Raw genomic sequence first — 69,652 nt, 5'->3', positions numbered from 1 at the left:
ATACAAGTTATTATTAGCATGGAAGACAACGGTCCATCGAGGGAGAATCTTACGTGGACTGAAGTACAAATGAACTATTTAGTCCAGCTTCTTGTGGAGCAATCACGCATTCCTGGTATGAAATCTGGTGGAGACTTGAAGTCCAAAGCGTATACAGCAATAGAAAAAAGCATGATGGACAGATTCGGTCCTGAATTCAGTAAAGACAAAGTAAAAAACAAATTGAAGTACTCAAAACCCAACTTGACAGTCATGAAAGAAATTTTGAATACAAGCGGGTTTGGGTATGACCCAATTAACAAATGCATTGAAGTCGACCCCCAAGTATGGAATGACTACATTGAGGTATGTTACAGAGATATTACTTTTAGGTTATGTCTAACATGTCTTTACTACATGTTCATTTGAACACATGATATTTTTCAGAAATATCCGAACAGAAAAAAGTACAGAGGTCCCAAGTTATGGAGATACTTTGACGAGTTCGCCGAGGTCTTTGGCAATTCTCATGCCACTGGAAATGAGTCAGCCACATTAAACAACATACTACATGAGGACGTTGAATCAGTACCACATACACCTGCATCTCAATCCACTCCAATGTACATGAATCCTGAATCTTCACAATCCTTTACACAAATGCTGTATGAAGATAGTCCTCCACCACCATCGCCAGGACATCCAATTCCTACCACTGAAAATCCAATGATGGCACCTAATAGGACCACTAGTAGGTCTAAAAGGCACAGGTCAACCAATTATGAAGAATACTATAATTTGTTGAACAGTATTGCTCACAGTGTAGATACGATGACACGTACATGTAAAGGGGTACAATTTGTGACATGTTGCGAAATACTGCAAGAAATGGTTGAAACCGGACATATAGATATTGAAACACAAGTAAGGAGTATGGATATGTTAGCAGAGGGCAGCAATTACATGATATTTATCAACCTTCCACCTTCACAGCGGGTGTCATGGTTGAGGCGTAAACTTTCCAATTCGTAGGTAAGTTACTGCATGTCTTACATTCAATGGTTCATCATTCGTTTATTTCATGTTACATTAGCATCTTCTCTTGGTTAGAAGAACTTCCTCAATCGTTGATGATTGTTCATTCATTTAGAGAAGCAGGTGCAATTTTTGTTCATCTTATGCTTGAAGGTCATCCTAGAAATTGTACCGACTTACTTCGTATGGATCAACACACATATCAGATATTATGTAACACTCTAAGAAGTAGAAAATTATTGGAGGATGCTTGTGACATTAGCATAGAAGAACAAGTAGCTATTTTTTTATTGACAATTGGACACAATGAACAGAATCGTGCCACGCATAATACTTTTCAACATTTAGGACAAACAATAAGTAAGTATGTCAGCTGTGTACTACGAGCAATATGTATAATGGGTAAAGATTTTGTCCGGCGGCCCAATGATGACATGCCAACTAAAATTCGGAGATCCAAGCGATTCAATCCATATTTCTAGGTAATTTCATATTTGTAATCTAAACAAAACACGACAACATCCGACATACAACATAACTAACTTGCACATATGAATGTAGGATTGTTTAGGAGCAATTGATGGCACCCATGTACCTGCATGGGTCGCAACATCAGACCAAACAAGATTTCGCAATAGAAAAGGATTTATTTCGCAAAATGTCATGATTGTAGTTGGATTCGACAATCGATTCCACTACGTTTTGGCAAGATGAGAAGGAAGTGCGACGGACTCAAGGGTATTATACAATGCACTTGATCATCCAACCGACTCATTTGTGGTCCCAGAAGGTACGTACTTCCACCAACCAATCTATTACTTTTTACGAAAATGTGCAAATGTTTAAATAATGTGTGTTCAATTGTAGGCAAATACTATCTTGCGATGGGGGTTATCCAAACATTGTTGGTTTGCTAACACCTTATCGAGGGCATCGTTACCAGGGCGCGCACACCTCGAACTCCAAAAGAATTATTCAACCATAGGCACTCATCACTTCGAAATACAGTAGAAAGAACTTTTGGCATGTTGAAAGCTCGTTTTCCAATATTAAAAATGCAAGTGCAGTATCCATTTAAAAAACAAGTTGAAATTGTTCTTGCTACATGTGTATTGCACAACTTCATAATTGACCACAATCCAAATGCTGAACAATTTGATGTTGAGGACACACCTTCAAATGATAATTTTGTCATAAGCGAACCGAAAATTGCAAGCCAAACACACCAGCGAGGAAGCAACAATCCCATGAGAACAACTATAACAAATCAAATGTTTGCAGATTATCAATTTAATAGTAAGTTTATTTTTATCAATTGACTATTGTTGCATGTGGTTGTTTAACATTTATTTTGTTTCGAATAGGACAACGAAGATGATGTTTCACGAAGGAAGTGATGAAGATGATGAAGGTGAAGGAAGTGATGAAGATGAATGAACGGAAACACATTCCACTATGTTTGATTGCTTGTTTTGTTACTACTTGTTTTCTATGTTGGATCTGTACTCATTAAACTTATGTACTCATTAAACTTATGTACTGGATGGGACAACACGCTTTGTGTGACGGTTTTATTTTGTCGGTTTTATTTTGTTATTACTCAAGTTGGATGAATATCAATTATATTTTCTAGTTAATCATTAGTAATGGTTCTTTATCACATGAATGGATATTAGCAATTGTTATTTATCACGTGAATGGAATGTCTGTTCTTTGTGAATGAAGTCTGATTGTAGAAGTTATTTTTCATCGTTGGCTTGGATGCTTTATATTTATTTGTTGTTCAGTTGGGTTCTTCTTGAAGGGCCGCAATGTTGTCATACAACGGAGGGAGCTTTGGCTCATCTCAAGTGACATGGTGGATGGTTTGTTGTTTTCAGTCATAAGACGTAGGTGTAGACATTTTCTTCCTTTGGGTTGAGCTTAACCGAGCCACTATTTATTAAAAATATTTTTCATGAGGCGGGGACAAGATGACTTGATGTCTGAACCGGCCTCTTACGAGTTAAAGGAAGCCAATGGAAGCAACTCCCTTTTTTTTTTAACTAATGCAAGACACCCTTTACAAATATCCTTAACACGAACTCAAATGACTTTGAGTGGGTGGAGTGGGCCTCACTCGAACTCAACTCGATTATTTAAGTGGTCCATTTCTTAACTCTTAACTTAACTCATTTCTTAAATGAGTCAGCTTGAATCGAGCTTAGCCGAGCAAGATGGAGCCGAACCCAAATTGCCTTGATTCATTGAACACCCCTAAATTTCATTTTTTTTTTGGGAGTTTTGATTTAGATTTGAGTCACAAACTGAGCATCAGATCTGATCATTGAAAGGAACCTACCATATCCATCAAAGCCAGTAATCATATAAATAAATATAACGATTAAATTACCTGCTTCGAAGGTAATTCGGATATTCGTTTTACGTCCATAAGCTCCCCTGGACGAGGTGCTTCATAGCTTGCAAACTAAGCACATATATGTAATGCAGAACATTTCTGATGACGTTTCAAGAGATAGGCGCCCTTCCTTCATTAACTGCGAAAACGCGCATGGATTCGGAGAAGTAATGAGAAAATCGACCGGCTTAAAACCTTGAAATTTTACAACTCATAAATCTGATTCGCTCATTCATGTAAGATAATGTCCAAGCATAATTTCCGCACTCCATTAACGCTCTGCTCCTTCACAAATTAATTCCCTCACCAACAAATGGAAGAAAAAAGATCATTTTTCATACAAAATGCACGTTGATTTGTTTTAACGGTGGGAAACAATAAAAAGCATGCATTTCTTATGTCATCCCACCTCCTTTTTTGCCGTTACAACCAACGATCATATATTAGCTCTTTCTAAATCTTTACAACATGTTGGCGATCATCGTAGAAGCCCTCGGTTTTGCATTAGACAAGAATCGACCCTCAGACACCATTTCCAATTCTCATTTTCATGTTTTAATTGGAGATTGGCTTTATCGATTAACCATCCTTTGATGCAAGGTTCATGTCGTTTTATCAGAAAGAGAAACGTCCAAGTATTTCGAATGGGCTGTTAGAAATCGATTTTATGTTTATGCCAATTATACGGATGTTTTCGAGAAAATGACTCTGATTCAGAGTCCTGAAAAGTGAAAAACCTATTTGAGAGAAGAAGACAGTCCATTGGATAACGGTCCCAGTTCATTTGTTTCAGCGGTCCTGACAGATGATTGCATCATGTAAATGTTGAGAGTTTTTGCTCTCTCTCTCTCTTAACGCGCCCATCACGCTCCATATTCATCCGTTCATCACCACCCACAAGAAGTTATGGAAAGGAAAAAGTTTCCTGATGCCACAGATACCCGGGAGAAATCGTTCATATTCTTTCCTTTTGATGTCTATATATAGCCTCATTTATTTCCACACATTGGCAGTTCAACAAAGGCAGCAGAAGATATGGCCGAGAACAGAGAATCCTTTCTCCTCCTCTGTTCCATCCTTTTCATTATTGCTCCACTGGCTCATGGATGGGGAAAAGATGGGCATTTCATCATTTGCAGAATAGCTCAAGTATATGGGTCTACACCCTCTCTCATTTCTTCTCCCTCTTTCTGTTCTTATCTTCGTTGTGATTGTTCTGGTTTGGGTTGTTGTGGTTTGTTTAGGCGAGGCTGAGTGAGAAAACAGCTGCAGCAGTGAACGATCTGTTGCCGGACTATGCGCAGAATGACTTGGCGAGCTTGTGCTTGTGGGCCGACCATGTGAAGTTCAGGTTTCCTTGGTCGTCTCCCCTTCACTACATCGACACGCCAGACTCCCTCTGCACTTTTGCCTACAAGAGTTCGGTTCTTGCCCTCTGCTTTCTCAAGTTCAGTTCCCAATTCACTGTGGAAACGACCGATCGAGGCCGGACCATGAGAATAAGTACCTTTTGTTTTTTTTCTTTCATGTTTGGTTAGGGGACTGCAAAAATGAAGCAGGAGAAGCAGATATGTGTGTTGCTGGTGGAATAAAAAACTACACACGCCAACTCGAGGCCTACTCGGACTCGTCTCTTCGATCGCAATGTGAACAATTTTTTGTTCTCCTTAAGTAGCTCTGCTCGATAATTTTTTTTTTAATTTCAACAAATTTAACTTTGTGAACTTTGACCATATGGTTAATTAAAAAATGGACAAACTTTAAACCATGTTTCCTAATGAAAACTTACGTTTTCAAAATCCTGAAAGTTCGTTTTTTCACAGATAATTTGACTCAAGCGCTCCTCTTCCTTTCACATTTCGTAGGAGACGTGCACCAGGTTTGACACTCGAATCTGCTGTTATAGTTTGCTTGAGTTCCAGTTTTCGTTGATTTCACTTTAATCAATGTTGAGTTTCTCCGGATATGGTTTCGTGCAGCCACTGCATGTTGGTTTTACCACAGACAAGGGAGGCAACACCATCGACGTTAAGTGGTTCACAAGGAAAACCGTTCTCCATCACGTAAGAACCTCGATCTTTTTCTCACCTAAATGTTCATCACGTTCATGAACTTGAAGCTTAGATTTACAATGATTTCACGCCACTGTGATGAACGAAACTCTTGTTGGAGATATGATTATTATCTACAGGTGTGGGATGACAGCCTGATCGAGACGGCTGTAGAGAGATTCTACGGCTCAGATGTAGAAAGCCTGTTAGATGAAATTCAAAGTAATATTACGGTATAATTTCTCTGTCTAGAAGAAAATCGAAGAGTATACATGTATACCGCAATCCTCCGTCGATTCCTTGATGAATACAAAAATTGATCGTCCTCTGTGGAACAGGGGGCCTGGGCTGGCAGAATTGATGGATGGGAAAAATGCAGCCGTGGCGTCACTGCTTGTCCTGATGGGTACATATATCATCATTCCCGCATATATAATATTACCCTGTTCATGACTTCTCACTTTTAAATCTTATGAAGCTATTTTCTGCGGGGACAGCAACAGTCGCGGGTTTCTGTTCTGTGAAGTTGTGGGTTGACACTTAAACGTGACTTCTATTTTGCAGGTATGCGTCTGAAAGTATTACTGCGGCCTGTAATTTTGCTTACAAGGATGTCGACGAAGGTTCAGTCTTGGAAGGTAAAGAATCTAGTTTAATGTTTCAAGTACGTTGCAAATCTTCTATCATTTTCACTTTACAGTGGCCCATCTCGTTCTTGCAGATGACTACTTTTTGTCTCGTCTACCCACTGTCTACTTGCGTCTGGCCGAAGCTGGAGTGCGATTGGCTGCAACTCTCAATCGTGCTCTAGGATAAGCATCTGTAACAGGAGACTGCCACTACAAGATTTATGATGGCCTAGTTCGAGTTTTACATTGAAACTGCTTCTACGGAGAGAATTTGGTTCTTCTGCTGAATTCAGCAAAATATTAAATGTTTCTTTTGGTTGCACACAGTGTCAGGACAGAATGCCTTTTTAGCTGGTACTAGCAATGGAATATTACCGTATAAGTAATCTTAAATGACGAACTTCTGGTTTCTGCAATTTATTATCTTCTCTATTTTCTTTGTACTCTTGGTAGGATACGAGGTCATGACAAAAAACAAGCTGCCATTTTGTCAATCATATATTTTTATTACAATAGATGCACGAAGCAGTACACAAATTAATGAATTAATCCACAAATTCATTGGTGAGCACATGTTGTTTGGACAATGACTCATACTGGTTGCTGGCACATATTGGCTCCTCTAAGAGGACATGTGAGCACATATTTATTTATTTTTCAGAGTTCTCTTTACGGCCTCAGATGGGAGAAGATTCAGCTACATGGATTGATTCTTCAACACTGCCGTTATCCAGGTAGCTCTTCAGCTTCAACTTTGCTTCGGTCGGAATACGAGTGGGACGAAGGTTCTCGTCAAGCCATACAACTACTGATGTGCCCTCCAAGGCAAGCTGAGAGATTAACAAGTAATGCAGAATCAGGACCTTTCATTTCAGTTAAAATGCCATAACTTTTTCCTTGTGAAACATTTTGCAGTTAATAGCTGATACCTCCTTGTTTGTAAGCTTGAAAATGTAGTACTCGAAGCGCATTCTTGTGGCCGAAACTTCTGAGATTTTCATTTTCAGAACAAAGCTATCTCTCCGCTGCATGTGCAATGCAATTGTTAGACAGTATTGAAGAATCAGTTGTCTTGGAAGTATGAGAAACACTATCTTGTGTTTCCATGACTACCATTTTATGATCCATATAATGAAGCGGCAACTCACGTATTCGACCAAATAATCGAATTCATCTGTTCAATTGACTGCCTAGTAATGAAAAGGAAGCAAAACATCGCATTTATATGTCACCTTTAAAGGAGATAGATACTTCATCCATGTTTCCCTTATAGCCCCTTTGAAGCCTCTAGAAATGAAGACATCGGTATCGATCCCAAGTTTCAGAAGCAAATCAGTTATACCTGCGCCACATAATTGAATGAGTTGCATGAAACAATTTTCCAACTTCCAGAAATCGTGAAAAAAGAAATTGCGGCAGTCCTCTCTTCACACAGAATATCGACTTCAAGAAAGACAAGGCGGTTCTCCAAGCATTCATGATTCTTTCAATGAAAGTGGAAAAAGCAAGTTTTCGTCTCACCATGTTCAATGAAATGGTTATATATAGCATTGTTGACAACGCCATATTGGTCCAACTCATAATCCCGAACTTGAAGCTCAACATCATGATATCCCTGCATCCTGAAGAAGGAAGACGTCTAAATAAGCATTCTCATCCTGACTTCTTTGGACGTGATATGAAAATCCCTAACAGCGTTTATATGTGCATTGGAATTTTTCAAATATTGATAGAAGATTGAAAAAGAAGAGAGATAAGGGTGCATGCTTCTTTTAGGATTTTCCAATTTCCATCACCTTCTTTATTAGTTATTTTTCATATTCACTTTAAGCAAGAGAGTTAATTTCTTTCGTAATTGAGGGCATGTTCCGAAAGCTCATGTACCAAAATGACATGGTTGGAAATATTTTTCAGTCAGCAATCATATAGATCAGACAATTTATAATCAATTCAGAGTATCTGTATCTACTCAATCAACATACACGAACCCCGAATATATGGTTTATCTAATACATATGGGTTGAGTAAATATAAAAGTTATATAGAGTGACTGATGAGTTGTGTTTGATCATATTGATTGGTGGTGTGCCGTGCGTAAAATTGCTTTCTAAGTCATACTCTAATTATTTACATTTTGAAAAAATATTTTACACGTGGCACCTTCTTAACTACCAATTAAGTTAATTGATCGACTCATAATCAGTTCATATAATCCTTACATTTATCATTTTGGAATGTGAAGTAATGATTGCAATTTTTATTAATTCAAGGAGCAGATATATTGAAGTTTCTTTTTTTGTAAATAATACGTTTAATGGTCAAATAAGTTTTATATCACCTAACTATAGCCTGCATATGGGTAACTAACTCAATATAGGTTGCAGAACTTGCTAACTTTTAAGACGTTATCTCAAAATCATCTTGAATATGTATATATAACATCTGATTGCAATAATGCAATCTCCAGCTATGATTTTGAGGTTCTCCTGGCATGACGATACTAATACATGCAGGAACAGTACATTACACTCGGTCATCGTCATTTACAGACGTGTTTTCTAGAACATGAAGGTGTCATTTGATGTCGGCTTAGGAAGGAAGACTGGTATATAAGCTAGCCCGAGGACCATTGATTTATGAATCATTCTAAAACGCATCTTAAGCATTAATGCTGTGAATCTGACAAACACTATGTCACTCAAGAAACTATGAACCAATTATAATCCATCAGCTAAAGCAACCAGCTCTTCCAATTACAATGCCTTGAATATACCAAGTTTTTCATATATACATAATTCTAACTCTAGCCAGGCGTCTGTCTAATCCAAACCCAAAGAAGTATACAATTAGCTCCTGTTTTGTGAAAAAATAGCACGAGAAAACAAGATAATGAAATCGTAATTCCAATGAGATGGCATTACCACGAGTCGTTTTGCGCTCCATTGATCCTTTGGAGGCTGAACTGCGGACGTGTTGGAAAGTGCTTCTTTACAGAAGGCAACTTGGTCGTCAGTGGCAGACGAAGGGAGGAGGGTGAGTTAGAGCATGAGATCGTCTTTCCACTTGAACGAATGGAAGGGCAGAACAGAGCTCCAGTCTTGAACGTGGTTATGACTTCCATTTTTTTCTACAACGGTACACTTGGTTACCGGCAAGGCGTTCATGTTATATATAGGCCTTTTTTTTTCCGGTGGGCAGTACGACAACTTTGAACAGAACCCCCCTGGTTGGCGGTAACAAGCCCCTTGGATTATCTATACCACGGGGAAGCGGATTCACTAAATTGGCGCACAATAAATTCAACATTAGTAAATTTATGATTTTTGACTTTGCTTCCATTTTCCATGTCTTCGCTTGTAATGTTCGTGTTGCAGAGAAAGAATTTAAATGAAAACATTCAGAAATAAAAGAATGTCCGAAGGCAAAAGGATATTTAGAAGCAAAAAATATTAAACTTTAAGAGTTAGATTATTTACAGAATCTTCTCAATTTCAATGACGATGATTATGAACGGATTGGATTCCGGTTGGATATGTGCCCTTCGTTATATCCAAGTTACCATATGTTCGCATATATTAGGATTTCAATTAGAAAGAAGAAAAGTTTATGTACATAATTTATTTTTCATCTCACAATCCGTATCCCGTCCGAATCCGACTTTTATTTTCACATCAGGACCAAAATCCAACTTTTAACATAATCCAAACCATGTTATAATGTGTTTTTGACTTGAATCTGAATCCAACGCGTTCGTATTTGAATGGAAACGAAGGGCGTCTTAAGCCAGGGGCGGGGGGAAGCGGCGCTGGCCAGGGACTATGGCTTTTGAAAAACAAAAATTATGTCTACATTTTTGCAATTTTTCAACTTGCATACGTATATAAAAAGCTTGTAAAATATCATTCAATCTGTACAAATTTTGAAAACAGTAGACGACTTGCATAAAAAAAGATGTTTAACGCCGCCTCTAGCTCAAGCCACTTTTTCTTACTAACCAACCATAGTAGAGAGAACCCACAGGGAGTCGGAGAACGAAGCCGTGTTTGAATGGTTAGACCGAGTTTTCAAGTGCAACTTGGTTGAAACAGAGAAATCGAGCAAAGTTTTAAGCTGCTTCATGGAAGGAGAGATCCATAGAAAGCGGCAGAATGACGGCGTGTTTGAATGGTTTGACCGAGTGTCAACCCATAACTTTAGACGCTTCATTTCAAACATACGACGGCTGAAACAAACATGCCATTCAAAATTTCAAACTTTTAAGCCACTTTTTATGTTAACCAGCCATGGAAGGGAGACCCATTGAAAGCGAGAGAATAAAACCGTCTTCTAATGGTTAGACCGAGTGTCAAGGTTTTGAAAGTTTCATGAAGAACTTGGGGGTGTTTGAAAATGGAAACCCATAAATCTGGTGTGACAGGTTCTCTGACGTGATCACAAGAGGTCAGCCTCAATAGTTGATCAAACTAAGAGTTTTTGGCTCATTATTCTTAATGTCTTAGTTTCAAAATATATTCTCAATTTTCTATCTACTGTTGCTATAAGTTATTTGCAATATATGAATTATGTACGTTTGTCTCCGACGCTTTCGTTAGCTCATACCTTTTAAAAAAATATTACATAGCCAAGTGGAGATGTGTCTTGGACATTACCTGATCAAACTTTAGAACTTTCATTTATATACAAACTGCGGATTTTCGTAAATGGGTATGTGATATAAGCACGTTTCACATCAGTTCAGATTTAAGAATCTTAGCTTTCAAAGTACTCAACTTATTTATAGAACTGACTGTCGCCAATAACACCAGACGTTTTTATAGATAAGATTATTGCGATGAGTTGACTGCTATTATTCAATTTGAGAAAGAACTATTGCATCTTATCTAGCCATGTTAATTTTCTGGTTCGGACTCATGACTACGTTTATTACATGCCAAGATTGTGAAAAAAAAAAAAAGTAGACGGTATGCAAGTCCTGGTAATAGAACAATATTATCGAGCAAACTTCAGCTTTTGAGTTTGAAGGTCAAATATAAATTTTACTTTGGGGCATTGCTTTGTCAAAGAAGAAGGATGAAGACGATGAACACAAGAAATTAACGTGGTTCGGAAGAAAGATTCCTACTCCACGACTCAGTCATCAATTTCATAATGATCTGGTTTTCTTAATACAGTATTTATACATTGCTATGTCTGATTCGAATTTGAATCAGTTTCCATGGATCTACAATCTGTTTCCTTGAATTTCTCCTTTGGTTTTGAATAGGAGAAACTGACATTCTCCTGAAATCTTTCATCATTGTGAAGAGCATTTTAGTTGCTCGTCCGATTGGCTTTGCTTCCATATTTGTTGCTCTTAATTTGTTGGAATTCTGTTTTATTGCTGGAGCCTTATCAAGATGCGTTTTAGTCTCTTGATGCTCGTGGCTAATTTGATTTCCTGCCATATTAGTTACACCTGATTTCCTGCAGTTATAATCCACGCCTGACTTCCTGGAGTTATGAACCGTTGGAGACGCACCTGATTTTCCGGAGTGAGCTGGTGCGTTATCATCCCCCCGCAGCCGAAGGGAAGGTTGCATACTTAAGCCAAAATGTTGAATGAGAAAGGTGAGGCGTTGCTAAGACAAAGGTTTGGTAAAAAGATCTGCAAGCTGACCTTCGGTTGTGACGAATTGAGTATGCATATTTCCCAGTGCGACTTGTTCACGAACAAAATGATAATCGAGTTCCAAATGTTTCATACGTGAATGAAAAACTGGCTTGATAGTGGTATGTAGTGCTGAAATGTTGTCACTCAAAAGAATAGGAGCTTTGGAGAGGTAAACGCCGAGATCTTGTAAAATAAAGGTAAGCCATTTAATTTCAGCAGTAGCTTTGGCGAGGGCCTTCAGCTTCACAGGACGAGCGAGCAATAGTCGGTTGTTTCTTAGAGCTCCAGGATATACAATTTGGATTAAGAAATGTGCAGTATCCGGAAGTCGATCGGCGTGTATCTGGACAGCCCGCCCAGTCTGCATCAGAGTACGCTCGGAGAGTCAAATCTTGGGATTTATATAACTGGATACCATATTGAGACGTGCCTCGAATATATCGTATAATGCGTTTCAAGATTTGAAAATGCTTCATCGTTGGGGCATGCATGAATTGACATGCAAAATTTACTGCATATAAGAGATCTGGCCATGTAAGGGACAAGTACTAAACTTGCAAGACTTCGATATGCGGTAGCATTGGAATAAGGTGGATCAATTTCCTCAGGAGATTTGAAACTGATAGTAATAGGCGTGCTCACTGTTTTACATTGCTGCATTTCTGCTCTAGAGATAATGTCTTCAGCATATTTAGACTTATGCATAAACAAGCCGTTGGAAGTCCATTCAACTTGAAGTCCCAAGAAATAATTCAGATCACCTAGATCATTCATAGTAAATTGTTGTCTGACGGTGACGAGGAATGACATTATAAATGAATGTGAAATTTCCTGTAAGAATGATATCATCAACATACAATAGTAGAATAGTGACCATTTTTTCTTGTCTACGAACAAAGAGGGACGGGTCAATGGCACTGGCAATGAAGTCCATAGAGAATAAAAATTGAGCAAATATGTCATACCATGCTCGAGGAGCTTGTTTCAATCCATAAAGAGCTCGATTTAATCTATAGACATGATCTGGGTTGGACGGATCTTTAAATCCAGGAGGTTGTTCAATATAAATCAGCTCACGAAGATGCCCATTTAGAAATGCATTTTTGATATCTAATTGTTTTAGAGGTCAATTAAATGCGAGGGCAAGACTAAGAACGATTCTTATAGTAGCAAATTTGACCACTGGGGAGAAAGTTTTCAAGAAGTCCAAACCTTGAACCTGGTTATATCCTTGTGACGCGCTTTGAGCCTTTCAAGTTACCCATCTCCTTTGAGTTTAGTTTTGAAAACCCAGCGGCTCCCGATCACATGCATGTTTGGTGTACGAGGCACGAGATCCCAAGTATGATTTTCCTGTAAAGCAACCATTTAATCTTTTATAGCTTGATACCAGCCTGAGTGTTTAAGGGCAAGGGTGTAATGTGATGGTTCAAGTGGAATGGATGAAGTGGTAAAGACATATTTAGGATTAGGTTTTATGATGTTGGATTTGGATTGAATAGTCATAGAATGAGTTGAGGAGGAGGTAGTCGATGGGACTAATGGTGAACTGGGTGGCTCGAGTTGGAGAGGTGATGTAGGGGCTCGTATGGGTATAGGCGGCAAAGGAGAAGTCTCTTCGGTATTATGCATTTGGGCTAGACGTTGGGATTCAAGATGAGGCTCATTGGACGAATCCGAAAAGGATACAAAGTCAGCATTAGAGGTTATGGGCCTAGGAGTTGGTATGGTGTTTTTCTAGGGAAAATGGGTTTCATCAAACACAACATGACGGGAGATATATACACGTCCAGTGGGAGGATATAGGCATCTATACACTTTATGAAGGTTGTTATATCCAATAAACACACAAGGTAACGACTTTGGCTGAAACTTATGATTCATATATCCTCTAAGGTAAGGATAGCATATAAATCCAAAAGCTCGAAGACAAGAATAATTAGGTCGTTTTTGTAAAGCGACTCATACAGACTTTGCATGTGTAAAACTTGTGATGGAAGTCGGTTGATAAGCCAAACTGCAGTGGAAAAGGCCTCGACCCAATATTGAGCTGGGAGATGGCTATGAAATAACATAGTGAGACCTAATTCAGTAACCGATCTATGTTTTCTTTCCACCATACCATTTTGCTCTGGCGTCTTAGGACAAGATGTTTGATGTTTGATGCCCTTCTCCTTTAAATAATATGTAAGAACCAAACTGTTAAACTCGCCCCCTTTATCACTTTGAAAAACTCTGAGCGTTGCATCAAATTGTGTTTGAATCATTTTGTGAAATTCAAGAAATTTGGCAAAAAATTCACATTTTCATTTTAGAGGATAAATCCATGAATATTTAGACAATTGATCCACAAACAAAACATAATATCTTAGATTCTGGCATGATGCAATAGAAGCTGGTTCCCATAAGTCACAATGTATTTTAGAAAACAAAGAATCACAATCATCATCAATAGGAAGAAATGGAAGTCTACACGCCTTCCCCATCTGACAACTACTGGCACAAGTAAAAGATCTAGCCAAATTTTTTGTCATTGTAATCAACTTATTTGCAGTCATAAAATCTACACTTTATGATGTGGATGTCTAAGACGTCCATGCCATACTTCAAAGGGAGCTAATCGGAACCGTGTTGAAAAGAACACATTCTTCGGTTTCGGCTTGAGAGCATACAGATCGCCTTCTCTAAACCTTGTTGCAATCACTTCCTTGGTCTCCTTGTCCTTAATAGCAAAGAAATTTGAAGAGAATTCAAACACATAAGGCATAGTAGAAGTGAGTTGACTAATTGAAATCAGCTTTTTCTTGATGTTGGGTACAACAAGAATGTTGTCGAGAGTGATTTCCCACATAGATATCGGCAACTCCAATATGTGTAATATCAAGATGTTGGCCATTTCCTACCATGATTTTGTCTGTTCCTTTATATGGAATGCAACTTTTGAGTTTACCTGGATCATTGGTCACATGAGAACTTGCTCTGGTGTCAAGAAACCAGCCTTGATTAGTTGGATCAGCGATTTTCATTGCAGCAAATGCCTGTGGCATATCACGTGGTTGATAGGCAAGATCAAATCCGTGATAACATTTAAAGGCATTATGATTATTTAGTCCATAAATCTGACATGATACCTTGGATTTGTTCGTCTCTCCATTGGCCAATCCTTGCTGATTTTAAGTCTTAGTTGCTGGATTGAACCCACGTCCCTTGGAGTTGAACCGACTATTGTTGCTATTGATATTGCACCAACTATTGTTGTATCGTTTTCTGTTAGTTTGATTGCTGGATTGTTGTGTGAAGAAGGCCATTTGGTTGTTCAATCTAGCCTCTCCCACATGTAAATCCTTCATTATTTCATGCCCTTAAAGTAGTGACACTGCATCAAGATATGAGGGTACCGGTGGCTTGAGGATAGAAGTCATAAACGACTCATGTCCTGGTCCGAGACCATTAACCAGCCAAAAGACTTTGTCGTCATCCTCAAGAGACTTCTCAATCGCTGCAAGTTCATCACATATAGCTTTGAAACCAGTAACATATTCAGTCGCAGGTTTATCTTGTTTGCGGTGGAGTTGTAGTTTTCTTGTCAGCATCATTTATCTGTCCTTTGACTCATGAGCGAATGCTCTTGTCAAGGTTTTCCATACTTGTTCAGAGGTTTCAAGTCCCACGACAAGTCCAAGGACTTCTGTGAGAGACCAGTGAGCCATCCTCTTATAAGACAATCTGATTTCTTCCAAGCAGAATAATCAGGGTTTGGTCGTCTGACGGTTTCACCATTATCAAAAGATTCAATGGTAGAAGATGGCGTGAGAATCGTACCATCAATAAACTCAAGCAGATCTTGGCTTTCTATGAGACCAAGAATTTGTGTTTTCCACAACAAGAAATTATTGTGTGACAATTTGATTGAAACTAAATTAGCCACATTCACGGTGGAAGGATAGGGATACTTAGCTCCTGAATTTGGTGCGGGTGTCGACATGTTGAAGTCTTGCGGCACTTGTAAATTTTGTATCTCTTTACAGGATTGTCTAAAAAATATGCAAACTTGTCGAAAAATACTAGACACTTGGCCGAATCCAACGCCACCAAGCTCGACTTGTGAGTCGTCTTTAGTAAAAAACGCGCCCCAGATAAAGTCACGCCTGGAAGACTGGGTTTGGCTCCTTGAACAACAGTTGCGGCACTTAGAAAGTGCCGGCCTCTCGCAATGTGGTGGTTGGGGCGAAAGATTCCTACTCCACGACTTAGTCATCAATTTCATGATGATCTGGGAGAAACTGACATTCTCTTGAAATCTTTCATCATTGTGAAGGGACGTTTTAGTTGCTCGTCCTATTGGCTTTGCTTCCATACGTGTTGCTCTTAATTTGCTGGAATTCTATTTTATTGCTGGAGCCTTATCAAGATGCGTTTTAGTCTCTTGACGCTCGTGGCTGATTTGATTTCCTGCAATTATAATCCACGCCTGATTTCCTAGAGTTATGAACCGTTGGGGACTCACCTGATTTTTGGGAGTGAGCTGGTGCGTTATCATGCTTAACATGCTTTAGTGCACCTCTAATTTCTCAAGAAGTTGATGCTGTCTTCATTTTCTTTTGTAGAAACTAGCTTATGTATTGGCAAATTATGTGGAGATTTGCTCATTTTAGTCGAGTAATCCTGCTCCTGCACCTTTGTTTCCATTTGTCTATTTGTGGCATGAATGATTTGCCATTGGACGAGTCCAATGAAGTCAGTGATGTAATATTTTTGGTGACGTTTTTGTCATCAGATGAGAACTGAGTTACTTGAGCAAAAACCTGAGATATTTCTGATGGAGTACTTCAGCCTTGACATAGATCAAGAAGGGAACTTGTCCAACTGGTCAGTACACACCTGATATCAATAAGAGATCGTCTGCCACAGTTTGTTTGGAGAACAGTCTTCAGGGCATAATGTGGTGGCATACTGTTTGAACTTGCATTAGATTCTTCTCCTTTCTTTTGGCCTTTTTCCTTATGAACTAATCCAACCTTTCCCTTTGGGGAACAGGAGAGAACTGCGCCACTATATCTTGCTCTTAAACTTTTCACCCAAGGTCTTTGAGATGAAAGCTTAATATTTTCCACCAAAGGAGGGTGTGATCTTGCAAAATGAAGAACCCGCAGACTTGTATATTCTGGTCATTGATGCTGTTGTATACCTCTGAAATTACTCCATATGATCTGCCACAACTTTTAACCTTATCTGTGTGCTAAGGTCAGTTGTTTTTTCGGTCATTATAGGGCAATCCATTGTTCGCCTTACTTCAATGAAGCCCATCTTCAGTATTTATGAATATCTTTACGCATGACTAATTTCTTTGTTGAATTGTTACTTGTCCCAATTCTGTGAAGAGGTATGGAGTTATTGAATGCCCACTTGCATTGTATGTGAAGTGCTTGATGCAACAATAAGTTGCCTACTCATTCCTTATTTTTTTAATCAGGCGCTGACCTTTCTGTTCTTGTGAGTTGACTATAATGGATCGCTCATTTTAATTTTAAATGTTTGTTAGAATGTCGAACTTTAATATGAAGTGAATTTTGTGAATAGTCATATATGAAGAATTGATGCATGCTTTTTTCATTGTTATTTCGAGTTTTACCCAAAAGTGTGCTAACATGAAAAATCTCGTGTCAAATGTAAACTCAATGCGTGTTTGTTCTTCAAACAGTGAAATACCTGTAGGATATACAGAGGCATTTTGTTATTTCCTAGACACTATGTTTTTGGTTACCACATTATTTCTTTATTCTGCTTCACACTCTGATGACCGTGGGTACCAGATCCTACCTACAGCATGTTGATCTCGCCTCAACTAGTTGGCTGACAGTCATCTTTTAGGTGCGTAGGAGGTTAACAATCACAGCTCGAATAAAAAACCTGAAGGTCTCCCATTCTGCTTGCCTCGAGGTCCTGGCCTGACAGTCATCTTCACAAATAAATCTTTGATACCGATTTTGTTAGCAACGATGGGACGATAGGAGTACAACTGTGGTAGCAGGACTGCTTGGTGGAGGTTGCATCATAATTTACAGTAATATTCTATGTTGAATTTATTGATGTGTGCTTGGGAGTTGAATTTATTTTTGTTTTGGAATATCGCTTATGTTAATGGCGAGTGACTGAAGTTGCTTGATAGTTGTCTATAATTTTTTTTCATTGTTGTGAACTTTATACAGTATTTGGGAAAATAGTGCAGGCATATTGTTATTATAATAATAAAAAAAGTTACCAGTATAGTTATTGGCGCAATGGTAGTCCAGCGCTACCATGGTAGTTCATTTGTTTCAGCGATCCTGACAGATGATTGCATCATGTAAATGTTGAGAGTTTTTGCTCTCTCTCTAAATTCGCCCATCACGCTCCACATTCATCCGTTCATCAACACCCACAAGAAGTTATGGAGAGGAAAAAGTTTACTGAGTCCACAGATATCCGGGGGAAATCGTTCACATTCTTTCCTTTTGATGTCTATATATAGCCTCATTTATTTCCACACATTGGCAGCTAAACAAAGGCAGCAGAAGATATGGCCGAGAACAGAGAATCCTTTCTCCTCCTCCTCTGTTCCATCATTTTCATTACTGTTCCACCGGCTTATGGGTGGGGAAAGGATGCGCATTTCATCATTGGCAGAATAGCTCAAGTATATGGGTCTACACCCCCTCTCATTTCTTCTCCCTTTTTCTGTGCTTATCTTTGTTGTGATTGTTCTGGTTTGGATTGTTGTGGTTTGTTTAGGCGAGGCTGAGTGAGAAAACAGCTGCAGCAGTGAACGATCTGCTGGTGCTTGTGCTTGTGGGCCGACCATGTGAAGTTCAGGTTTTCGTGGTCGTCTCCCCTTCACTACATCGATACGCCAGACTCCCTGTGCACTTTTGCCTATAAGAGTTCGGTTCTTGTCCTCTGCTCTCTCAAGTTCAGTTCCCAAGTTCAATGTGGAAATGGCCGATCGACCCCGGACCATGAGAATAAGTTCCTTTTTTTTTTTTTATGTTTGGTTAGGGGACTGCAAAAATGAAGCAGGAGAAGCAGATATGTGTGTTGCTGGTGGAATAAAAAACTACACACGCCAACTCGAGGCCTACTCGGACTCGTCTCTTCGATCGCAATGTGAACAATTTTTTGTTCTCCTTAAGTAGCTCTGCTCGATAATTTTTTTTTTAATTTCAACAAATTTAACTTTGTGAACTTTGACCATATGGTTAATTAAAAAATGGACAAACTTTAAACCATGTTTCCTAATGTAAACTTATGTTTTCAAAATCCTGAAAGTTCGTTTTTTCACAGATAATTTGACTCAAGTGCTCCTCTTCCTGAAAACATTTTGTAGGAGACGTGCACCAGGTTTGACACTCGAATCTGCTGTTATAGTTTGCTCGAGTTCCAGTTTTTTATTGATTTCACTTTAATTACTACAAACAAGGGAGGCAACATCATCGACGTAAAGTGGTTCACAAGGAAGACCGTTCTCCATCACGTAAGAACCTCATCTTTTTCTCACTTAACTGTTCATCACGTTCATCAACTTGAAGCTTAGAGTTAAAATGATTTCACGCCATTGTGATGAACGAAAGTCTTGTTGGAGGTATGATTATTATCTACAGGTCTGGGATGACAGCCTGATCGAGACGGCAGTAGAGAGATTCTATGGCTCAGATGTAGAGAGCCTGTTAGATGCAATTCAAAGTAATATTACGGTATAATTTCACTATCTTGAAGAAAATCGCAGAGTACATGTATACGCATCCCCCCGTCGATTCCTTGATGAATACAAAAATTGATCATCCTCTGTGGAACAGGGGGCCTGGGCTGGCAGAATTGATGGATGGGAATAATGCAGCCGTGGCTTCACTGCTTGTCCTGATGGGTACATATATCATCATTCCCGCATATGTAATATTACCCTGCTCATGGCTTCTCACTTTTAAATCTTACGAAGCTATTTTGTGCGGGGACAGCAACAGTCGCCGGTTTCTGTGCAATTGCGGGTTGAAACTTAAACGTGACTTCTGTTTTGCTGTTATGCGTCTGAAAGTATTACTGCGGTCTGTAATTTTTTTTTTGGTACAACTGCGGTCTGTAATTTTGCTTACAAGGATGTCGACGAAGGTTCACTCTTGGAAGGTAAAGAATCTAGTTTAGTGTTTCAAGTATGCTGCAAATCTTCTATCATTTTCATTTGACAGTGGCCAATCTCGTTCTTGCAGATTACTTTTTGTCTCGTCTACCCACTGTCTACTTGCGTCTGGCCGAAGCTGGAGTTCGATTGGCTGCAACTCTCAATCGTGCTCTAGGATAAGCATCTGTAACAGGAGACTGCCACTACAAGGTTTATGATGGCCTAGTTCGAGTTTTACATTGAAACTGCTTCTACGGAGAGAATTTGGTTCTTAGTACTGCTGAATTCAGCAGAATATTAAATGTTTCTTTTAGTTGCACAGAGTGTCAGGACAGAATGGCTTTAGCTGGTATTAGAAATGGAATATTACCTTTTAAGTAATCTTAAATGACGAACTTCTGGTTTCTGCCATTTATTATTTCTCTGTTTTCTTTGTCCTCTTGGTAGGATACGAGGTCATGACAAAAAACAAGCTGCCATTTTGTCAATCATATATTTTTATGACAAATAGAAGCAGGAAGCAGTACACAAATTAATTAATTAGACCACAAATTCATTCGTGAGCACATATTGTGTGGACAGTGACTGATACAGGTTGCTGGCACATGTTGGCTCCTCTAAGAGGACATTTGAGCACACTTTATTTATTTTTCAGAGTTCTCTTTACGGATTCAGATGGGAGAAGATCCAGCTACATGGATTGATTCTTCAACACTGCCGGCATCCAGGTAGCTCATCAGCTTCAACTTTGCTTCGGTAGGAATACGAGTGGGACGAAGGTTCTCGTCAAGCCATACAACTACTGATGTGCCCTCCAAGGCAAGCTGAGAGATTAACAAGAAATGCAGAATCAGGACCTTTCATTTCAGTTAAAATGCCATAACTTTTTCCTTGTGAAACATTTTGCAGTTAATAGCTGATACCTCCTTGTTTGTAAGCTTGAAAATGTAGTACTCGAAGCGCATTCTTGTGGCCGAAACTTCTGAGATTTTCATTTTCAGAACAAAGCTATCTCTCCGCTGCATGTGCAATGCAATAATGAGACAGTATTGAAGAATCAGTTGTCTTGGAAGTATGAGAAACACTGTCTTGTGTTTCCACGACTACCATTTTACGATCCATATAATGAAGCGGCAACTCACGTATTCAACCAAATATTCGAATTCATCTGTTCAATTGACTGCCTAGTAATGAAAAAGAAAGAAAACATCGCATTTATATGTCACCTTTAAAGGAGATAGATACTTCATCCATGTTTCCCTTATAGCCCCTTTGTAGTCACTAGAAATGAAGACATCTGTATCGATCCCAAGTTTCAGAAGCAAATCAGTTATACCTGCACCACATAATTGAATGCGTTGCATGAAACAATTTTCCAACGATCAGAAATCGTGAAAAGAAATTGCGGCAGTCCTCTCTTCACACAGAATATCGACTTCAAGAAAGACAAGGCGGCTCTCCAAGCATTCATGATTCTTTCAATGAAAGTGGAAAAAGCAAGTTTTCGTCTCACCATGTTCAATGAAATGGTTATATATAGCATTGTTGACAACGCCATATTGGTCCAACTCGTAATCCCGAACTTGAAGCTCAACATCATGATATCCCTGCATCCTGAAGAAAGAAGACGTCTAAATAAATAAGCAGTCTCTCATCCTGACTTCTTTGGACGTGATATGAAAATCCCTAACAGCGTTTATATGGGAATTGGAATTTTTCAAATATTGATAGAAGAATGAAAAAGAAGAGAGATAAGGGTGCATTTTTCTTTTAGGATTTTCCAATTTCCATCACCTTCTTTATTAGTTATTTTTCATATTCACTTAAAGCATGAGAGTTAATTTCTTTCGTAACTGAGGGCAAGTTCCAAAAGCTCATGCAACAAAATGGCAAGGTTTGGAATATTTTTTCAAAGTAGATGTCTGTGTGTTGCACGCAATGTACCAATTTATAGATACATAAGAAATGCCTATTAATCCCATATCTCATCACTATTGGTGTGGTTGATGATGAATATGTGCAATTCTTCTGTTTGGATATCATTTTGGAATTTGAAGCAATGATTGCATTTTTTGTTAATTCAAGGAACAGGTATATTGAAGTTTTTTTTTTTTGTAAATAACACGTTTAATGGTCAAATAAGTTTTAGATTACATAAACAAAGCCTGCATATGGGTACCTCAATATTTCGAAACAATAGGTTGCAGAACGTGCTAAGTGCTAACTTTTAAGACATATATATGTCTCTCTCTCTCTCTCTCTCTCTCTCTCTCTCTCTCTCTCTCTCTCTCTTATATATATATATATATATATAATATGTCCAAACGTGATCTCTATCAAAAAATCATCTTGAATAAGTATATATAACTTCTGATCGCAATAATGCAATCTCCAGCTATGATTTTGAAGTACCCCTGGCATGACGATACTAATACATGAAGGAACAGTACATTAGACGCGGTCCTCCATCAGCTAAAGCAACCAGCTCTTCCAATTACAATGCCTTGAAGATACCAAGTTTTTCATATATACATAATTCTAACTCTAGCCAGGCGTCCGTCTAATCCAAACCCATAGAAAAATACAATTAGCCCCTGTTTTGTGAAAAATAGCACGAGAAAACAAGATAATGAAAATGATATTCCAATGAGATGACATTACCACGATTCATTTTGCGCACCATTGATCCTTTGGAGGCTGAACTGCGGAGGTGTTAGAAAGTGCTTCTTTACAGGGGGCAACTTGGCCGTCAGTGGCAGACGAAGGGAGGAGGGTGAGTTAGAGCATGAGATCGTCTTTCCACTTGAACGAATGGAAGGGCAGAACAGAGGTCGAGTCTTGAACGGGGTTATGACTTCCATTTTCTACAACGATACACTTGGTCACCGGCCCGGTGTTCATGTTATATATAGGCCTTCCTTTTTCCGGTGGGCAGTAGGATAACTTTGAACAGAACCCCCTTGTTAGCGGTAACAAGCCCCTTGGATTATCTATACCACGGGGAATTGGCGCACAATAAATCCAAGATTAATAAATTTATGATTTTGAACTGTGCATCCATTTTCCATGTCGCCGCTTGTAATTTTCGTGTTGCAGAGAAGGAATTTAAATGAAAATATTCAGAAAGAAAAGAATTCCAAAAGGCAAAAGGATTTTTAGAAACAAAAAATATTAAAGAGTTAGATTGTTTACAGAATCTTCTCAATCTCAATGATGGTCCTTTACAACCTCTCTTGGTTGTATAGTTGAAAAAGCAAGTAAAGTTGTTTTTAGTTTTTTTATTACTCTGTTGTTAAATACAATAAAGACCCTGTCTGCATCATTTTGATGATTAAGTGCTTTTAAACGTCTATATTGTCGTCTACTTTGCCATATAACAAAGCTCACCTAAAGTTGAATTATACGTTCTCCAGGACATAAAACACCAAGCTTTTCTAAACTAAAAAAAACTCGGCCATGCGTTCATTTAAAATAACACTAAAAAAATCAATGTCAACGCCTAATCGTTAAGACGTGTTGCCAGGGAAGCAGAAAGGTACATACTTGCATGTATTATTAAGTTTAGCATCATTGTGATATGTTTTACAGTGTAAGCATGAAAAACATGTGTATATAATATATATATATATATATATATATATATATATATATATATATATATATATATACATGTTTTTCATGCTTACACTGTAAAATATATCACAATGATGCTAAACTTAACAATACATGCAAGTTGCATCATATATAAACGTTTGGCGGCTTGAGAGAAAACCGTTCTTTATCAAGTTGAATAGCGCAGTCAGTTTCATGAAGAACTTGGGGATGTTCGAAAACGGAAATCCGTAAATCTGGTGTGACAGATTATCTGACGTGATCACAAGGGGTCCGCCTCAATGGTTTATCAAACTAAGAATTTTTGGTTCATTGTTCTTGATGTCTTAGTTTCAAAATATATTCTCAATTTTCAATTAGTGTTGCTACAAGCTATTTGCGATATATGAATTATGTGCGTTTGTCTCCGACGTTTTCATTAGCTCATACCTTTTAAAAAATATTAACTAGCCAAGTGGAGATGTGCCTTGCACATTATCTGATCAAACTTGAGAACTTTCATTTATATACAAACTGTGAATTTTGGTAAATGGGTATGTGATATAAGCACGTTTCACATCAGATCAGATTTAAGAATCTTAGCTTTCAAAATACTCAACTTATTTATAGAACTGACTGTCGCCAATAACACCAGACGTTTTTATAGATGAAATCATTGCGATGAGTTGACTGATATTATTCAACTTGAGAAAGAACAGCCATGTTAATTTTCTGGTTGGGACTCATGACTTCGTTTATTACGTGCCAAGATTGTGAAAAAAAAAGTAGACGGTATGCATATTGTGGTAATAGAACAATATTATAGAGCAAACTTCAGCTTTTGAGTTTGAAGGCCAAAGGTAAGTTTGACTTTATGGCTTTGGTTAACATGCTTTAGTGCACCACCAATTTCTCAAGAAGTTGATGCTGTCTTCATTTTCTTCTTTTAGCAAGTAACTTATGTATTGGCAAATTATATGGAGATTTGCTCATTTTAGTCGAGTAATGCAGCGCCTATACCTTTGCTTCCATTTGTCTATTTGTGGCATGAATGATTTTTCATTGGACTACTCGAATGAATGTTGGATAGTGGCCCTGAGCCCTATAATTTTCTTTGTAACTGCAAAGGGAATTCTGCAGTTACTAAATTAAAGAGGAAATTGATTGCAAAAATCACTGTTACCATTTCTCCTCTTACCATAATTTCTCCCTACCATAACCGTTGCTGGGATTCAAGAAATCCTGAGGGGTCTATAAAGCCAAGGGTATGTACAGTTAATGTTAGCAAACCCGTAATCTTTTTCTCTTCAGCTTTTTCTTTTTCCTCTATTATTTTACAGGTATTGTTCTTGCATCTGAATCGCTGAGGTGGTGGACCTACTACACAGACTAGAGCCTAACAGAGACGCCATTCCGCTGCGACTACTCCATCAATGAAGTCAGTGATGTAAGCTTTTTGGTGATGTTTTTGTCATCAGATGAACACAGAGTCACTTGATCAAAAACCTGAGATATTGCTGATGGAGTACTTCAGCCATGACATAGATCAAGAAGGGAACTTGTCCAACATATAGTTGGTCAGTACACACCTGATATCAATATGAGATCGTCTGCCACAGTTTGTTTGGAGAACAGTCTTCAGGGGATAATGTGCTGGCATACTATTTGAACTTGCATTAGATTATTCTCCTTTCTTTTGGCATTTTTCCTTATGAACTAATGTAACCTTTCCCTTTGGGGAACAGGAGAGAACTGTTCCACTATATTTTCCCCTTAAACTTTTCACTCAAGGTCTTTTAGATGAAAGCTTAATATTTTCCACCAAAGGACGGTGTGGTCTTGCAAAATGAAGAACCCGCAGACTTGTATATTCTGGTCATTGATGCAGTTGTATACCTCTGAAATTACTCCATATGATCTGCCACAACTTTTAACCTTATCTGTATGCTAAGGTCAGTTACTTTTCTGTCATTATAGGGCAACCCTTTGCTCGCCTTACTTCAATGAACTCCATCTTCAGTATTTATGAATATCTTTACGCATGACTAATTTCTTTGTTGAATTCTTACTTGTCCCAATTCTGTCAAGAGGTATGGAGTTATTGAATGCCCACTCGCATTGTATGTTAAGTGCTTGATGCAACAATAAGTTGCCTTCTCATTCTTTATTTTTTAATCTGGCGCTGACCTTTCTGTTCTTGTGAGTTGACTATAATGGATCGTTCATTTTAATTTTAAATGTTTGTTAGAATGTCGAACTTTAAAAGAATATGAAGTGAATTTGTGAATAGTCATATATGAGGAATTGATGCATGTATCTTTCGTTGTTATTTCGAGTTTGCGGGTAGTTGTGCTCGATATATATGTTTTTAAAACTACCAATTTAACTTTGTGAACTTTGACCATATGGTTAATTAAAAAATGAACAAACTTTAAACCATGTTTCCTAACGTAAACTTATGTTTTCAAAATCCTGAAAGTTCATTTTTTTCACAGATAATTTGACTCAAGCGCTCCTCTTCCTTTCACATTTTGTAGGAGACGTGAACCAGGTTTGACACTCGAATCTGCTGTTATAGTTTGCTCGAGTTCCAGTTTTTTATTGATTTCACTTTAATCAATGTTGAGTTTCTCCGGATATGGCTTCATGCGGCCACTGCATGTTGGTTTTACTACAGACAAGGGAGGCAACACCATCGACGTAAAGTGGTTCACAAGGAAGACCGTTCTCCTCACGTAAGAACCTCATCTTTTGTTCACTTAACTGTTCATCACGTTCATCAACTTGAAGCTTAGAGTTAAAATGATTTCACGCCATTGTGATTAACGAAACTCTTGTTGGAGGTATGATTATTATCTACAGGTGGGGGATGACAGCCTGAACGAGACGACAGCAGAGAGATTCTATAGCTCAGATGTAGATAGCCTGTTAGATGCAATTCAAAGTAATATTACGATATAATTTCTCTATCTTGAAGAAAATCGTAGAGTCTACATGTAACATGTATACTCATTCCTTGTAAGACCTACGATTTTTTTTAAGATTCCTTAAACATTTGGAACATAAATTGAGGAGAAATCACAAATGAAAGGTGAAACGATTCCTAATGATTTTTCAAAAAAACCATCAAGTTTATCATAAAGGAGAAATTTGTGGAAAAGATAGGGATAAAGTTGTAACTGCCAAAGGAAAGCATTTCTTTTACCGCAGCATTAGAGGAGCACGTCCAGCAACAGAGAGAGAGAGAGAGAAAGATGGACGTCCTCATCCTTGCTCTCTTTCTAGTGGAGATTAAAGTAGGTAGCTACTGCAAAAAAATCAGAAGATCAAGAAAAGGGACTGCGAAAGAGGAACAAGAAGGCTGCGGTTGAAAGATATGTTAGATTTGGAAAAGGTATGAGAATATTTAGTGATGAATAGCATGAAGCCCTTGTATTTTGACAAAGGTATGAGAATATTTAGTGATGAATAGCATGAATCCCTTGTATTTTGACTGCTTATTGATGGAGATATATATGTTTGCATGATATACTGTGTTCATAGTTGTGAATATCTATGAGAAAATATGCAAAATACAGATATGAAGTGTAAAACATGTCATTCTAAGATTGTTTCTCCTTGTTTTCTGTCTGTGATTGCCTTCGTGAGAAACGAGACTAGAGTCAACCATAGGTCAGAGCATGAATATCTATGTTAATGGCTTTGTTAGAGGATTCGATCAAAATAGAACAAAAAAAATTGTATACCAGAACCCTCTCAGAGGTTTTGGCCGCAGAACTTATAAGGATACCAAAACATAAACAAGAACAATAGGAGGAGCAGTCTGGGACGTCGCCGACAGAAGGCGGGAATGCTCTGCTCGACTTAGGGAAAATCTAAAATCAGCAACAAATAAGAGAAAGGGAAGGAGCGACTGCATTGACGAGATGACGCTGTTGCTCAATCGACTGGAAAACCAGCATTTTTCCTCACGCTGGTGGTAGAGAGGCGTTTTGGGTAAAGCTGAAATGCAACCTCCTCCTCCTGTTGTTCCTCCATGTGGGCCGGTTCATCCACGTCGCAACAAAAGGGGAGATCGAGAGAGACGCGTCTGGTTCAGATGGTGGTCTTCCTCATGGGCATAGTGCTACGAACCGAGAGCAGATAAAGTAGCGGCGGTAGTGGCTACGTCCCCTTCCGCTCGCCTTGCTGCACACGGAGGAAGGCCAGAGAGGAAGACAGATCCCTCTCTGGTTTGGGTGGTGGAAGAACAGTGGAAGTTCCACCGTCGGTCGGACGGTAGGCGGCGGCATGGTAGACCCAAACGCAGGGAGCTTTGCTCACTCTTTGCCTCTCTAGTTTCGTTTTCTTTGAAGATAGGAGGAGACTCCACCGCCGGAGAAACATGAAGACGAGGAAGGAGCGCCGAGAAGGGAGACAAAATCGGGTGAGGAAATGATGAAAATTTGGGTTCGACCCATTTTATAACGAATTCTAAAAATTTTCAAAATTAGTCCACTATATTAGCGAAATTCTAAAAAAGGTGGTTATAATTTCTAGATATTCATGCTGCAACGTTTTTGCTGAAAACATTTTCAAAAAGAGGCTTGTGAAAGTTAATTTTAGCTAAAGCCGGAGATTTCATGTGAAATTGCAAAGTAGTGCCCTTCGGGTTCTTAAAAATTGCCAAAAGGAGGTTTTTATAAGATTTGTTTGAAATTTTAATAGAAAACTGAAATGTTATGCATTATTGCTCTGTGGTACCTTTATTTTAGTTAGAATTTCAGATGAAGGGTTCTGAAAATAAATTCTGAAAGTAGAAAGAGAAGGCCACGTTCTAAGGGTTTAAAAATGTAAATCTCTTGCTTTTGAATGATTGTTTTATTTGAGAATTCTTGGCGTGACATTTTGTATGTTGTTTCTCTACTCAACTTTGTTTTGTTGCCATTATTAGAAAATGGCTTATTGATTTTGTTTGGGAAATCAAGCCTGTGGGTGGCTTTCGTGAGAGACACTAGAGGATGTCTAGTGATGGTAAATCCTCACATTTGAAATTCGAAGGCGAAACGTAGACTGTGTGCAATCGTACATTCGAGTGCGAACTTGTATTTTTGCCCAGTGTTTGGTTTCGTTTCGGGAGGTAGTAGTGCGCCTGAGCTCACTGTTGACACACACTTCTCTCTCTGCACTGGAGGGCCGACTGGGTATTGGGTGGCACAAGGGCCCGGATTTTGCTGTTTTTGTTGGAGAGCAAGGCGTCTCCTAGTCCCTCACCCCAGGTTTCTAGAGGGACCATGCTGCAGCAGTGGCGATTTGGGATATTTCAGGAGGCTTCACTGCAGGCTACCCTCGATCTATTGGATCGCCTCGTGAAAATATGTTTTGTTATGCCCGTGAGTGCCCACAGGGATTTCTGTTGTTGCTCGGCATGATGACCATGACATTGTTAGAGAACCACGGTTGGAAGTCTACGAATATTTAGAGGTTGTGCACACCTTGTTTTTGTTAATGAGTCGTAACTCTATTGCGTGTTAAGATCTGATGACCTATGGCTGTTGACCATAGGGTTTCCTTATTAATTATGAATTTAAGTGACGAGACCAAATAATACTTTGTTGGGTCATGTCCATTCATAGCTGGATTTTTCCATACTCTGAGGAATTCTGATCCTTCTTTCTATCTCTATTGGTAGTTCTTGATATATTATGGCTCATGGAGGGATGACCTCAGTCTGGTGATGGATGAGCATTGGCAATCTGGACACTGCATCGGTTTTGAGATTTGTGGCTAATTTAGTTGTTTGGGTCCAAGTGCTTTATTTTAATACAGTGCATTTGTTTAAGTTTTGGTCATGACTCAATATTGCTTTCGCTGTTATAGAAATAAAAAAGAAAAAATTTGGTGTCAAAAATTGGGTCGTGACAGCTTTGGTATCAGAGCCTAGTGTCTAGAGGCCTTCTCCAATGCCAATGTTGATCACAGGCAGAGGAAAGGTCATCCAAGCCTGTTAGGGAACGGTATTTTTGATTTATTATTAATTTTGAGTTTTAAAGTTTTATAGTAGTTTTAATGGATTGCTTTACTTACGAATACAATTGTTATATTTTGTTTTCTTCCGTGCGGTATAGTTTAAATGGCACGCACTAGGGGAGGAAGTGCTAGAGGTAGAGGCAAAGGCCCTCGCAACTCTAGGGGCTGAAATGTGGAGACTCGTTCTACCAGAGATGAGACAACTGTTGGAGATATTCAACAACAGCAAGCGTTCATTATGAACACCTTGCATATGATTACGGGATTGATGCATGGCCTAGCGCAGAATGCTCCTTCAGGAGGAACTAGTACAGAGACAAACGGGACAACGAATGGTGAGGCGAGGGGTGCAACTCACCAACAGCTTATGAGCTTGCATCCTCCAAAGTTTCATGGAAAAAACACTGCTGACGATGCAGAAGAGTTGATAAAAAAAACCGAGAAGATTTTTACCACCCTAGAAGTGTCTGATAACAAGAAGGTTCGGTATGGAACATTTATGCTAAAGGGAGATGCTGAGGAATGGTGGCAGACCCAACGTAAAGTGAAGTTCACAAATCATGAAGCGACTTGGGAAGAATTCAAGGAAACCTTCACGCATGCTTACATCCCAGCCTTCACACGGGAGAAACGTATGCAAGAATTCTTGGAGCTTCAACAAAGGAGTATGAGCATGTACGAATACGTCGTCAAATTCAGACACTTGGAAAAATACTGACCCCATGTTTATACTTCTGATGCGGACAGAGCAAATAAGTTCATCAGAGGACTTAAAAACGGATTGCGGAGCAAAGTAATGGGTAGTCGCCCAGGACACTTGGATGATGCAATTGACATGGCCACACGTTTTGATGAGGACTAGAACAGGACGCATGGAACAGATAGGATGAATGAATTTCTGCGGTTCAAGTTGAGGCTAAACATGTTCAAGAGGAGGCGCAGTGACAGGGTGAACCAGGGGGTCAGATTCAAAAGACAGAGGTAATCTTCATCCAGGCAAGACGAGCAATGCCCCAAATGTCATCGCCAGCATCCCGGCAAATCATATTACAGTGATGTCGGGGCATGTCTCTACTGCGGAATGCAATGACATTTTATTCGTGAGTGCCCAAAGAAGAAAGAAGCGGAGCAGAAGCGTGGTGCAGCCAACCAACCAGCAGAGAAGAAGGTACCTGGGAGAGTTTATGTAACTACGGTAGAGGATTTGAAATCTACCGACCTAATTAAAGGTACCATTCTTGTACATTATCATTTGGCTCATATTTTGTTTGACTCTGGTGTGTCACATTCCTTTGTTTCTAAGAGATTTGCTGAACTTTTAAAGTTAGAAAGAAAGAATATGCCTTATGAATTGTTAGTTGCTACGCCCATGGGAAGCAAAGACACATGCAGAACGTATTTAGGAAATGTGAAAAGAAAAATACATGGACATTTATTACTAGCACTGCTTGTGGTAATAAATATGATAAGGTATGATGTAATCACAGGAATAGATTGGTTATACCATCACTATGCGACGATATATTGCAGAAGGAAAAAGTTGAAGATTCAGTTGGAGAAGGCTCAAAAGATCGAATTCAAGGTAAAAACGCACCAAGATCAAAGAAAGTTAGTTGTCTCAGCAGTTAAGGCAAGGAAATACATGGAAAATGGGTGCACTGCATATTTGGTTAGCATGGATGCAATCGACCAAAAATTAAAACCCATCAGTGAGGTGCGCACGGTAAAAGACTTCGCAGACGTGTTCCCCGAAAATTTACCTACATTGCCTCTTGTACGAGAGGTGGAGTTTGACATTGAATTGATACCAGGAACTGCACCTATTTTTAATGCTCCATATAGAATGGCATCAATAGAACTTGAAGAATTAAAGAAACAAATTCAAGATTTATCCAGCAAGAGATTCATCTGTGCAAGTGTATCACCTTGGGGAGCACTGGTCCTGTTTGTGAAGAAGAAGGATGGGTCAATGCGGTTATGTATTGACTACCGATTGTTGAATCAGGTTACAATCAAGAACAGATATCCATTACCTAGAATCGAAGATTTATTCAATCAATTAAAGGAAGCAAATGTGTTTTCTAACATAGACTTGAGTTCGGTATACCATCAATTGTGAATTAAGGAAGAAGATATTCCCAAAACAGCATTTCGCACACGTTATGGGCATTATGAGTTTTGAGTGATGCCTTTCGAACTCACAAATGCCCCAGCAACTTTTATGGATCTCATGAATCAAATATTTCATGAGTACTTAGACCGATTCGTTATAGTGTTCATTGACAATGTGCTAGTGTACTCAGAGTGTGAAACAATGCATGCGGTACATCTCGAGATAGTAATGAAAATATTGAGATAAAATCAATTGTATGCCAAGTATTCCAAGTGCGAGTTTTGGCTAAACAAGGTGAATTTCTTGGGACACGTAATCTCTAAGGAGGGAGTGGCAATTGATCCGGCCAAAGTGGAATTTGTATAACAATGGAATGCGCCAACCAATGTGATCGAAATCAGAAGTTTTCTTTGTTTGGCAGGTTACTACAAGAAATTCATTAAGGATTTCTCAAAAATTGCAACCCCAATGACTAAACTACTACAGAATGGAGTCAAATTTACGTGGATAGATGACTGTCAGAAGAGTTTCCAGATGTTGAAAGATAGTTTGACCAGTGCCCCAATTATGACACTACCGCAAGGGTGGAAAGGATTTGTGGTATATACAGATGCATCAGGAACAGGTTATGGAGCAGTGCTTATGCAAAATGAGAACGTCATAGCATATGCCTGTAGACAACTGAAACCACATGAGAAAAACTGTCCAATGCATGATTTGGAATTAGAAGCAGTGGTATTTGCGCTAAAAATATGGAGGTATTATCTCTGTGGAGTGGAATTTGAAGTATTTTCTGACCACAAATCTCTCAAATATTTATTCTCACAAAAGGAATTGAATTTAAGATAGAAAAGATTGCTGGAATATCTCAAAGATTACGACTTTGAGAAAAAGTATCATCCAGGAAAGGCCAATGTGGTAGCTGATGCACTCAGCAGAAAGGCGCCTGCTAAAGCTGGTGGACTGTTAACGCATACATGAAAATTGGTAGAAGACTTTGAACAATGGCATCTGTTGCAAGATGATAATGAAAAGATAAAGTGTGATGGAATAATTCGAGATAGATTCCTTGGGGGAATTATTGGGAAACAAAAACAGAGCCCTGAATATGCAAAATTGAGACTTGAGTGTCACAAGAAAGAAGAAACTCTTTATTCTGAAGATGATAATGGATCTGCATGGTTTAACGGTAGCTTGTGAGTTCTGAATGATCAAGAGGTGAAAAACAAGTTGGTATAAGAGGCACACAAAACAAGATACATCATACATCCAGGAAGCACCAAGATGTATCAAAATTTAAGAATAAACTTTTGGTGGACAGGAATGATGAAAGAGATTGCTGAGTTCGTCTCACGATACTTGGTATGTTAACAAGTTAAAGTGGAACATCAGAAACTCGGTGGCTTGATGCAACGGATAAAGATTCCTCAATGGAAATGGAAAGACATCACCATGGATTTCATAGTGGGGTTACCACGAATCGACGACAACACGATGCTATTTGGGTAGTGGTGGACCGCCTAACTAAATCTACACATTTTCTTCCTATCATGATTTCACAATCACTTGAAAGTTTGGCCGATTTGTAAGTTGATGAAATTGTGAGACTTCATGGAATTCCTAAATCAATTATCTCCGACAAAGATCCAAGATTTACATCCAAGTTTTGGGGAAGGTTACAAGAAGCGTTGGGAACAAAATTGAAACTGAGTACAACATTTCATCCGCAAACAGATGGACAATCCAAGCGAACCATTCAGACTCTTGAGGTTATGTTAAGAGCTTGTGTTTTGCAATGGAAGGGTGAATGGGATAAACACGTGAAGTTGGCCAAATTTGCCTACAACAATAGCTATCATTCTAGCATCAGAATGGCTCCATTTGAAGCCCTCTATAGTCGACCTTGTAGATCACCATCGTGTTGGACCGAGATAGGAGACAACAAGATTGAGGATCCTTTAGTAATCCAACATTACACTGATCAAGTCAACATGATTAGAAAGAAACTTTTGGCTGCTCAGAGTCGACAAAAGAGCTATGCAGACCAACCAACGACGAAGAGAGCTAGCCTTTGAAGCAGGAGACCATGTATTTGTCAAGATATCACACACTAAAAGTTTTTTTCGATTCGAAAAGAAGGAGAAATTGATCCCAAGATACATTGGTCCATTCGAGATTCTGAAGAAAGTTGAAGAGGTTGCTTATCGAATTGCACTTCCACCGCAGTATAGTCATGTTCATCAAGTATTTCACATGTCGATGTTAAGGAAGTATATACCTGATCCTTCGCATGTGATAGACTATGAAGAAGTTGATTTGCAAGAGGACATGACAACAGAGGAAAATATGTTTCAGATCATTGATCGAAAGGAGCATATGTTGCGAAAGAAGACCATCCCACTACTTTAAGTGAAATAGCAGCATCATGGCATCAAAGAATGCACGTGGGAGCCAGAGAGGACATGAGACAGAGTTACCCTCAACTATTTCAATAAGATACGCTCAAATTTCGAGGATGAAATTTCTTTTTTGGGGAGAAGAATGTAAGACCTGCGATTTTTTTTAAGTTTCCTTAAACATTTGGAACATAAATTAGGGAGGAATCACAAATGAAAGATAAAATGATTCTTAATGATTTTTCAAAAAAACCGTCAAGTTTGTCATAAAGGAGACATTTGTGGAAAAGATAGGGATAAAGTTGTAACTGCAAAAGGGAACATTTCTTTTAATGCAGCATTAGAAGAGCACGTCCAGCAACAGAGAGAGAAAGAGGGACATCCTCATCCATGCTCTCTGTCTAGTGGAGATTAAAGTGGATAGCTACTAGCAGAAGATCAAGAAAAGGGACTGTGAAAGAGGAACAAGAAGGCTGTGGTAGAAAGATATCTCAGATTTGGAAAATGTATGGGAATATTTAGTGATGAATAACATGAAGCCCGTGTATTTTGACTGATTATTGATAGAGATATATATGTTTGCATGATATACTGTGTTCATAGTTGTGAATATCTATGAGAAAACATGCTAAATACAGATATGAAGTGTAAAACATGTCAATCTAAGACTGTTTCTCCTTGTTTTCTGTCTGTTATTGCCTTCGTGAGAAACGAGACTAGAGTCAACCTTAGGTCAGAGCATGAATATCTATGTTAATGGCTTTGTTAGAGGATTCGATCAAACTAGAAGAAATAAACTGGTATACCAGAACCCTCTCAGAGGTTTTGGCCGCAGAACTTATGAGGATACCAAAACATAAACAAGAACAATAGGAGGAGCAGTCCGGGACGTCGCCGACAGAAGGCGGGAATGCTCTGCTCGACTAAGGGAAACTCTAAAAATTAGCAACAAATAAGAGAAAGGGAATGAGCGACCGCATTGACGAGCAGACGTTGTTGCTCAATCGACTAGAAAACCAGCCTTTTTTCTCATGCTGGTGGCAGAGAGGCGTTTTGGGTAAAGCTGAAATGCAGTGTCCTCCTCCTGTCATTCCTTCGTGTGGGTCGGTTCATCCTCGTCGCAACAAAAGGGGAGATCGAGAGAGACGCGTTTGGTTCGGATGGTGGTCGTCCTCATGGGCGTAGTGCTGCGAACCGAGAGCAGAGAAAGTAGCGGCAGCGGTGGCTGCAGTCCCTTCTGCTCGCCTTGCCGCACACGGAGGAAGGCCAGAGAGGAAGACAGATCCCTCTTTGGTTTGGGTAGTGGAAGAACAGTGGAAGTTCCACCGTCGGTCGGACGATGGGCGGCGGCATGGTGGACCCAAACGCAGGGAGCTCTGCTCTCTCTTTCCCTCTCTGGTTTCGTTTTCCTTGAGGACAAGAGGAGACTCCACCGCCGGACGAACATGAAGACGAGGAAGGAGCGCCGAGAAGGGAGAGAAAATCAGGTGAGGAAATGAAGAAAATTAGGGTTCGACCCATTTTATAACAAATTCTGAAAATTTTCAAAAGTAGTCCACTGTATTAGCAAAATTCTCAAAAAGGCTGTTATAATTTCTAGATATTCATGCCTCAACGCTTTCGCTGAAAACTTTTTCAGAAAGAGGCTTGTGAAAGTAAATTTCAGCTAAAGCCAGAGATTTCATGCAAAATTGCAAAGTAGTGCCCTCCGGGTTCTTAAAAATTGCCAAAAGGAGGTTTGTATAGGATTTGTTTGAAATTTCAGTAGAAAACCGACATGTTATGCATTATTGCTATGTGGTACCTTTATTTTTACTTAGAATTTCAAACGAAGGGTTCTGAAAATAAATTCTGAAAGTAGAAAGAGAATGCCACGCTCTAAGGGTTTAAAAATGTAAATCTCTTGCTTTTGAAATATTGTTTTATTTGAGAATTATTGGCGTGACATTTTGTATGTTGTTTCTCTACTCGACTTTGTTTTGTTGTTATTAGAAAATGGCTTATTGATTCTATTTGGGAAACTGAGCATGATGGTGGTTTCCATGAGAGACACAGGAGGATGTCTAGTGATGGTAAACCCTCACATTTGAAATTTGAAGCCGAAACGTGGACTGTGTGCAATCGTAGATGCGAGTGCGAGCTTGTGTTTTTGCCCTATGTTTGGTTTCGTCCTGAAAAGTAGGGGTGCGTCTGAGCTCACTATTGACGCGCATTCCTCTATCTGCACTGGAGGGCCCACAGGGTATTGGACGACACAAGGACAAAAGATTGTGTTGTTTTTGTTGGAGAGCAAAGCGTCTCCTGGTCCCTCACCTCAGGTTCATAGAGGGACCATGTTGCTGCAGCGGCGATCTGGGATATCTCAGGAGGTTTCACTGTAGGTTACCCTCAATCTGTTTGATCGCCTGGTGAAGATATGTTTTGTTCTGCCCGTGAGGGTCCACAGGGATTTCTGTTGTTGCTTGGCACGATAACCATGATATTGTCAAAGAACCACGGTTGGAAGTCTACGAATATTTAGAGGTTGTGCACACCTTGTTTTTGTTAGTGAGTCGTAACTCTATTGCGTGTTAAGATATGAATTTATGTGACGAGACTAAATAGTACTTTGTTGGGCCATGTCCATTTATAGCTGGATTTTCCATACTCTGAGGAATTCTGAACCTTCTTTCTATCTTTATTGGTAGTTCTTGATATATTATGGCTCATGGAGGGACAACCTCAGTCTGGTGATAGATGGGCATTGCCAATCTGGACACTGCCTCGGTTTTGAGATTTCTGGCTAATTTAGTTGTTTGGGTCCAAGTGCTTTATTTTATTGCAGTGCATTTGTTTAAGGTTCGGTCATAACTCAATGTTGATTTCGCTATTATAAAAATGAAAAAGAAAAAATTTGGTGTCGGGTCGTGACATTCCCAATCGATTTCTTACGAATACAAAAATCGATCGTCCTATGTGAAACAGGGGGCCTGGGCTGGCAAAATTGATGGATGGGAAAAATGCAGTTGTGTCGTCACTGATTGTCCTGATGGGATTCATTAATATTACCCTGTTCATGGCTTCTAGCTTTTAAATCTTACGAAGCTATTTTGTGCGGGGAATGCAACAGTCGCCGGTTTCTGTGAAATTGCGGGTTGACACTGTGACTTCTGTTTTGCAGTTATGCGTCTGAAAGTATTACTGTGGCCTGTAATTTTGCTTACAAGGATGTCGACGAAGGTTCACTCTTGGACGGTAAAAATCTAGTTTAGTGTCTCAAGTTTGCTGCAAATCTTCTATCATTTTCATTTGACAGTGGCCAATCTCGTTCTTGCAGACGACTATTTTTGTCTCGTCTACCCACTGTCTACTTGCGTCTGGCCGAAGCTGGAGTTAGATTGGCTGCAACTCTCAATCGTGCTCTACGATAAGCATCTGTAACAGGAGACTGCCACTACAAGGTTTATGATGGCCTAGTTCGAGTTTTACATTGAAACTGCTTCTACGGAGAGAATTTGGTTCTTAGTTCTGCTGAATTCAGCAGAATATTAAATGTTTTCTTTTAGTTACACAGAGTGTCAGGACAGAATGGCTTTAGCTGGTGTTAGAAATGGTATATTACCGTATAAGTAGTCTTAAATTCTGCCATTTATTATTTTCTCTGTTTTCATTGTCCTCTTGGTAGGATACGAAGTCATGACAAAAAACAAGCTGCCATTTTGTCAATCATATATTTTTATGACAATAGAAGCACGACGCAGTACACAAATTAATTAATTAAACCACAAATTCATTCGTGAGCACATATTGTTTGGACAGTGACTGATACTGGTTGCTGGCACATATTGGCTCCTCTAAGAGGACATGTGAGCACATTTTATTTATTTTTCAGAGTTCTCTTTACGGCCTCGGATGGGAGAAGATCCAGCTACGTGGATTGATTATTCAACACTGCCGGCATCCAGGTAGCTCATCAGCTTCAACTTTGCTTCGGTGGGAATACGAGTGGGACGAAGGCTCTTGTCAAGCCATACAACTACTGATGTGCCCTCCAAGGCAAGCTGAAAGATTGACAAGCAAATGCAGAATCAGGACCTTTTATTTTTGTTAAAATGCCATACCTTTTTCCTTGTGAAACATTTTGCAGTTAATAGCTGATACCTCCTTGTTTGGAAGCTTGAAAATGTAGTACTCAAAGCGCATTCTTGTGGCCGAAACTTTTGAGATTTTCATTTTCAGAACAAAGCTATCTCTCCGCTGCATGTGCAATGCAATTATGAGACAGTATTGAAGAATCAGTTGTCTTAAAAGTATGAGAAACTCTGTCTTGTGTTTCCATGTTTAGTGTCATAAGACTACCATTTTATGATCCATAGTGAAGCGGCAACTCACGTATTCAACCAAATAATCAAATTCATCTGATCAATTGACTGCCTAGTAATGAAAAAGAAGGAAAACATCGCATTTGTATGTCACCTTTAAAGGAGATACATACTTCATCCATGTTTCCGTTATAGCCCCTTTGTAGCCACGAGAAATGAAGACATCGGTATCGATCCCAAGTTTCAGAAGCAAATCAATTATACCTGCGCCACATAATTGAATGCGTTGCATGAAACAATTTTCCAACGATCAGAAATCGTGAAAAAGAAATTGCAGCAGTCTTCTCTTCACACAGAATATCGACTTCAAGAAAGTCAAGGCGGTTCTGCAAGCATTCTTTTTTCTTTCAATGGAAGTGGAAAAAGCCAGTTTTCGTCTCACCGTATTCAATGAAATGGGAATATATAGCATTCTTGACAACTCCATATTGGTCCAACTCGTAATCCCGAACTTGAAGCTCAACATCATGATATCCCTGCATCCTAAAGAAAGAAGGCATCTAAATAAGCAGTGTCTCATCCTGACTTCTTTGGACGTGATCTGAAAATCCCTAAAAGCGTTTATCGGGGAATTGGAATTTTTCAAAGATTGACAGAAGAATGAAAAAAGAAGAGAGATAAGGGTGCATGCTTCTTTTAGTATTTTCCAATTTCCATAATGATGCCCACCTTCTTTATTAGTTATTTTTCATATTCGCTTAAAGCAAGAGAGTTAATTTCTTTTGTAATTGAGGGCAAGTTCCAAAAGCTCATGCAACAAAATGTCAAGGTTGGGAATATTTTTTCAAAGTAGATCATATGATCTACCCTGATCTAAAAAGAAACTTTGCATGTGAGATATTTTCAATCAGCAATCAAGTATATCAGTCAATTTATAATCAATTCATAGTATCTGTATCTACTCAATCAACATACACGAACCTCCAATATATGGTTTGTCTAATACCTATGGCTTGAGTAAATATAAAAGTTCTAGTTGATGACTTGTGTTTGATCATATTGATTGGTGGTGTGTGCCGTGTGTAAAATTACTTTCTAAGTCATAGTGTAAGTTATTATTTTACATTTTGAAAAAATATTTTATACGTTGCACCTTCTTAATTACCAATTAAGTTAATTGATCGACTCATAATCAGTTCATATAAACCTTATATTTATCCAGCATTCATCCATCGTGATATCTGCGTGTTGCACGCAATGTACCAATTTATAGGTACATTAAAAATACCTATTAATCCCGTATCTCACCTATGGTGTGATTGATGAAGAACATGTCCAGATTCTTCTGTTTGGATGTCATTTTGGAATTTGAAAGTAATGATTGCAATTTTTATTAGTTCAAGGAGCAGAACGTGCTAATATATATATATATATATATATATATATATATATATATATATATATATATAGATATATATATTCTAAAACGCATCTTAAGCATTAATGTTGTGAATCTGACAAACATTATTTCACTCAACAAACTATGAACCAATTATAATCTATCAGCTAAGGCAACCAGCTCTTCCAATTACAATGCCTTCAACATACCAAGTTTTTCATGTATACATAATTCTAGCTCTAGCCAGGCGTCTGTCTAATACAAACCCATAGAAGCATACAATTAGCCCCAGTTTTGTGAAAAAATAGCACGAGAAAACAAGATAATGAAAATCGTAATTCCAATGAGATGATATTTACCACGATTCATTTTGCGCACCATTGATCCTTTGAAGGCTGAACTGCGGCGGTGTTAGAAAGTGCTTCTTTACAGAAGGCAACTTGGCCGTCAGTGGCAGACGAAGGGAGGAGGGTGAGTTAGAGCATGGCATCGTCTTTCCACTTGAACGAATGGAAGGACAGAACAGAGCCCCAGTCTTGAACGTGGTTAGGACTTCCATTTTCTACAATGATACACTTGGTCACCAGCCCGGAGTTCATATTATTTATAGGCCTTCTTTTTTCCGGTGGGCAGTAGGACAACTTTGAACTGAACCCCCCTTCTTAGCGGTGACAAGCCCCTTGGATTATCTATACCACGGGGAAGCGGATTCACTAAATTGGCGCACAATAAATCCAAGATTAATAAATTTATGATTTTGAACTGTGCATCCATTTTCCATGTCGCCGCTTGTAATTTTCGTGTTGCAGAGAAAGAATTTAAATGAAAATATTCAGAAATAAAAGAATGTCAGAAGGGAAAAGGATTTTTAGAAACAAAAAATATTAAACTTTAAGAGTTAGATTATTTACAGAATCTTCTCAATGTCAATGATGATCCTTTACAACCTCTCTTGGTTGTATAGTTGAAAAAGCAAGTAAAGTTGTTTTTTGTTTTTTTTTTATTACTCTGTTGTTAAATACAATAAAGATCCTGTCTGCATCATTTTGATGATTAAGTGCTTTTAAACGTCTATATTGTCGTCTACTTTGCCATATAACAAAGCTCAGCTAAACTTGAATTATACGTTCTCCAGGACATAAAACACCAAGCTTTTCTAAACTAAAAAAAACTCGAACATGCGTTCATTTAAAATAAAACACTAAAAAAATCAATGTCAACGCCTAATCGTTAAGACGTGTTGCCAGGGAAGCAGAAAGGTATATACTTGCATGTATTATTAAGTTTAGCATCATTGTGATATATTTAACAGTGTAAGCATGAAAAACATGTATATATATACATATATACTTACATAGCCAAGTGGAGATGTGCCTTGCACATTACCTGATCAAACTTTAGAACTTTCATTTATATACAAACTGTGGATTTTGGTAAATGGGTATGTGATATAAGCACGTTTCACATCAGATCAGATTTAAAGAATCTTTGCTTTCAAAGTAAACTTATTTATAGAACTGACTGTCGCCAATAACACCAGATGTTTTATAGATGAGATTATTGCGATGAGTTGACTGGTATTATTCAATTTGAGAAAGAACTATTGCATCTTATCTAGCCATGTTAATTTTCTGGTTGGGACTCATGACTACGTTTATTACATGCCAAGATTGTGAAAAAAAAAAAAGTAGACGGTATGCAAGTTCTGGTAATAGAACAATATTATAGAGCAAACTTCAGCTTTTGAGTTTGAAGGCCAAAGATAAATTTTACTTTGGGGCATTGCTTAACATGCTTTAGTGCACCTCTAATTTCTCAAGAAGTTGATGCTGTCTTGATTTTCTTCTTTGTAGCAAGCAGCTTATGTATTGGCAAATTATGTGGAGATTTGCTCATTTTAGTCGAGTAATCCTGCGCCTGCACCATTGTTTCCATTCGTCTATTTGTGGCATGAATGATTTTTCATTGGACGACCCGAAGCAAGTCAGTGATGTAAACTTTTTGGTGATGTTTTTGTCAACAGATGAACACAGAGTTACTTGAGCAAAAACCTGAGATATTGTTGGAGTACTTCCGCCTTGACATAGATCAGTACGCTTCCATTTCAGATCCTCAGAAGTAAACCATGCTTCGTAAATGATAAAATTTTGATGCATTATGAGCCATTGAATTTTTATGCTCCCTCTTTTTCCTTTTTTGGTGCATTTCGATGATGTGATCTACAGCTAACTTTTTATTACATAGTCTTTGTACATCACATTTTATAAAATTGTTCCAGCATCTGACCATGCAATTGTATGGTTTCAGATTCGACACACCATCTCCAAAACCACACATACCCATGTTCCATATATTTGCTGAAATTACTAAATACATATTCGGCTTCTAATAGGCCACCCCAGATTCCTGTGGTCATGGTTATGCTTGGGCCAGAGTCCACCGACCATGGGTGGATGGGCGACGGGGCAGGGCTGGCGACCCTCCCCAAACGTTGCCGGAGGGCCAGTCGGAGGCACTGCCCGGCTGGCTTGCGGGTGAAGGCAGGGGGATGGGCCACCAGCGGTCAGGAAGGAAGAGGAGGGAGAAGACAGATAGATAGGAGAAGGGGAATTCATCTGAAGTTCTGAACCCAGATTTGATGTCCCCTGATGTCACCAAAAACTAAATATCACCATTCATTCTTTCCATTATATATATATATATATATATATATATATATATATATATATATATATATATATATATATATAGTCAAGTTACGTAGGCTAGTCGGGTTGGGGATGAACTTCCCCGCTGTGGTTCAAAGGAAGAAAAACAAAGCAGGCAAAGCTAGTCGATCGCCTTCTCCCATGATGGAAAGGTCAGGATTCTTTGAAACGGTCAGGACTCATTATGGAAAAGTCAGGACTAACCATGCCAAAAAGTGTGTATGTGTGTGTGTCCAGTCCAGTTGTATCCCTCAAGTTTATGATTCGAGCTTTTGATCTCATACAATTGTCTTGGGCGCTTGATGGTGAAATATTTTGAGCGTTGTTGGATCTATACATTTGGGCAAGGATCTCTCCAACTTTTCCCAACTTTTTGTATACTGCAAGGAGGTGGTTTCCATATTTAAGGTCACTTGTGAACTCACAGAATTATGGTTATGAGCTTGATCTGGATTCCGCTTAATCAATCTTCTCTGCTTCTCTCTTTCATTTTGTTACGGACACATCAGAGGGCTGTTCTGTGGTCAACAAGAATCCTAAAGCTAATTGCAACGATGTGCTTTGAAGTCGTTGTGAGAGGATACAAACACTTGTAATAGCTGGTAACAACTATTCAAATGAGAGATTTTGCCGAACCAATGGAGACCGCTTGTAGTATCTCAAACAGAAAGAGAGTAGTGCTCCAATTGTTGTTGCTCTGCAAGTGCAAACTGCAAAGTGAAGTGGAGTCCATTATGTCCGGTGCTCAGACTTTCATACAGTATCTTTTGTGCTTAAAACTTTAATGATTTGTGTACTAGATCCTCACGCTAACACACACACACGATCTAACATTTCTTTCTTTATACATTTCTTTTCTTCCTTTTGTCCTTCGACAGTTGCACAACTACCACCATCAGGAGTGCAATCGTTGAACTTACATACAACCAAGGGGAATACAGGTTGCATCTCTTGCGTGGCCATACTGGCGTCTGAGTAGACTGATCGTTTGTAGTTGTTCTTTGTTCTGGCCATACTGGCGTCTGGGTGGACTGGTCCTTCATGGTTGTTCTTTGTTCTGCTTCTGGCAAATCTTCATTTTTATCATCTGTAGAAATTTCACACATTTCCTTGCTTGGCATATCTCCACCTGGAATCTCTTCTATGTTCTCTCTTTCCCTTTCTCCTTCACACTGCTGCTTTTCCTGGTCCTTCTCTGAAATTTCGGCTCCAGAGTTCTCCTGTTCACTTGCTTGAGTTGAGGGTGGGTTTGGTAAATCTGGTTTATGAAGCTTTTCTTCACATGGTGCTCCTGACAATTTTGTATCACGGACAGGTGATTCTGGTGCCTGTACTCCTTTATTTTCCTTTCCTAATGTATCTTTTCCCACAGTTTCACACACTTCTCCCTTATTTCCATCTACCCTGCCTTTGTTTTGTGGCATTTCTTGTGGAACCCCTTGGTCCTCCCTAGGCTTGGAGGGCACTGTTTGTATTTTTATTGGCTGTTCACGTTCACTGTTGTCTTCTAAGTTGGTGACCTCCTTTTCTTCGTTTGGGAAGGCAATTTCTGGACGAACCATTTCTTCAGGACCTATCTGCTCCTCCTCTTCCATCAGTTGCATTTTGTCTCCACTACAAGATTCTGTATCGTCTTCCTCCACAGGAAAACCTTCCATGCCCCCCACATGGTAATCATCTTCATCATCTTCAGCAGGAAATGTTTCCGGACTTTGCTGTAGATCTTCTGCTTTTTCCATCTCAATGGCAACATTACGTGTCCCTGCATCAGCGGCTTCATCATCAACTTCTTGAATCCATATTCCTGAAAATTCACCAACGTTGATCTTGGGCATGAAAACTCTCAGGATTCCTTCTTCTTCATCAAACCTGGCCTTTATCCTGTCAACGTCCACACTTTCAGGAATGCGGAAAACTTTCTGGAACCTCCTGGGTTCAATTTTCTTCCTGTACATTCCCCATTTCACTATGACCATCTCCTCAATTAACTTCTCGCCATTGATGGTTAACAGCGATCCTCCACCATCGATCATCATTCCAATGTTGCCCTTCAGATAACCTGCTAGAAATTCGGGTATTTAAACACGCTGCATACAGAGAAACACAAGAGAACTGTGAATTTTACCTGACAGATAGCCAACAAGGATGTATAGGGTTTCCGTTTCATGGGATGTGAAGATGGGGATACTGTCTTTGGTAAGTTTGGCGCTTTTGGAGGCCTCTCTGGTCTTCTTGATTTTCAGTCCCAGCTCCATATCCATTGTCGTTTTTCTCTAGCGATTCTTGGTGGTGTGGTGTTAGATGACGCTTTCTAGCTTCTTTTACTTTTAGCTTGGCTCTTTTCACAGCAATTATTCTTTTCTTCCATTTAAGGTAAATAGGTACCTCACCTCTTGGGCTTTGTTGCCTGTGGGTTGCTTTGCATGGCTTGAAATTTTGATACTTTGAACCCTAAAGTTACCTTAAACTTTGGTGTACCTGAAGACTTGAACGGAAAAGGAACATAGAGTCAAGCTTAGAGAGAGAGAGAGAGAGAGAGACCATTCTCAGTTGGTTTTAGAACCAAACAGGAACTTTGGTTGCAGCCACAAGAACTACGACTAGTAAAACACACACATAACATACAGATGAGGTTCCCTATTCGTATTTGGTTGCTTCCACAAGAACCAGGATGGAGAGAGAGAGAACCAAGAGTGATGCCGACATGTAGAGTATGTGAAGCTACCCACGCAGAGTAGTTGAGAAGGGAATTGGAAGAAGACAGAATAACAAGAAATAGAGAACCAGCAAGGCAGTAGCCGTGAGAGCCATGAGTATGTAAGCAGAATAAGGAGAGGAAAAAAACAGCAGTTTAAAAGGGAGGGAGAGAGAGAGAGAGAGAGAGAGAGAGAGAGAGAGGGGAATCAAGGACGGATAGAGTGAGAAGACTCAGGAAACATCTTTCAAACCTATGCTACGAACTTTCTTCAATGCAAAACAAGGAGTGTACTAATCCTAAGGGAAGAACCAGGTCTGTCAAGCTCAAATACAATTATACAAACTGAAGTAATATTTAAACGTACTTGCTTATATCATCCTCTGCACAAACACATGAAGTTATGTGTTGCCGCTCATATCTGTATAGTTTGTATTCTCGGCTTTTTGACAAACGGAAAGGTAAAAGCTAAGGAGACTGAACAGTGATGAATTATCCTTACAGGTCTAACCACGAAGGGTCTCCACTTTCATTTCAATGAGGAGAGTTCTTATGCAGGGCCAAAAGAAAGACAAAAAAAAAAAGAAGCCACGGACAAGATCAGGAATACAATTTGTATTATCATCATCACACTGTTAAGGCTTATGATAATGTTCTTACTGCCAATAAATATCCAAAAGACGAAAAAATGAAAAACCACGGACAAGATCAGGAATACAATCTGTATTATCATCACTGTTAAGGCTTATGATAACGCTCTTACCGCCAATAAATATGATACCAAAATAATGGTTCTCTTCGTTAACTAATTGCGTAATCTGCCGACTGGGGGGGAATTATGGACCCAAGCCAGGCCCGCTCAACTCCTGACAAAACCCCTCATAACTCTAAGTCAGAAACCTTTTTAATATCTATATATATCATAGGGAAATTCCATATCTGACCAAACCGTATAAACAAAAAAGGATCTTACGACAGGCAAATATATATATAGTTCATCAGAATTCATAGAAAGAAAAGTACAGAGGGAGAAAGACCACAGGTTCTTGCTCAAGGGCAACCTCAACACTTGATCTACTAGCCATCCGGTTAAAGGACCGCATACCGAAAATGGCCATGTCAGAAATCGCCATTTCCGTCACAAACCGCGCCAGTTCAAAGCTCGAAAAGAGAAGTCGCCAATGCCCGTAACCACACCCCGTAAGCTATTTTCCCCGAAACAATGTCATCACATATGGCCCCAAAAATTGAATAAAATGAACAAAAGGCTTCACAAAATACAAGATAAATCTCATCTTATCTCCCAACAAAGGACACATTGGTGTGGAAACTAATATTGAGATGAATCACTTTCACTTCCATTGTAAATTTAGAGTTAGGATTTGGGCAATACAATCCATTTCTATTGCAAAAATTGTACGATTTGGGCAAGACATAATTAGCCCAGATTGATCACAGAACAGGTTTGAGAAAATGCTCAGGTGGCATGAAAGTTCAGTCATTTCATACCGGTAACCTTAAAAAAGGTGAAGAAAGATATGAGTTTGGGGTTGTTTGGGATATTTTTGCACCTTCTTACCTTACGGCATCTTTTAATCACATGGTAAGAGGTATGATTTGATTTTGCCGTCCAACCACGTCGGCAAGCTGTCGAGCATGAACAAGGAAAGTCGGTTTCCATTCCCTCTTGATGAATCAAACAGCCTTTAAGAATTCTATAGAAAGTGAAGAATCAATGATGCTCAAAATCTCGAATATGAAATCTTATTCCTGAAATGCTGAAGTTCTTGACTGTCATTTTCAGTATCCACGACGAGCTCAACCATCAATTGCAGTTGGATTCTTCACTACGTAAAAGCAGAACAAGTCTAGATTTGATATGGGCTGGAATACGAACTGGGCGATAGTTCTTGTCAAGGGAGACAGCAGTAGCCTTAGCTTCCAAAATCAGCTGGGGGAAAAGAAACGATGTCAATGAACCAGAAATTCCTCCTTTTCCTCGTTTGAAGTAGCAAGAGCAGGAGGTAAAAGAACTCTTCGCTAAGATTCACTATTATAGGCATAGCAGCTCTAGATATGTAACAGTACTCACCTCTTGGTTCGGCAGTTTGTAGATGAAGTGTTCAAAGAATAAACGGGCAGCTGAATAACCAGATACTCTAACTTTTACAATGAACCTATCACCAGACTGGCTGCCACAAATGTCCACTAAAACAAATGAGTTCTCTAAAACTATTAAGAAAATAAACAGACAATACAGGGGGGGAAAAAAATCATGATTTAAGATAAGCTAAAATAACTACACCACTTAACAGACCTTTAGAGGAGAGTAGAATTTGAGAGACAAGTCTGTTAGGGCCAGGGATTCTCCAGTTCGAGCAACTGCATCTGCACTCAAGCCAATACTTTCAAAGAATTCATGTCGACCTGCTACACAATTAAAGTGACTAAATGTAAGAATTCAGAAAATTTGAAACACTACGACGCACAAAATTGATAGGAAGCACACAGTCAACTTAACTCTATCAGCATGCAGTCGGTAAGTCCTAGAAACTAAAATAAGACAACTGCATGCGCAAAACAATTGATTCGATATTTCTATTTAAATAGACAATCCTTGACATTTCAATGTCTCAATAACTAAATGCTTTCTACTTGGGCAGTCAAGAAATCAAATGTGAAAACGAAGATACCATCAATCTCATCTTTTAGGACAGCCATTAGCAAAAAACATATTTGATATTTGCTATATCAGAAAACATTATCTGTAATTCAGCAAATGCAGAAATTTCTGTAGTTCCTATTGTAACATGGTATGTACTGAAACTGGACAATATAGGGTATTATCTGTTACCAGTAAGAAGTTTCATGTTTGCACGCATTTTTCAGTAAAGAGATGAACATATATTGATATTTAAGATATCTCGCTTTACAAAACAATTCTCCGAAAGCCAGCCTTATGACTCACGAGCTTTCATTGTGTCAACTAGTGATGCTTTTTTGTCAGCTTTTGATAAAAACTCAGATCAAACAGCAAGACGGTTGGATGTATAGTGGCTTGTTAGATATTCGATAAAGCAAGCTGCTGACCTACATTTGTACATACTGTCGGAGATAAGAGTGAACTTTTCTGTAGAGGGCGTAAAACAAAAAAGGGAAATAAAGAGCATAACCTGCCACCAAGGAAATTACCCCTCACGATCTTCGCCAACCTACGGTTATAAAGTTTTCCGACACAAACTCAAACACCCAAAACTCTTGGGACATATTTATCTAACCATGTCCAATGAAGAAAGTCAAGAGAACATACATACATACATTATATGTATCGATCTTCTTGGACAAACAGCCATTTTACATATGACCTCAAAATAATTGGAAGAGAGCGGAGATGACTGTCATTCTTTCTCAAGAAAATCATGGTTTCTCGTTTGTTACTTGGTTTCTCGTTTATTACTTCTTAAGTAGTCCTTTCTCCTTCCATAAGTAAGCTATTCCACATGAAGCAGGTACTCAAATGCACCAAAAATTTCTACCTCCTGCATAGGCTTTTCATCTATAGTGAGGAGGTGTGATACCAAAAGTTCGAATATTGGAAACATAAAAAAAAATCAGTGGCAAAACCAAGAAAAATACCAACGGACCCACCTTGGATCCAGTGGAGGTGCGCTACAATTGAGGAAGACTACAAAGACAAAGAAGCTTTTAATTTTTATCATACTAACCAGAGACAAAGAAATCAGTTGCTATTCGAGTAACTTTGTGGTGAGAACAAAAAGAGAATGCGTTGTAACTAACAGAGATGGGAAAAGAAAAGGCAGAGATTGAAGGAGTGACCGTGTTGGCAGTAGCTAGCATAAACCGCATTGTTCACGACGCCAAATTGATCCAACTCGTAGTCGCGAACTTTAAGCTCAACCTCAAAGAAATTGCTCATTCTACAATGAAATCGAAGGCAGCAACATGAGCCAAGTATGAACACAAAGAACCGGAGGTACCGACGTCAGCGAAACATGAGTACAATATAGCCAGGGAAAAAAAATCAATCGGAGAGAAAGAGACACCACCCTTTGCCAGCGGGAAAATCCGACGGTTGGATCATGCTCCGAAGAGGAGCAATAGAGGTGAAGCGCATAGGAGGAGGAGAAGAGGAGATGGAGCTGTTGACGTTGGAGAGAGAGCGAAGAGTCAAGGAGCAGTGAGCATTGGTGCCGGAGCTGATGAGGAGATGGGGAGTAGGATTTGGCGGCGATACCAAGGGAAGACGCAGCGTCGCCTGAGCCACAGCCGCCTGCATCATGAGAGAGAGAGAGAAATCCGACCCTCTTTAGGGAGGAGTGAGGACGGAGAGACAACAGCGCGAATGGGAGCTATGTTTTTACATTTTATATTAATTCTAACAAGAAAAACTGAAAGAGCGCCCATTCTGATCAAATTACAGGCTTTTTCTGGAGCAAATAACCAAAATCGCCCAACATCTAGCATGTCCAATGAAATGCGTGACTTTATATCAAGAAGAAAATGCAACATTTTTTAAATTTTTTTCCCGTGTTTTTCATAGTAACAATATTGGTTACCATAGATCTCAGTCTTAGAAATTATCTTCAAGTCTCAAATCTGCGTGGTGCCCACCTTTTGAGAAAACCCTTGCCTCCTTGAGGTTTTTACGCTCCCGGCCAGAGAAGTTGAGAGCTCCCCCCACTGAATCTTAAAAAACAAATGATTATGCTGTCCTGTAAATTTGATGGTGGTCGCAAATGTCCGCTATCAGTTGAGCAGATTCTTCAAAAATGGGCACGTAAGTACGCTGGATCTGGTAACTTAAGCAAGCGCACAGGTAGAGTAAAGATCAGTTGATGTAAAGAGAAAAAAACATAAATCGAACGCGTCGTACCTAAGGCTCGTAGAGAATCAGCCAACCTTTTCACAAAGATGCACACAACGAGATTTGCTTAGTTCTCTCTAAACTAGTAGCCCTTTTAATATTGAAGCATGTTCGATTGATTATATGCCCTCAGAACTCTAAGATGTCGCTTTAGATAGACATGCCTTTGAAGCTCTCACGTTCCAACCTAAAATATGAATCAGTACTTCTGCGATGGTTACCGGTGGTTATGCCCCCAGCCCCAATGTGACTTTGGATGCCGGGATGCGTCTTTCGAAATGATCTGGAAGATACTTACTTAATCCAAAGAAAAGTACTAAGCTTTTAATCTCAAATAAGAAACTGGGCGGATAGCGTTGGACACCAAAATCCTGATGCTTTGAGAATAAATCATGAATTTGAGTTTGTGTTTATTTAAGCCCATCGTTTAAGGCGTTGTACTAAGAGTTTGCTTTTTCCTTTTTTCCCTTAAAATTTGGTACTGAGAGAGAAACGGAAGCACCTGTCCTCATAGGCACCAGGAATGGAGGAACTAAAAAGTTCCATTGGATGGGTTGCAAATTTTTTGCAATAAACATAAAAGGAAACAAAATCGAGAGAAGAAATTGCAAAACCAACAATAAGGACATGCATAATCACATTCCCGTTCCCTGGAATTATATAGTTTAAACATAAATCACACAAAAGGTTGTTTTCAACATAATCACAGGTGAAGAGGAGAAGAAATTTTGGAAGAATCAATACAGCAGTACATTTACTTCGCACTATGAAGGAAGAGACAATGATTGGTCATTTCCGATTGTGTCGTCCACTAAGCTATGAGAATTACTGGTTGTTTTTCTTATCCGCTCCATGGAAGTTGCCTCAAAAATACCTGAAAATGTATACCATTATTGCCAATCCATTAAGGTACACAAATTAAAAACATAAGATCATTCAAGTGTCAAACCAAATAAAAAGACATGTAAATGGGAAACGATCAATCGAACAATATATACAGATTAATTTGACATGATCCACAGGAAATCCAAATAAACTGTTTGGTGTGAAGTTATATCGTGCTCCGAAATTAATCAATTAACAAACAAAAACTATTGCACAAACATTTTATTCAATAAACATTTCATAACCAGCAATAAGAACAGCCAAAAGTAAACAGAAAATAAAGGGATAGATGACGGTTTAACATACCCACACCCAGAACTAATGAGCAAACTAGAAAGCCAATAAGAGAAAAATCCATTTGATACATGATTGCCATGATGATGATACAGACGGCAGAAACCATTAGATGCCTCGGAGAAGAAACAACCATGTGCAATCTGCAACCAAAGGAACACTACGTTAAGCAACCATGTATTCAAATTACAGGATGACACTGAGGCGAGGCCATAAACACAGTAAGTGAACTCTGAAACAAAACTTTTTGCACATCACAGGAAGATGTCAGAGATCCAAATTTCAGAAGGAAAAACATAAGGCAATGCATGACAGTGGATAAAGCCATGCATACACCAATCCAATGAATGTAAAAGTCTACTATTTACACTAAAGATCCTTTATGTTTTCAGAATCTACAGCCATTCATGTGCCTATTGCTGCCAGATATCCAACAATAAGCAACCTTTATATGGAAGTATGTAATCAGAGAGTTCTTATGGTACCATATTAAGAATTTTGAAAACGCTATCCGGGCCAAATACATGTACATTGAGAACATTATATTTAAGATGCATTACATGGTAATTAACTAGATAATCTCTCACAGGACACAGAGCCAAAGTGAAAGTAAGCAAATGACAATTGGCACTTGCACATAATCATAAATGAGAGCCTGAAAAGTAGTATTGATGATGGCATGTAATACGATTGCCCATTTTAGGAACTTACCTCTCTTCAGCAAGGCTGTCAATGTAGAATATCAAAACCATCCCAAAAAGAACAGTGCTAATGTAAGCCCAGGATGAAAACCATGGCTTCCAGTTTCTCTGTGGAGTTGAGCCCTGTGAAACCAAAGTTGACAAGTGCTGAGATTATAATCCAAAACAACAGAAAAAACCAAAAGTTTTGTTTCATTGGTCATCAACATTACTTATCCATCCACTTCAGCACATAGGAACACATAAAGCATTGCAATATCATGCAATCTGCATACTAAGAGATGATTGCTCCATTTTGCTGACTTCACAATTGTTCTGATTTCTGATTTTTAACTTTTAACAAGCTTAAACAGTCAAGTTTTTGCTTAAGAGCCATCATTTAGACTTCAAAATGTAAGGCCAGGCACAAAAAGTCTTGAAAGTTAGTTCCTCCTTAGTCCACCAACTTTTTCCTCCAAGTGATTGTCTAAGACTCTACACATTACACTTACTTCCTTTATCTCCTTCAAGAAATTATCCTTTATTTATTCTTCTATTCATGAAATATTAAAAATTGTGAAATTTACTAAAAGAACAAAAATACAAATTTATGATTTGGAATATGCATGTATTTTAGCCTAATCAATAAGTAGATTAAATCATAATCTTAGAATGTTCAAACATACCATCACTATCTCCCAAATGGCAAATGGAAAGATAAAGCAAGCAGCAGAAGTGACTGTTATTGAATGAAGCCTCCTTTTAAGCTGATTCTGATGGCATGATAAACTGATAATCAGAAACAGTGTTTGTAGTTTGTACCCTTTTGCAGGGAAGACAAAAAGAATGGAAGGTCTTGGAAACATCAAGATGAACTATAAGAAGAACCTTGAGAGATACACGTCGTGCAACCACCCTCCTTAAACCTGACAGAATTCCAGCAACTATGGGGATCACCATTTCTTTCATCTTCAACGGCTTTTCCTTATTAAGTGCTGAGCTGACATCAGATCTATCCTTGAAAGGTTATCTTCAGTTAAGTTCTTAAACAAGCAGAAAACATTGTACGGTTACAACCATGTACTGGCTGCAGATACAAGAAATCTTTCCCCTATTCAAGATTAGAAACATTGTCTTTCCTTCCAATATGAAAACCAAAGAACCAGCATTGGAGTCACGGGAGATTATTGTGCAAAGAGAAAAATGTTGAATTTTCTGTCATTTCTGGAAAAAAATAATTAAACTATTTCTAACAAAGAGGATCTATAACCAAAATTTAAGTTAAAGAGACTATTATTTAAGGATATAAAAAGGAGCATATGTTGCTGTAGCCCATCCCTCAGACAAAAAGTAAAAACATGCAGCCATCGCAATCAATCCACCAACCTGACAAGAATGATGTCAAATTAACCATTCAATCAGCAAATAAACCTTTAAACTGGCAACATTAAAAACCTACCAAACAAAGAAGAAAATGCAAATCCTTCCCATATATCTTATGTGAAGAATTTCGTAACAAAAAACTACTATATAGTGAAGTATGTGGTTGTGTACTTCATGAGATCACAGAAAATGTGATGTGATCTGATGGTTGTAATAAATGTTTGAGATCCAAGCATTTTTATTATGTAGATTGCTTAATCAGAATTCTCAATAGAAGCTAAAATAATTTAGTTCCATCAGAATAAATCACCACTATGTGAGCAGGCATGAAATTATGTCTAGCTAATTCCAATACAATGAGCAAAATTTTTTTATATTGCATCTACTAATGGTTTCCCTAACGGAGAATATAATTCACATACTCAAAGTAAGTATAACTATGTTGTTCAAGAAATTAATGCCAGACAAAAGAGAATAAGTGATTCAAACAGCAAACCTTTTTCCATAGTTGACCCCTTCTTCCATGTAGCAATGCCGATAGCACTCCAAGTACAGCACCAGCATACTCAGCCAGTATGACTCTGAAATTTCAACAAATACTTGATTTTTTTTTATTTTTCCATGCCATAACATGCCCCCGAAAGAAAAGAAACATATACAGAAAGACTTTGGTCAGAATAATTGAAAGCAGAAAAAAATCAGTATGCTACTGCATTGGGTTTACCACAAACTACATCTGTGATTCTGAAGTAGATCAATATAAGAACAGCCAAAAAAGCAAATTATGAAAGGTTTCAAGATCACTGTGCCATATTCACCTTAATGTAATTGGTCAAGCACAGTGTATTATGATTTAAATTTTTAAACAGCACCCAGATAACAAGGTAATATACCATTTTAAAAAAGATGACTGGACTTCAAGGGAATTATAATTCCATTTGCTAAAAAGCAAAACATGCAACCAACCTGATGGGTCCACATGTCTTTAGGCCCTTCCCCCATAAGATGAAGTACAAAGCCATAATACCTCCATTTATTATGGACGGTACTACCTGAAACACTATTTCCATTTCAAAAATAAGATGAAATAGCTGACCATATTGAAGAAGTGTAAAAAGTTAATCTTCCAACACAAGATTCAAAGAGTATAACCATAACAAACCTGTGAATTAGAAAGAGATCGCCCTCTCCAAGGTTTTTGTGAGGCCAGGAAGATTACAGATGATGGAACCAAACAACTAAATATGAAAACCAAGACCGATACTTCTTTCTCTGTTACATACTGGTACATGGAGAAAACTGACCATATCCTCAAGAAGCTTCCAATGAGATGAATAATCTGCAGAGGCGTTTGCCTGAAAGAAAGGAGATAATAATTTACTAGAGCAAGACACTGTATACAAATACAAAAATTGACTAAATTATAGAAACCTACGAAAATATCAATTTTGAATTATTCATATATGACTAAGTGAGTAATTAACAAGCTTGTAACCATTCAGCAGCTTCAGTTTTGTGTATAAGCATGAAGACTCATACAATGTTTTAGCTTTAGATTCGTCAAAAGGAAAAGGTCAAGTTAGTCCAGATTCTGGTAGCCGTGCATAGGAAGAAGTAAGTTGTATGTCAGTGGTGGAGTATCAAGGAAACCTAACCAATATGATCTTAAACCATGTCAAGAGGTGAGAGCATCAAAAAATGTTATGTGGTAAACTTCAACCAAAATAAGTCCTTTGGAACAGACTGTTGCTTGCAGCACTAAACTTTAACCATGCCAGATTAGCAAAAAAGAACCTTCAACTACTGACTAGTACATAACCTTTTGCATATAGGAAAGTGGGGAGTTTAAGCCTTACATTCTCTGAAAATCAACCAGAGTTAACTGCTAAATAACATATGCCTAACATGGGGTCTCAAGAATTGACAGATAAAGCATTTAATGATGGAGCACAATTACTGCACTACCTGACATAAGGTACTCAACAATAGCCATATACGTAACTTTATTCAACAAGCAACAATGGAACAATACAGTACTATCCAAAGGATAGGAAAACCAAAACCTATTCAACATGGACCAAGTGAAGAATGGAGATTCCACTGCCAAGATATGAATTTATTTTTTTCATTACATCATTGTTCATCTCTAGACTCTAAGACAACTCAGATGACTAGTTGTTATGAAATAGTTGTTACAAAATGTAACATAAATGTAAAGGTTGGTTGGAGCCATAAGTTAATTTGACATTATGCAGAAGCCTCTCAGTGTCTAAGGAGATATATTTTTTTCGATATATTTCATTGGAGATATTTTCTTGTTAAGTCTGCTGAGTCTGTCAAAGGTCATCATTAGAGAATATCTGCCAGATGATTTCTCTAAAAAGATCGGTGAATCATCCATGTTATTATATTTCTGTAACGATCTATAATTTGTCTAATGTACCCATGTAAACTTGTATATAGAGATGAAAAGCAATAGAATGAGCAGAGACTCTTTTCTTCTTTCGCATTCTCTGTTTCTCAAAATATAGCCGTGTGCTTTGAAGTTCTGCTCTGTTTCACTAGTTCTCCTTTAAATATTCTCATGTAGCTCTTCTCAGTTACCAGCTTGATGTTCCAAGAAAATTTTGGAAAAAAAGGCCAGAAAAAGGCAATATTGGTTCAACAACATCTACTTGCTAGAAGAAGATGAACTCAAATGACTAGTTCAACTGTACATGTTTTCATGAGTTCATGTAGCCCTTACCATTTACCAGGTTGGTGTCCGTTAAGTTTTGAAAACCAAAAAACAAAAAAAGAGAAAAAGAACATTCGCGGATTCGCCCAATAAAGTTCTACTTTCCAGGGGGCGACATGCAAAAAGTTAGTCACATAAGGACCAATTCCATCATGATATGGGAGAAAAAGAAGCCTTTCAGAAGCACCATAGGCGGGAATGTGTATTATCACATAAAAAATACATAAGACATCATTATTAGTTATAGATCCTGAATAAATGTAACACTTTGATGTTTCCCGAGGCCCCTCCATGTACGTTTCTGCTTATTGCATCTGTCAGCATTCAGCAACTGGACTTTTCTTGTTTTGATACAACTTAGCTTAGAAGCAATCAGTCAATGGATGGGCATGAAGAAGAAGCTCAAGCGATAACAACGGACACAAAAGATGCAGCCACCTTCATCTTCCTATTTTTAACAGGATCAAGAAATTGAAATACAGTGACCTCCGAACTATGCGATGAAAACGCTTTCCGAGTCAGCACGAGAAAGCAGGATAAATTGGTCAGGCATTAACGAACCACCTTGGACAACTTTTGTGAGTCTCAATCCCATTACAATGGCCTCTAAAGAGTTTTACTCACTTCTCCTTCTCTTCAATATAGGCTATGCAGTTCCCCTTAAAAAGCCAATCTTCCCAATGCTTTGCCTGAGAGCGTCTAGGTGACCAATAGATCAAAGAGCCCACCCAAACAATTCTGGTTTCTTTTGCAACATTGATTTTACGGTGATAAAAAATAACAGAAATGTTGAAACCAACAAATTATCGCAAGTCAGAAACAAAAAAACTAAGGATGAAATGTTTTTCGACTACCATCCAGAATGGAAAGCTGTCATTGGCACCCCAAAACCCTTAATCCCCAAGACCTCAAATCTTCGTCCAAACATGAAAGGACAGGGTTGAGTTTAAGTCTGCCGATGATTAACAGAGAAATCTTCCCAATCACCCTACTAAAATATAACAGAGAAGAAAGGCGGAGTACCTGAAAGGATCTGGATCGCTCTTCCGAGAGATAGGATCCCCCCCAGTCCGCGGAGACATCATCTTCTTCGTACCGGAGATTGAGATCTCGATCTCAGGAGGACTGCCCCTCTCTCTCTCTCTCTCGTGCTAACGGAGGTTTGCGTCGGAGTTTAGAGGGAATGCAAACAGGTCGAACCCGTCCGACCGTGACCTACGATTGAGCCGTCTGGGTTCTCGAGAGTCTGCACGGCTTTTTGTTTGGGGGTTTGCTCCGAGGCCCCAAGATTGTCTATTAGCAGCGGCCAGGATCCGGTCTCGAGGCTCACACATCCTTCCCATTTTAATAAACCTTTGTGGTTTTAACAGTTTCGCTCATACTTAGCAAACCCGTAAATCATAATCGAATTGGTAGAGGATCGGGTCAGCAAGTTGATTCGTCAACTCGATCAATTGACTTGTCAACTTGGTCGAGTTTTAAAATAACTTGAATCGGCCGAGTTAAGAAGGGATGAGTTGAGGGCAAATCGGAACGAGTCAAGGGCAAGCCGAGCCAACCTTGATTCGTGACGAGGTTTTTTAGCAATCTGAACTGATTCGGGTGATTCCCGAGCCAACTCGGCGAGTCAGCCAACTATGGTTTCACTCTTTCATTAAATTCCGACATGTCTACTTGTTATCTAAGGAGCAGTTGGCAACAATGAAACTTTGTTATTGTTTCGTAAATTTGAGATAAATTCATACTGTAACATTGTGTTTCATATATCTGCTTCAATATTTGAAGCAGATTCAACAACAAGTTGTTTTTATTGCCAAACGGTCTTTAAGAAACATTACACCTTTCAGTTAGAATGTTGTGTATCCATTATTTGAGTAGTGATTATAGGATCCAAGTGCTCACCATCGTCAATAACTCTGCACTCAAACATATCTACTTTAGGCTCTGCAGACACATACTAGGAGAAACTGAAACAAACTGTTAAGTTTTAAAAAAACAAAAAAGAAGAGAAGAAGAAGCCTTGTGAATAGAGATAAGCCATTTGTGTCGTCTCCCAGTTTGCGTTGACAGTGCTTGCCACATTATGAGATTCACATTAAGCGGCTCATGTTTAGGTTCTTTCTCATAGTACGTGCTTTTGACTCATTAGTATCTCAAAGATGAATTTACTCATTAATCAGTGTGATATAACTCTTTTGATCGTATTTGGTGTCAGGATATTGCTTGCATCATCAGGAGATTCAGCATTCCGATTGGAAAGCGAACTACGCATCATTAGCTCAATGGGATTATTGTTGCCACAATAATCATTATAAACCCATAATTGTCATGATTAGCATGCTTTTAAGTTCTAAACGAAGCAAGGATTGTCATGTTCAATTTCAAGCAGCCATATTTGCATAAGGGAACTAAGGTAATCACAAACCGATGACATTGACAGACGACAACATCTTGCATGGTATAATGGTACCAATAGGTGCATGTCTAATCCTTCATACCGAATAACCTCATAGCGCCGTAAAAGAAAAAAGAATTTCATTAAACAGATGTTCTGTATTAAGATTATATTTCCTCTGCTCTCATTCTTGCAAGAGCCATGCAACTGAAATAAACTTCATTCCTTGCTATTGATACAACACCGTGAAACATTTAAAGCCTTGACTTTTCTTGTTTGGAAATCAAATCCTTGATGAAGTTACAACCTTGGAGTCACCAAGGCCCGGTCAATGCAACAGAAGCTTCTATAAGTTTTGCTCTAAATTGGTCAGTAACTTGAACAGTAACTAGCAACTCTTCTTTTAGGCATCAATAAAGAAGATACCTGCAAAGTTTGAGTACAAAATCATCGCCAATGTCAAAACAATGGTTAGAGAGAGTGGTTCACTTGATGTTTCCGAGGAAGAAACTAGGGGTGGTGCTGCTATTTGGGGGGCCATATGAGAACCAGGAGCAGATACTGGAATTGATGATGATGGTACAGAGAATGGAAGTTTTGGCTCATTTGCTGCAGGAGATGGAGCCATGCTATCTATGTTCTGACTCTGGTTTCCTGCAGTACAATTAACGAAATAGGTAGCCATTAGGATCAGGAAGATGAAATAAACAGATCAGGATAGTGCAAAATGCGATGCTCTGTCGCTTACCTAAACATTTTGGACGGATGTAAGATCTCGAACTGCAACACGGTAATAGAAGATAAAACAATGATGAATATCTTATCTGGAACCTTGCAAATAATTAGATAAATAGCGAGAGGAATACCTGCTAAGAATGGTGTGGCCAAGGTAGCCACGATACAGGCAGCTTGTTATATTACAACCTTTGCTACTTTGGTTTTCATAAACATCACCTATGAAAAGATTACTCCCTTTGCACTGGAGTTTACGGCACGACGTGTACAAGGGGAATGACGAACACTGCATGCTGAGACCATGAAATCCAAATGAAAAACGTTTAATGGTATAATATTTAAAGGATGAAATCTGCTCACAGAATGGTCTTAAAATATTTTGGGGAACGACTTACTTTAGATCACTTGAATTGCAGTTACATTTGATGCAGTTGAAAGCAGTCATACTATAGCTATCTTTGGGAACAAGGAGATGGTCGGAGTATAAATTCATATTTATTGATGAACATGCTGCAGACACAAAACCGAATGAAGGAGTAAGCTTTGTTGTTTTTGGGAATTGAATAGCTAATTGACGACCGTTTTTTCCTCTGTTGAGGTATCTGTTAAGAGGAACAAACAAGATTTTGGTTATCTTTTTCCCATGATGCAACAGAGTATGTGGAAAACTTGCCTTTGCAGTGTTTAGATTAAACGCCCAATTCTTGTCGGTTATTTCGTGAAATGGACATCATGCATATAAAAGGGTACATATCTTCTAACCGATAAGGAAAAATACAGAAAAAAGTGAACCTGGGAATCATTGATAATAAAAGATATTCTCCACCCTGAAAATTATGAGAAATTTATTCATATGAAACCCATTAGGAAACTTTCCCTGACCATTTCCTCATCTCCATGAGAACCAGTAAATGCACATCTTCCAAGTTCTAACTGATCAGGACAAACACAGAAGAGTGAGTCCGAGAGTCACTGACAATAAAACATATTCTTGACAGTGAAATTATTAGAAATTTATTCATATGAAACCCACTAACAAAATTTCCTTGACCATTTTCTCATCTCCATGAGAAGCAGCAGAATACATATCTTCTAACTGGGACAAGCGAGTCTGAGATTCAGTGCCAAGAAAAGATATTCTTGATACTGAAGATTGTGAGAAATTTATTCATATGAAACCCTCTAAGGAACTTTCCTCGACAATTTTCTTATACCCATGAGTAGCAGTAATGTTGTATAAGTATTATGGTGGAATAAATGCGCCTTTACCTTCGCACCTTGGAAAGGTAATAAAGAGGATGACAGAAAAAAATTAATGGTGCTTCACCCCGTCAAGGGAAAAATGAAAAGCACCAAGACAAAGTATTGACGTTTTACCTAAGAAAGGAAAAGTAATGCATTTCAGTAAACCCAATTTGCAAATTGTCGTGATGGACCATATCAAAGAAACTCGTCGGGATCTACCAATGATTAAACCCAAGAATGTAAGACTTTGGCATACCCTCTGAACTTCCGAATATTTTTTCATCACAAAGACGTTAGGTTGTTTCGAACTTAATTTTTTATGTAAGTTTGGAAACTCAGAGAGAATTGGAAACCACAAACTGAATTACAAAATGCATGCAAAGGCTGTCCCTGACAATTAGGACGCCTCTGGCGATGAAATTTTCTTGAATTCATGACATCCCACTGGTCAGTAACATCACAAAAGCAGAACGGCATCGCTAGGCGATCTTTAAGCCTTAACTGCTAATACGAAATAATAGAACAAGGACAGTCGTTAGCAATCAACACCGACATACGCAAGTGTATAACTGATGATCTTCATACTGTCATCATGCCCAGCTCATACGAAGTCACCATTCAGTCAAACAATCCTAATCTAAAAGAGGCACCACACTAGCAGAAAGAAACTATCTCTGAAAACGAAATTTGGGAAGTGGAAATTTTCCTTACCGGGGATTGGAACTGCAAGAATGTCCCCGGGTTGAATATCTTGAGTCCCTAACTGATTAACTGAGATCAAATCCGCTACGGTGCTCCCATACGTGTCCGCAATGCTGCTCAAGCTGTCCCCAGAGCGAGCAACATAGGAAAGATACACAGAGGGGACACCATTATCAATGTTATTGAAACAAGTACATGGAAGCGGGATTTTCAACTGGGTACCAATCGCCAGCGGCTGCCCACTACCAATCCCATTCAGATTCCTGATTTGGTCTGCACTCACCAGCCTACCAAAACCAGCTGCAATGGAGTCAAGACTGTCTATGGGCTGGACGGTGTAGGTCGTTGAAACCGACTGACGAATGCCATTGACGCAGGGACACGAAATGGGGATCTTCAGAAGTGAGTTGATCGGAACAATCTGTGTCTGGGGAGTGGAAGGATCATAAGAATTCGCCCCTAGAATCTCAGGAACTTTGATTTGGAACCTCGACGCGATCTCGGAAAGCTTAAGATCAGAAGGCAGGAGATAAGAGAGCAGGGAGCTGCAGGAATCAGAGGAGGTACAGGGCTCTATGACGAATTTGGAAGACGCAAAGTGAGGAAAGAGGACGAGCAGGATGAAGAAGCTGGTGTGAGGCCAGAACGAAAACGAAGAAGAAGGATGAGGAGGAGGCATTGTTGAAGCTTCTTTCCGTCTCTTTTAGGGGGAAGCAGAAAAGCTAAAAGGGAGAAGGTTTCGAAACGGACATGAATGAAGACGAGAAAGAACAGAGGCGAGAAGAAAAGAGAAAGATTAAAGATTTAGAGTCCTGGACAGTGACAGAGACACATATCTTTTGCAACTAACGAGGGAGGGAAGGAGCCAGAAAGGCGACTTCTTTATTGCACTCTCTCGTTTTAAAATTTCTGACCGCTCCACCTGCAACGTCGCTTCTCTCTCACAACTCGTCGATTTATATATTGAAACAGACGCCATTCCCTAGGGCCGGCACCCACCTACACAGCATGCACTTGTCCCTGTCCTCCCAGTTCCCAACTGTGTCACTGACGCATATTGGATCTTCACGGGTTCAGATGAACCCGAACCCGGGATCCACTCTCAGTTGCTGGCACTAACCTTTGGATCCGATAGATCAGACCCGCATTTTCCAAAGGCCAAACTTTTATGCTAATAAGTTGTAAATGTTCCCAAAATTTAGTCCCAGACACTATATATATATATATATATATATAATCATAATCTTGAAACCACCTGTGGTTGGACCTGAATATGGAGCGGAATCTGACCTTCTGTTTTCATCACCAAACTTGGACCTTACCGGGTTTGGTATGTGTCGGATCCAGTCAAAGCTGACTGTTTGTTGACTGCCCCATTCACTAGGCTCCAGTCTCCACCTAAATAAAAATAAACAGAGATGATCTTACCACTGAATACACAGAAAACAAGTAAACAAGAAAAGCTGCGTAGATAATAATACATCCAACATATTAGTATTAAATGCTGATGTGGAGGTAAATGTAAATGTAAATGGTGTAGCAATAAAACATGTTATTTTTTATATAATTAATAATATTATTAAATCTTTTGAAATATTGGTAATACTTTGAGTTCATGAACTATGTTTATGTATATTCAATTTGATTTTTATGAATGTAGTTTACAGGACACTTGAGTTGAATAGTATACCATATGACCGTTCAGGTCCAGAAACAACTCTGAACATATAAAAAATAGATGGCTTTCGCCCCTCCTATCCAATTAAGTTATTGACTCAGTACTCTTTGGCGAAGAGATCTTCTCCATTCTCACTGTTGGCATGGGACCTACAAATTAAATAAATTTGCCTGTTGAGTTTTTTTTTTCTTTCTTTCCTGTTAAATAAATTTGCCTTATTGACTCGCAGTTGAGTTTTTTTTTTTTTTTCTTTCCTGTCAAGCATGTGATCTCACCTACTTGATCCCATCGAACCGCCGGTAGCTGAAGTTCCTGGTCCCTTCTTTTCCTTTACTCTTGTCTTCTCATGTTGATCAACATACGACAGTAACGGGGCCAAAAATTTTTAGTCGAGTCAATTAATACGTCAAATTCTAACAACCATCAGGTATTAACATGTGAATAAGCAAACTTACATAGATATAAGCTAGTGGGCAGACATATATATATATATATATATATATATATATATATATATATATATATATATATATATATATATATATATATATATATATATATATATATATATATATATTATAAAAAACACGGCATATCTCAATGTAATTTTGAGTTCATCCCGATTAAATTTTTGATGGGCTGACATGAACTCCTGCCGGTAGTCCGCAACTGGTGTGGCAATTGCCCCCATCAACCTAACCCACATATGTCTCTGTCACTGCCACTGCGGCTGGATGATTCGCCATGTCCCAATTTGATAAAAAAATTTCAGAGATAAAGTGTGACAGATACGTGTTTGAAACTTAAATCGGATGGGCTGCTTTTGAAGCTTAAGGGACGGACCTCTCACCGGAGAATCCACGCTAAACAACGATCCTGTTCGTGCTAAACAACACGACAAAGAAGATAGTACACCGGAAAACACCAGGTTCTCCTCTTTCTCTTAATTCATACGCCACCTTTTCTAATTACTTTCTCTATTGTTTTATATATATATATATATAATCGTACGACCGAATGGGGCAGTTGCCATCTATTTAAGCAGGTCGGGCCCTGCCCATCATGGGCAGATCCAGATCTCGGAATCCAACATTTGAGCAGGTGCGGCACATGTGGATATGGGTCCGCCTGTGATGGTCTGGAGCTGAAGGTGAATTTTTTTCAAAAGGAACGATTGATTTAAACTGGCTAAGACATGACTGAGGTGTAAAGTTTTGTGATAAATTGAATAAATAAAAGGACAAAAAAATGATCATAGAAGAAAATTAAGTGTGGCTATCAGGTTGTGTTTGTGATCTGAGATCCCGTGAATTTAAGATCGGACCACCTTCCATTTGACTTGGAATCCATGGGTTTTAACATGTAAGATGAATTTAAAATCCATGCTACTAAAATCCTCAATCTGTTTAAAATGAAGATCTATTAAAACACACTTTTTTATGTAGTCTTAAATTTTAGATCCGATACTACTAAATGCAACCTCAAAGAGAGTAGCATCCATAGAAATCAAATCGTATCTTAGTATGCATTCAAATATTTCTCTATTCTAAAAAATGGATATGAATATGCTACGAATACATACAATAATTACCGAAATATCTACTAAGCAATCGCACAAATAGGAATCATGTAGCCTCAAGTATGTCTACTCTAACATATGACGTTACAAACCATGAAATAAATCTAGAGCAATATGAAAACCTAAACTAAATTAATACCCTTAGCAGCCGTCACAGGTGTCATGCCTCGCTGCCTGGCTGCTACAGTGTCCTGGACCTTATCCCATGCCAATGGGTCTGTCTGTTGATTCACGAGACCAAGGCCACAGCTCGACCACCTTTGGTCGGCAGGACCCAGGCCTAGGGATGTCAATTTATCTGATTTGAATCGGATATCTAATTGATCTGATTCAAAAAAATCAAATATGAAAAACAAATTTAATATCTGATTAAGAAATCGGATGAGATTCAGATTTAATAAATGACATCCGATCAGATTCGGATTTGGATATACATAAATATCAGATTGGATTCATATACGGATTCGGAATTCATTTTTAGACAAATATCATGTATCTAATGCTATTAAATTTTGAAAATTGGCAAATTCCAATTCAAAATTCGGATTCGGATATGACTTTTTTTTATTCAAATTTGAATTTGAATATGTGAATATCCGAAAAATGGATATGATGAAGGATATCTCCGATTTGAATCTGATCCGTTGACATCCCTGCCCAGATCGTGATTGGTTCGGCCAGTCCCAAAGGACAAGATGAGCGGTCAGTTGGCCGGAGCAATCCCCTTGGCCGCCTTCCGCCCAATGCTGCCCAAGGCATCCACCGACCCCGCCACCGAGAAGAGAGGAGGCCTCCAGCCACCACCGACGCATCCGCTATCCAGCAACACCTAATCCGGAGGCTGTCATTTTTGGCCTGTAAACAAGGTAGAAGCAATGTTGCTCAAAGCATACACCAAAAAGCCGAGTCAGGTTGATTTGATTTTTCCTTGGGTAGATCTCCTTTCATTCCCTACGATACAGTGTTACAAAAAAAAAAAAAAAAATCCGTTCAAGTGATATGTTGACTGCAATTCTCTAGGATACAGTGTTATGGATGAAAAATCTGATGAAGTGATGAGCTAAGTGCACCCGAGTCCGCATCGAGTCGGGTGCACACGAAACATGGATGTGCCCCGATTTACACCTGAACCCAATTAGAATGTTATATTATTAACTTACTTTTATAATATATGTTGTTGATATTTTCTTATGCAATACAACTATTCAAGTATGTTATATACATTAATAACTAAATTGTAATAATAATATATACATGTTTATTCTGTTATATACATAATAAATTAAAAAAATAATAATAAAATACCCTCATCACATTGCGTACCTAAATTTTTTGAGATATGCCGTTCCGACACCCGCACCCTTACCGGTACCTGCCCCATGACATAGGTGATGAGCAGGTCTTCTTTCCATTTTTTTTTGAAATTCAGTGCTATGGATAAAAAGTATGAAGTAATTGATTCATATAAATCGCTTACCACACAAAACTCACAATGCAGGATTCTTTCGAGGGGCCTGTTTGATGGGCAGCAAATATCCTGTAACACTGAAAATAAAATTCAAATTAAAAAAAAATTTCCTCCCATCATCTTGAGATGAGAAGACGTAGCATTGAGTCTGTTTTCAGAAACTTTTTTTTGAAAATTTCGTTCCACTTCAAAGGATAAAAAAAATTTTTTTTTTTTTGAGACAAAAAAAAAAAAACCATTGGCTTCAAAGCAGTGTTTAACATCCAACCATTCTCTTTTTCAATCTTTCATTCATATCAAACTCAGAAATATATTTCTTGTAACATAAACTCAAGTCCAGCAAAGAGGATTTTAAAAATCTGGATTTTATTTTCATTTCTTCAATTTGTAAAATAAGTTTTTGAAAACTTCTTTCTAATTTCATATTTCCAATGCATCAAACGGCCCAACTTAAAGACCGAAGTAAAATTGGACAGTGGGACAAAATTTACCGAAAGACATATCAGTTCAGGCCTGGACAGTTCCTCACAAACGTAGGTCATCCAAGACTAGACTCTCCTTTAAGTTGAAACCGCACGACACACAGATCGGGCTTGGATGGCTTTTCTGCAAGCCTGGATAGACTAAGGTCACCATGGGAGACCACTCTAGGCTTCCGTTAGGTTTGAAGCATTGTCAAAAATATCGGTTTAACTGTGACATTTTTTTAGGGATTTTTAACGGCAAAGTTGTTTTTTAGGATTTTTTTTGGGAAAAACTCAGAAAATTTTAAAAAATAAAAAAAAAGGTATAAATGAAATAAATGAGAAACTAATATAAAAAATAAATAAAACTATATAAAAGTGATGAAAGGAATGTTTTACTGATAATAAAAATGATGGAAATAATTTAGTTTACGTTTATATTTAAATCCATGGTATCAATGCTAAAAATAGAAAAATGAAAAAATCACGTAAAGAACCGTGATAAATCCTTTGTCCTTTTTTTTTTTTCAAAATATCGCGATTTTTCCTTTTTTTTTATTTTTCTTATTTCCGAAGTTAATTTCATGATATTTTAAAAAATATGGCGATATCTGGTTTGAAGTAACTACTGTTGACGTTATTGCTGTTTCATTTTGCTGTCTTTGTTCTATTGAACTTTATCCTTCGAGATCCATGATTTCTGGCCTACATGGCTACTGGTATTGTGATAATCGTGTTATCGTAAATGATAAGCCTGTTTGATTATAAATCATATCGCAACACAATTTCTTTGAGCTCATTCAGGAATTTAATTACATGGTCCAGTTGCAGCTTGCAAGCAGGACGAAATCACCATTGTTGTTTCCTATATTACGAGCACTCAAGCACATACAGAGGAGACATCTTCCATGTATGGTCTCTTTGAAAGGCTATAGGAGGAGAGGGGTTACTCTGATTACATTTATTCATACCTTGAATTGGCTCTGATTGACTCAAGTTGTGAATCAAAGCGAGATAAAATCAAGAAATAGCTTAACAACTGATACGGCCTTCAACATTTGCGATGATAATGAAGTCTTTGCGTAGTTCCTACATTTGTTGGTATGAGCTTATGGTTTTCACGGAGAGGTTGAGAAAGGGCTGATGAAGTGTCCATGAAGAACCTCGATACTGCAAGCACCTTCATGCTGTATTACCTGAAGTCATGGAACAGATTTTAAGATTTGAGTTGTGAAAGACCAACTTAAGCCATTTGGGATCCTGCTGATATGAAGGCTATGACATATTTATAGTTTATTGTGTGTAAATTTTGCAAATAATTGTGAATTAAATGTAGGGTCCTGTTAGCAAGATTATAGGGATTGCCTCCATTATCTCCTTTCTCTGTTAAGGAATCTACAGCTGCCTAATCGAGATTCTCTCACAGTTTCCTTATCTCATGGTTCCCTTATCCATCAAAATTGTGTTACCATGTATATCACAAGAATCCTGCGTGATTCTCTTAACTAATATTTGTCTGGTCTGTATTTTATAAAGTGAGAGCTCATCTTCTCTCAAAGTGTATCAGAAAAAAATAAAGGAGTGCTCCCATTCTCGTGGATGTAGGTATTAAAATGCCAAAACCACGTACATGCTTGAGTATTGCTGTGTTCTTTTTTCATTATATTTCTTGTTTTTAACAGGACCATCACTACCAATTTTGAATTGAAAGGCCAGCTCTGTTTCTATTTGATTTCATTTGTCCTTACATATTTTTTTTTAGTCCCAGCAATGTCTATAAGATATTGAACTTTGGTAATAGCCGTAACCGTTGTTATAGATGCAATTCAGGAGATGGCAAAACCTGTCACTAGATGTTACAGTTTAGCAATCGTCATGTCCATTGCTAGAGATTGAATTTTGAGCCACGAATATAGTTTTTGCTAATGAATCAAAAAGTTGCGACGTCTCTACCTGTTGCAATATTTTTCCCGAGGGGATATATAGCAATGGCTTTTAGCCATTTCTATTCGTTTTTGCTCTTTGCTATTCTGCAAATATGCAACTGTACATGCTTATTCATATGCTGCTTTCTCATTCCTTGTGCAAAGTTGGACCACCCTAAAACTCTAAGGCTAATTAGTGGGTAACTCAGGAAAAATGTGGGTCATTACCCATAGAAAAATAAAAAACCAATCTCTCACATCTGCAGAAAAATTAGAGCAGCAGCAGCATAATTGCTTACAGACAGAAATTATACACACAATCTTGCGGTATCCAGAAAAATCATCATAGAACTTGCAAGGGTATATGTGCACGTTCAATGGCTAGGAATCGTTGGGGTTTAGCTGTTAGCCTCTACATGGCATGATGCTTTGAATCTGTCATAGCTTTGTTCTTTCTTGGGCCATGTTGTCCAGAGGGCAAAGGAGCGCACACCTGTACCTGTCTCTGACAAAAAATGCACGACCCCCGCTTGTATCCAAAACCATCAAAGAAACTATGTGTCGATTGTTGGTTTCGGAAAGAGGGGACGCTGCAAGATTCTCTCGATTATTCATCTTTTTATCTAATGGAACAGAGCAGAGAAGGGTGGCAGAATAACATCTGCAATTGGACAAACAAAGGATCGTCCCATGCATGCCCAAGGTCCCCAGAATGAAATATATCAACCGTCTAATACATTAACAAGCTTATATCCTTTATGTCATAAATGAATTCACCATGTTAAGAATTCTTTACTGGTCTTGGAAGTACTAAAACAGAGAATTATAGCAGACCTTATTTGATGGGGAGGACGAGGACAAAGAAGAAGCGTATGAGGGGATAACAAAGAACAGGAAGTTACATGGCAAGCTTTCTTTTAGTAATGAGACATGATTACAGAAGTACATAAATAAGGCCAACTGCCATGCAATTTTCTGTCACTTGAACAGAAGGAATCAAAGATCTATCGTCTATATGTAAACCGTTTCACTTATGATTCTTCTCGAATCGGCATTTAACTGAAAGGGGGATGAAGAGTAGCAATATGCCAACTAAAATCCTATTGTCCTTCAGCATTCTTCTGTCAGTAATGCATAGGAAGGCCTTCCCAATGTAGCAGTATGTCTACTATTGCACCTAATTATAAACAATACCAATCCACATTCCTCAACGATAAAATTGGAAGTGGGGAGTACATAAATTTACGGGGTCTGTAGCCTGGACAATCTTCTTGGCGATTGCAAGTGCTAAGCAATTATTCTTCTTCTATCTGAAACTGCAATGAAACACGTTTCTTTCCTAGAAGCCATTCATGTCAGCGTTGTCAAGCCCCCAATGCTAGCTGTACCTGGATTATAGCTTTCTCCTTGGAAGTGTTTGGAATTATTTGTGCTGAACATGTTGTCACCTTATGTCCAAAAGTCCAACTTATCTACACCTTTTGACGCTCG

The 69,652-nt window shown here is 38.6% G+C and overlaps 7 protein-coding genes, 1 long non-coding RNA gene and 1 pseudogene across 23 annotated transcripts in view; 4 read left to right on the top strand and 5 right to left on the bottom strand.

Annotated features, from left to right (window-relative positions):
• Positions 1–2,651, top strand: part of LOC116264058 (uncharacterized) — a 5,829-nt gene extending 3,178 nt beyond the window's left edge. For 3 of the 8 annotated variants that reach the window (XM_031643981.2, XM_031643985.2, XM_031643982.2), the window contains exons 3-5: positions 1–345; positions 427–1,011; positions 2,379–2,651. The exon at positions 1–345 is cut by the window's left edge and continues 15 nt beyond it. In XM_031643981.2, coding sequence (XP_031499841.1) covers positions 19–345; positions 427–1,011 — 912 coding nt within the window. In that variant the 5' untranslated portion in view covers positions 1–18 and the 3' untranslated portion in view covers positions 2,379–2,651. Of the gene's footprint in view, positions 346–426; positions 1,012–1,328; positions 1,805–1,881; positions 2,359–2,378 lie in introns of those variants that run through there. The other 5 variants (XR_004174770.2, XR_007574630.1, XR_007574631.1 and 2 more) reach the window with 5 other exon arrangements.
• Positions 2,652–3,901: 1,250 nt separating this feature from the next.
• On the top strand, positions 3,902–6,605 carry LOC116264523 (endonuclease 2-like). Of its 2 annotated transcripts, none has more exons than XM_031644805.2 (9): positions 3,902–4,561; positions 4,657–4,831; positions 4,951–5,058; positions 5,236–5,291; positions 5,392–5,475; positions 5,604–5,696; positions 5,802–5,869; positions 6,028–6,086; positions 6,185–6,605. In XM_031644805.2, the coding sequence occupies exons 1-9, from the start codon at positions 4,448–4,450 to the stop codon at positions 6,277–6,279; spliced, it is 852 nt and encodes a 283-aa protein (XP_031500665.1). In that variant the 5' UTR covers positions 3,902–4,447; the 3' UTR covers positions 6,280–6,605. The 2 variants fall into 2 exon arrangements, with proteins under 2 accessions (XP_031500665.1, XP_031500664.1); XM_031644804.2 differs by having other exon boundaries at positions 6,028–6,101.
• Positions 6,606–6,741: 136 nt separating this feature from the next.
• On the bottom strand, positions 6,742–21,206 carry LOC126410496 (acyl-acyl carrier protein thioesterase TE3, chloroplastic-like). 2 transcript variants are annotated; one of them, XM_050080349.1, is made up of 3 exons: positions 21,121–21,206; positions 20,818–20,913; positions 6,742–6,922 (listed from the first exon to the last, which is right to left on the bottom strand). In XM_050080349.1, exons 1-3 carry the CDS (start codon positions 21,142–21,144, stop codon positions 6,770–6,772), a joined length of 273 nt encoding a protein of 90 aa, XP_049936306.1. In that variant the 5' UTR covers positions 21,145–21,206; the 3' UTR covers positions 6,742–6,769. The 2 variants fall into 2 exon arrangements, with proteins under 2 accessions (XP_049936306.1, XP_049936305.1); XM_050080348.1 differs by lacking the exon at positions 20,818–20,913 and adding an exon at positions 7,022–7,117.
• LOC116263978 (uncharacterized) lies at positions 16,533–20,954 on the top strand. 5 transcript variants are annotated; one of them, XR_004174758.2, is made up of 9 exons: positions 16,533–18,418; positions 18,514–18,662; positions 18,778–18,885; positions 19,106–19,119; positions 19,199–19,252; positions 19,380–19,472; positions 19,575–19,899; positions 19,983–20,104; positions 20,550–20,954. It is a non-coding gene; the product is annotated as an uncharacterized LOC116263978 (long non-coding RNA). The 5 variants fall into 5 exon arrangements; XR_007574574.1 differs by having other exon boundaries at positions 19,106–19,252; positions 19,575–19,642; positions 19,734–19,899; XR_004174755.2 differs by having other exon boundaries at positions 19,063–19,119.
• An 8,556-nt stretch (positions 21,207–29,762) lies between the features above and the next one.
• LOC116263594 (uncharacterized) lies at positions 29,763–33,682 on the top strand (annotated as a pseudogene).
• Positions 33,683–43,114: 9,432 nt separating this feature from the next.
• On the bottom strand, positions 43,115–46,297 carry LOC116264193 (uncharacterized). The gene is made up of 2 exons (XM_031644276.2): positions 44,537–46,297; positions 43,115–44,470 (listed from the first exon to the last, which is right to left on the bottom strand). Exons 1-2 carry the CDS (start codon positions 44,670–44,672, stop codon positions 43,254–43,256), a joined length of 1,353 nt encoding a protein of 450 aa, XP_031500136.1. The 5' UTR covers positions 44,673–46,297; the 3' UTR covers positions 43,115–43,253.
• Positions 46,298–46,487: 190 nt separating this feature from the next.
• LOC116264195 (acyl-acyl carrier protein thioesterase TE3, chloroplastic-like) lies at positions 46,488–49,864 on the bottom strand. Of its 3 annotated transcripts, XM_031644280.2 has the most exons (6): positions 49,739–49,864; positions 49,174–49,397; positions 48,944–49,044; positions 47,424–47,533; positions 47,199–47,294; positions 46,488–47,057 (listed from the first exon to the last, which is right to left on the bottom strand). In XM_031644280.2, the coding sequence occupies exons 2-6, from the start codon at positions 49,239–49,241 to the stop codon at positions 46,932–46,934; spliced, it is 501 nt and encodes a 166-aa protein (XP_031500140.1). In that variant the 5' UTR covers positions 49,242–49,397; positions 49,739–49,864; the 3' UTR covers positions 46,488–46,931. The 3 variants fall into 3 exon arrangements, 2 of the variants coding, with proteins under 2 accessions (XP_031500140.1, XP_031500138.1); XM_031644278.2 differs by lacking the exon at positions 49,739–49,864 and having other exon boundaries at positions 49,174–49,693; XR_004174803.2 differs by lacking the exon at positions 49,739–49,864 and having other exon boundaries at positions 47,005–47,057; positions 47,199–47,298; positions 49,174–49,700.
• Positions 49,865–50,619: 755 nt separating this feature from the next.
• On the bottom strand, positions 50,620–57,272 carry LOC116264194 (uncharacterized). The gene is made up of 10 exons (XM_031644277.2): positions 56,994–57,272; positions 54,396–54,588; positions 54,200–54,285; positions 53,730–53,814; positions 53,158–53,236; positions 52,739–52,875; positions 52,537–52,623; positions 51,882–51,994; positions 51,183–51,313; positions 50,620–50,865 (listed from the first exon to the last, which is right to left on the bottom strand). The coding sequence occupies exons 1-10, from the start codon at positions 57,053–57,055 to the stop codon at positions 50,756–50,758; spliced, it is 1,083 nt and encodes a 360-aa protein (XP_031500137.1). The 5' UTR covers positions 57,056–57,272; the 3' UTR covers positions 50,620–50,755.
• A 1,301-nt stretch (positions 57,273–58,573) lies between these two features.
• Positions 58,574–61,966, bottom strand: LOC116264660 (lysM domain-containing GPI-anchored protein 1-like). Its single transcript, XM_031644996.2, has 5 exons — positions 61,057–61,966; positions 59,496–59,610; positions 59,232–59,393; positions 59,114–59,145; positions 58,574–59,019 (listed from the first exon to the last, which is right to left on the bottom strand). Exons 1-5 carry the CDS (start codon positions 61,724–61,726, stop codon positions 58,769–58,771), a joined length of 1,230 nt encoding a protein of 409 aa, XP_031500856.1. The 5' UTR covers positions 61,727–61,966; the 3' UTR covers positions 58,574–58,768.
• Between the last annotated feature and the right edge of the window lie 7,686 nt (positions 61,967–69,652).

The sequence above is a fragment of the Nymphaea colorata genome, chromosome 11 (assembly GCF_008831285.2).
Source record: "Nymphaea colorata isolate Beijing-Zhang1983 chromosome 11, ASM883128v2, whole genome shotgun sequence".
Taxonomy (NCBI): domain Eukaryota; kingdom Viridiplantae; phylum Streptophyta; class Magnoliopsida; order Nymphaeales; family Nymphaeaceae; genus Nymphaea; species Nymphaea colorata.
The sequence above is the reverse complement of the archived record's forward strand: the minus strand, read 5'-3'. Positions and strand labels throughout refer to the sequence as shown.

Excerpts from the sequence above, each read along its gene's own strand:
- LOC116264193 (XM_031644276.2), bottom strand. The coding sequence starts at position 44,672 with ATGGATATGGAGCTGGGACTGAAAATCAAGAAGACCAGAGAGGCCTCC. Across the intron at positions 44,471-44,536 it reads CCTTGTTGGCTATCTGTCAG|GTTATCTGAAGGGCAACATT; the intron begins GTAAAATTCACA and ends AATTTCTAGCAG.
- LOC116264194 (XM_031644277.2), bottom strand. The coding sequence starts at position 57,055 with ATGATGTCTCCGCGGACTGGGGGGGATCCTATCTCTCGGAAGAGCGAT. Across the intron at positions 54,286-54,395 it reads GATCTCTTTCTAATTCACAG|GTAGTACCGTCCATAATAAA; the intron begins GTTTGTTATGGT and ends ATAGTGTTTCAG. Across the intron at positions 53,815-54,199 it reads AAGACATGTGGACCCATCAG|AGTCATACTGGCTGAGTATG; the intron begins GTTGGTTGCATG and ends TTGAAATTTCAG.
- LOC126410496 (XM_050080349.1), bottom strand. The coding sequence starts at position 21,144 with ATGAAGTATCTATCTCCTTTAAAG. Across the intron at positions 20,914-21,120 it reads AGTATCTATCTCCTTTAAAG|CGGAGAGATAGCTTTGTTCT; the intron begins GTGACATATAAA and ends TTGCACATGCAG. Across the intron at positions 6,923-20,817 it reads TCAAGCTTACAAACAAGGAG|CTTGCCTTGGAGGGCACATC; the intron begins GTATCAGCTATT and ends TTAATCTCTCAG.
- LOC116264195 (XM_031644278.2), bottom strand. The coding sequence starts at position 49,406 with ATGATGCAGGCGGCTGTGGCTCAGGCGACGCTGCGTCTTCCCTTGGTA. Across the intron at positions 49,045-49,173 it reads GATTTTCCCGCTGGCAAAGG|AATGAGCAATTTCTTTGAGG; the intron begins GTGGTGTCTCTT and ends ATTTCATTGTAG. Across the intron at positions 47,058-47,198 it reads ACAAACTGCCGAACCAAGAG|CTGATTTTGGAAGCTAAGGC; the intron begins GTGAGTACTGTT and ends CTTTTCCCCCAG.
- LOC116264523 (XM_031644804.2), top strand. The coding sequence starts at position 4,448 with ATGGCCGAGAACAGAGAATCCTTTCTCCTCCTCTGTTCCATCCTTTTC. Across the intron at positions 4,562-4,656 it reads TCATTTGCAGAATAGCTCAA|GCGAGGCTGAGTGAGAAAAC; the intron begins GTATATGGGTCT and ends TGGTTTGTTTAG. Across the intron at positions 5,476-5,603 it reads GGAAAACCGTTCTCCATCAC|GTGTGGGATGACAGCCTGAT; the intron begins GTAAGAACCTCG and ends TATTATCTACAG.
- LOC116264660 (XM_031644996.2), bottom strand. The coding sequence starts at position 61,726 with ATGCCTCCTCCTCATCCTTCTTCTTCGTTTTCGTTCTGGCCTCACACC. Across the intron at positions 59,611-61,056 it reads TCTTGCAGTTCCAATCCCCG|CATGTTCATCAATAAATATG; the intron begins GTAAGGAAAATT and ends TTGTGTCTGCAG. Across the intron at positions 59,020-59,113 it reads CATCCGTCCAAAATGTTTAG|GAAACCAGAGTCAGAACATA; the intron begins GTAAGCGACAGA and ends ATTGTACTGCAG.